The sequence below is a fragment of the Thamnophis elegans genome, chromosome 1, assembly GCF_009769535.1.
Source record: "Thamnophis elegans isolate rThaEle1 chromosome 1, rThaEle1.pri, whole genome shotgun sequence".
NCBI lineage: Eukaryota > Metazoa > Chordata > Lepidosauria > Squamata > Colubridae > Thamnophis > Thamnophis elegans.
The window spans coordinates 99,049,417-99,112,563 of NC_045541.1; the positions used below are offsets into that span (position 1 = coordinate 99,049,417).

At 38.8% G+C, this 63,147-nt stretch overlaps 1 long non-coding RNA gene across 1 annotated transcript; it reads left to right on the forward strand.

The window, feature by feature from the left end:
• Positions 1-29,386: 29,386 nt before the first annotated feature.
• LOC116513960 lies at positions 29,387-48,943 on the forward strand. The gene is made up of 2 exons (XR_004256066.1): positions 29,387-29,416; positions 48,866-48,943. It is a non-coding gene; the product is annotated as an uncharacterized LOC116513960 (long non-coding RNA).
• Positions 48,944-63,147: the final 14,204 nt, after the last annotated feature.

A 63,147-nucleotide genomic window follows, 5' to 3' on the forward strand; every position in this document is an offset into this window, starting at 1 on the left:
CTTACACACCTCTTAGGAAAGGGGTGAGGTCCACACTAGATAGTTTGAGGTTAAAGTTATGGGGGTTTGAAGATGTAACAACAGAGTCAGATAGTGCATTCCAGGCATTGACCATTCTGTTCCTGAAGTCATATTTTCTGCGATCAAGTTTGGAGCGATATTTTGCAAAAGACATGGCTGCACATACTAGTTTGGTTTCAAATGAGACCAGTGCAATGATTTCTTAGACTCAGGAGAGCTCACCAATCAAGGGTGTTGATCATCAGATTGGACAAGATAGCTTTGATTTACCTCCACAAAGTGTTTTGTGTTGCCTTGCATCTTCCTCTTAGCTTCTTCTAGCACTTGCAAAAACTGAAAAAGACTTTTAGGAGCTGAGTGAAAATGATGAAAGGAGCTTAAGTGATGGACAGTGACTTCTTCCAGCATTTCCATGCAGGAGAAGACCCTTAAGATGAGGCTGGAAAGAGCTGAGAAGAAAAGTGAAGCAAATTGAGGTGATTGTATTGCTCAAAGAAGCAAGGTTGTTCCATTAAGCACTTTTGATGAGCAACTTGACTTCAATCTTCATTAAAACATTGATCATTGTAAAAGTATATTAAAATATATAATTCTAATTAACAATATTTGACTACTAGTGTATACTCCATTATTTATAATAGAAAGAACTGTTGTTTCAAATACAACAGCAAAAGCCTCTCATGAAAGCCTTTCAATGAATTAAACAATAATACTTTAGCAATGTCCTAAGATGACATTTGTATTACAAAACTCCCTTCAATTTTATTCTATAAATATCTACAAGAGCATAAATTATCATGAAATTGTTTATTTTTTAGGTTGCTACTTTAAGTTGGTACATTATATTAATCAAAGTCTTTCTAACTTGGAGCAGTGAGTTGGATTACACAATTACCTATCATGACCTATAGTCCTACATGGAGTTGGACTGAAGGGACTTGCCTGACCTCAGCCATATCTACCCATCCCATAAGATTTATTAAGAGATGCAGTGGCTCAGTGGCTTAACGATGCTGGAGATGGTTTTTGCTCCAGCAGTTCGAATCCTAGCACTGTGTAGCAGGGTGAGCTCCCTTCACTCACCTCAGCTTCTGTCCTATAGTTCGAAAGCATGCTATATGCAAGAGGATAAATAGGTACCAATTTGAAGGGAAGACGAGCCTCGTGTAGATGGTCAGAAACTTGCCGGTGCTGAACCTTCCCATTTGCGAGGCGGCTTTGCTGGAGGAAGAGGGCCCTGGATAACACTGCAGGATGCCTCTCATGTTTCTTTCAGATACGGAGCTAGGTGTGGCACACCTTAGAAAGTGCACAAGCATAAACCAAACAAGTCTTAGGCAGCCAAACTACTACTATGTATTAGCATTGTGGTTTCCTGGATAATGTAATATTGCCATGCACTAACTAAATAAAATAAATGAAACCTGACAGAAAAAGCAGGTTGCAGGTCGTGTTTACAAAAAATACCATCTGATGGAACCCAGAAAGAGATATTTTTCTACTGCAACACCCACCCTTTGAAACATTATCCTTCTGAGGTGAGATTGTTCCAAATCTTATTGGCCTCCTAAAATATTTGAAGACCTGGTTTGTCATCTGGCCTGGGGATCTGATGACATGAATGGGAATCCTGCTAAGTGATTGTGCTTTTAAAAAAACAAGTAGTGCTCTGTTGCTGGTTATGATTTTAATAGTTTAATTGTTTTCAATGTTTAAATCATTTTTGTGATTATTTTGGTTGATCTTTTATTGCTTTCTTGGTTTTTAACTTAGTAAATTACCCAGAGTAGTGAGTAGTGAGATGGACGAATGTATCCATTTAAAAAACAAATAAACTAATGTCTCTGTAAGAATCAGCTTGTTGTAAATTATTTCACAACCAAATGAACAAGATGCACCATGGTAAGAACATTTTCATTGTTAAGAAATTAGAGAAATCCCGCCTATCAGCTTAATTCAGATGCATTTAACTTATCCTGCAAATCCTGCTTTATAAAATGTAGGTAATCATGGCAAGATTCTTCTACTTTTTCTCAGTTTATTTGACTGAGTTCTATTCTATGCCAACATTGCATTTGCTGGATAAAAATCCTTAATATTGCAGAAATCATTTTCTTCTGAAGCAATTTGAAGTGGTTTCCCCCCCCCCCTCCTTGCATAAAATTTAACTCACCCTCCCACTCTTGTCTGGTATCCAACCAAAGGAAGTTGAGGGAGTAAAATGTTGGCAAAATATTACCAACAATATTCCAGAATTCCTAGAGTAGCTTTGATTAAAGTCATTCCATAGTGTGTGCTAAGACCACACTTGGTTGTGAGTGGGAGCAAGTTTAAATCACCGACTATAGGAAAGTTGTTTCAAGTCTTAAAAAGAGTGCATTAGTGCTACAGTGTCTACAAAGTGAAAAAAATAATCTTTGCACTAAATACCACTGAGAACATTTAGTATAATGGAGTAGTATAGTTTAGCAAAAAGGCCATGGGTTGAATTCATATTTGGACCTCTTCCTTATACAGGGCCAACACTAATCTAAGGTCAGGACTTTTCTTCCTCTTGTATCCCCATTCCTATCATCTTGGAGTTTATGTCGGCCTTGGGAAGCTGAGCCAATTAATTATGACTTGGCTCCTGCTCCATAAGAGATGCTGTGAAGGCAGTTTTGTAAAGCTTCCTTTGGAGCTGCGAGGTGGCCAATTGTCCATTGGCAAGAATTCTCACTTTGTCTTACCTCCCAAATCCTGTGGCTGCCTCCTTCTTCTTTCCCACCATTCTTCAAAGAAAAGATCTCTCTCTCTCTCTCTCTCTCTCTCTCTCTCTCTCTCTCTCTCTCTCTCTCTCTCTCTCTCTCTCCAGTGATTCCTTTAAAAAAAAAAGTGGGGGGAGGAAAGTTCAACATTTGTTCCTCATCATATCAAGAAATTGTGAGGAGAGAAATAAAGGAATAAGGATATCAGCTAGCCCAAGATTATACTATTCCCTCACTGGATGGCTTAAATGGAGGACTGAGGAGGACTAGACAACGTATAGCTGTTGCTTGGGGGAGAACCAGCAGATCTGTGGGTTAATTTTTCTTTCTTGCTACAGACTCAGTGATGTCAATGGCTTGTTTTAAGCATACCTAAATATGGACCCATAAACTAGACACTTTTTTTTGGATTGTATCTAAATCCATCCAGATTAGCATTATATCTGACTCAGATGCTTTTCAGAGACAAAACATAAAATGGTGGGCTTCATCCTTTTTTAATATTTTGTGTTTAATATGTTTTTAGAGATGTACTTTGTAGTGCATTCACTACTATTGTTATGATCAATTGAGTAAGTATGCTTGAAATCTTGTATTATTGCTTGATTAACTGCACTACTTGTAAGTAGATGTGAGAAGTCTTACAAAATCACTGAACTTAGTGCTTATAACAAAGCAAACTGCAGGAAAATATACTTGTGACTCAAGCAATATTTGTTAATCAATAAAATTATACATCTTTTCCTGGGTATTTTAGAGAACAAATGATGTTTCTAGCTCAGTGTTTCTCAACCTTGGCAACTTGAAGATGTCTGGACTTCAACTCCCAGAATTCCCCAGCCAGCGAATGTGAATGCTGGCTGGGGAATTCTGGGAGTTGAAGTCCAGACATCTTCAAGTTGCCAAGGTTGAGAAACACTGATAAGTTTTTTCTTAGCTAGTCTTTAGTTGGTCATTATGTAAATTATTTCTGTAGCAGAGGGGAAAAAATCATACTCACTGTGTTCTATTCACCCTAAGTGGTCCCAAAATTTCTATTGCTAAATGAGACAGTTGTTAAAGTGAGTTTTGCCCCATTTTATGACTTTTCTTGCCACAGTTAAGTGAATCCCTGCAGTTGTTAAGTTAGTAACATGGTTGTTAAGTGAATCTAGCTTCCTCACTGACTTTGCTTGTCAGAAGTTTTGCAAAAGGAAATCACATCACCCCATGGGGATGCTGCACTGCAACCGTCACAAATGGGAGTCAGTTTTCAAGCACCCAAATATAAATTACGTGACCATGGGGATGCTGCAAAGGTCATAAGTGTGAAAAGTGGTCATAAGTCACTTTTTTCAGTGCCGTTGTAACTTTGAATGTCATAAATGAACTGTTGTAAGTTGAGGACTACCTGTGTAGGACTATGATATACCTAAAAGGAATACGGTAGTTTGTTGAAAAAGAGCCAAGATTGTCTAGAGCCTTATCACAGTTGAGTAATGTGGTTAGAGTGCAGTACTGTAGGCAGCTTCTGGCAGTTTGGCAGATCGAATATTACCAGTTCAAGGTTAACTCAGCCTTCCATCCTTCTGAGGTGGATAAAATGAGGACCCAGATTGTTGGGGGCAAAATGCTGACTCTGTAAACTGCTTAGAGAGGGCTGTAAAGCACTATGAAGCAGTATATAAGTTAAGTGCTATTGCTATTGATAATGTCAAGGCATTTCTAGGGACTTTTGTTTATGTGTGCCGAAGAACCTTCTGCTGGAGTTTCTGAGAAAACATCTGGGTGGAAGAAATCAGACCATCTCCATCTTTCATTTGGAGGCACCAATGTGGAGCTTTTTTCCAGCCAAGGAATATCTTCAGAGTAGGTTGTTCCAGTCCTGGAATCAAGGTCTGCAAAGCCAATTTGGCATCACAAATTGAGTGAATAACTGAGGGGATGAACTAATGAATGAAAAATTGGATCCAGCTTGTCACTTTCTCTACCATGTGACCATCATTACACTTTGGCACAGTTCAGTCATAACATTCAAAGCTTGAATAAATGCCTGAGCCAGGAGTGAAGCTGTTTTAAGTTGCTTCTCACTGCCATGCACACCGGCTTAGCTCACCCCCTGATGTCCACACAGGCAGCACAGTGTGCAGTGAGGAAGCCTCCACACATGAGGCTGAATAGTGCTTTTGTGGGCATTTCTTCTTCCCCATCACTAGCTAGAACAACACAAACTATTACACAGTTTCCCTTTAGATTTCAGGCAAGCCTTTTGAAATGTGGGAACTGGAGTGCAACGGCCATGTCAATATTTGTTTTCCAAATGAGAATTGGTCCCTGCTTGTGGATTTTTAAACAGAACACAAGTGCTGACTAATGGTTTCATATCTTGTGGTGCACATTTTCATTTCTCTTATAATGTCCTGATCTTGCTTCAGTACTAGGGAACAGGATAACTGGTGGATGGTAAGGTAAGGGAACAAATGACATACACTGCAATGTGCTGCTTTCCTTCCTTCTTTCTTTTTTTGTAATGTGGTTGTAATGCCCAGAAACAGCATGTTACATGAGACTTGGCATTGCAGCCTTTTTTATTTTAAGCTAATCAATTGGGCATTTCCATTTATTTCCAGGATAATGCAATTTATCCTCTGCCCAGGCCTAGAGCCCAGTTATGTGCAGGACCTACTTCTTGGTTGTGTGAGTGACATGGGTTGCTGTTTCATGGCTGCCTTTATTTTAATCTTTGTAATGTTTGGTTATATTGGTTTTATTCTATTTTAACTCTGTTTGCCACCAAGTCATTCACTGAGATGAATAAACTACAAGAGTACATTCTTTAAGCTAGTCATGAAATCTTTGGAGGATCAGAATGATTATTACTGAAGAATAAGGCTCAGATATACATATTTAATAATAGTTGAATCTTTCTGTACTTTTTAAAATAAGTTAAGAACAGATACGGTTCCTAGATGTTTATTAGTTCTATATTATACCTAGTCTCTTAATCTCCCCCTTGCTTTATGAAATTTTTGTTGTGCAAGAAAGGAAGTCATTTGGTCAGGGCTGCATATGCAAGAAGGAAGGAGTACAGTTCCTGATTCCTACTTCTGGAATATTTGACTTGCTGAATGAATTGGGGTGGCTATTTTTGTACACAACATCTGTGAACCATTTTTTTTGTGTGTGATGTGACAGTATCACCCTAATGCACGCATTACTGAGAAGTCCTTCTCTGAGAGACATTTACTCCTGTGTAAGAATGTTATATTTATTTGGATAAATAGGCTCTTAAAACATTTTTTTGCTGGGGGTAGGTGCTATTAAAGTATTACTTCTATTAGATGTTTCCAATCCTTCCTAGGATAGATAGTAAATGGGCATGTCATGTAATAAACTGTTTCGATAATAATTTCTGATCTATATAATGATATGTTTATCCTATGGAGCTGCAGTTGTAATTAACCTAAAGGGGAGAGGGCAAGATAAAGAAGCAAACTTAACATTTGTAAAAATTAAGGCGAAAGGGAGAAAATGTAACTTTTAATGGATAGGTTTTTTTTTCTTTAAAAAATAAAATTCTCCAGATTCTAAAGATAGGAATGAGAAGGTCTTACATAATTGCATGAAAGTTAAGACAGTCCAAAAACCAAAATAAAGTGAGAACTATCATGCAGTTATGAAACCTTCACATTAATCCCTGTGTAATATATAGGGGAATGGGGTTGAAATCAGTACTGACTAGAACCCTTTCCTTTCTACAGAGAATAGTTTATGGCTCAGTGATGGGTTCCTAACTGGTTTACTACCAGTTTGCTGAGAGGGTGATTTGCCAGTGCGGTGTTCACTTCACTCGTGCGCATGCCCACCACATATTGCCACACATGTGCCGTTGACTGAAAACTGTTATGCACATCTGCAGAAACATGACAGCAATGGGAGAAGAGACCGGGGAACCGGTTCAGAGGCATGGCAGGCCTGGGTTACTGCCGGTTCCAGTGACCCAGGCTGCCATACCACTACCAGTTCAGCCGAACCGGTTCAAACCAATAGGAACCCACCAATGTTATGGCTTCTTAATGACTGTATTTATTCTGAGCAAAGCTGCCTCTCCTATTTGGTCTATATTTCAAAGTGAGTCCATGTAGAAAGATACATTGAATTAGGAGGCACACTATTACAAAGGCAAGCCAGTTCCACCAAGAGCCAAAGGGTATTTCAGCTGGAAGATTCTGGGAAAAACCAGTAAAAGCTAGAGACAAAGGTTTCAGATTGTGCTGTACAACTTGTGTCTCCTAAATTAGCATGTTGGATTCAGAGATAATAGCTTCAACCAACAATATGGTTTGCATTTTTTTTAAAAAAAGCACCACAAAACTTAAACAGACACCTAAAAAATATAATGAAGAGGCTTTCTTGTATAAAATGATTCTGATTCACCTGATTTTCATTCATTTCAGTTGCTCCTGATATGATTAGTAAAATGCTTCCTCTGTGGCTAGCAAATTGCTCTTTGATCATAAGCCCATCTTATGTCCCTCACACAAACTCACACACTACCACAGCATAACTGAGGTGGTAAACACCCTTATAATCATGCTTTTGTATATTTAAGCAAAGCTTTGTAAGAACCTAGTGCATGGGAGAAGTGAAATAATATGATGCTTGTCTCTTGACTCTTTTAGAGTTTAAGGAGCAGACAGTTTGGGAGGAAGTGTTGGATAAATTTTCATAGCTTTCAACCCTGCCTATAATAAACAATCCTACTGAAAACAAATCACATTGTGAAATTACTTTAAAGGACAATAGCCTTTAAAGTAATTTAGGAAGAGTTTGTTCATTGTAAACCAAAGAATATCTCTGCTGAAAACAACATTCATGCCAAAGTAGATGTTTTAATTTGCGTAAACGTTATGATTTGGATGGTGGGTTATTTAAGCTTCTATGGAACCATGTACTAAATTCTACAATAGCTGGTAAATATATGAGGGATGCTTATAGTGCTCATTAACTATTGATTTTGAATGTATTTCTGTTACTTGAAGCACTTCTGCTTCCTATAAGTACAAGGAACATCCTGTCTTCCTGTTCTGTAGAAAGTGTCAGTGTAATGAGTTTTCTTCTGAAGGAAATGTTAATGTTGTACTGTTATTTTGGTGACTTCTGTTAGGTCAGATTTTCCCAAACGGATGCCTTCCAGATGTGTTAGACTTCACTATTCTTATGGTGATATTTTAATCTACTGCAACCAAGGCAACTCATTAAGAAAAAAAAGGTTTCCTTATGTGTCCACAACTAGCCATCTTTGCACCCAAACTCATTTTTTGCATAAGAAAAAGATGCTGAGGATGAATGACAATTTACCAACTGATGGCTCTTGTGGCCTGATACTCACTGATAGCATTTGTCAAATACATTTTTTCAGTATAAATGATGCCAACCCACCCTGATAAAATTAAGATCTGAATGGAATAATTCTATCCACATCAAGGCAAAAGCCAATTGTAGGGATTCAAAAATTGGCAAATTTTTCATGCCAGATCGATGCCTGCCACTCTTCCTGCTACTTGTCTCATTTTTTTCTCAAGCAGAGAAGGCAGAAATCTTATTCAGTGGAGGCCATCACAATCAGAGGTGAGGCTGGTTCTTTTCACCTTGGATATGGGCAGTGGTGCTCAGCTCTTATTGTGATCTAATTTTTGTGTAAGGAGGAATCCACACACTTCCCCACCCCCAACACAGCATTCCTTGAACCAGTCTAGACTACATACTACTATTTACATAAATGAATGAATCCATTAACTGACAAAATATAGATCAGTCACTTTTTATTCATAAAATCATCGAGGACATATACAAATAAGGTATTAAAAACTCTGTGTCATGACAAGAGATAAAATGGAACAATCTAAAAATGCTCCAAATGAAAATATAAAACCAGATAACAATTGTTTGGATAGGACAATGTTTGTTGAGCAAAAATGACTCCTTTCCCCTCTAGAATGAGGAAAAATTAGGAGGGAGTTCCATAATCAAAGGCTGCCTTGATGCCTACCAATTAAACTAATTTTGTACATTTTTGCACTGTATAAAAATGACTAAGAGCAGACATGCTAATTTTCAGGAGCAAAGCTATCACTAGGAAAATATGAGGCAGTTGTCTTAAACAACAAATTTTGAACACCAAAATAATAGCAAATAATTATTTATTGTTCTGCTAAACTTTATTTTTAGAGACAAGGATGAGAAAAGGTGCTTGTGAGGTTTTCTGTGGCATGTGCAAAAAATATCTGCCAGGTTAAGGGAGAAACAAAATAACTTGGCCTTAAATATTTCACTCAGGACTCGACAGAATGTGGCATCTACCTGTGGGGCCAAGGAGGGCCAAGGAAGCAACAGAAACTAAACAAATAACAGCAGCAGCAACACCAGCAACTTTGTTTCTGCAAGTCTGAATTGCACTGGTTCAGAATAAATGAATTGAATCACAAGCCACTGTGATAAGTGTTAGATAAAATAACATCCCACCCTGCTAGTGCTTACCAGAGATGCACACAGAAATGTGCTGAATATCTTTATTACTCTGTTGTTGTTCTTCTTCCTCCTCCTCTTCTTCTTCTTGTTCTTCTACGATAGGCACCAGTCATGCACGGAAAAAGAAAGTCCCAGATGCCAGTGACTTTATTTCAGCCTACCAGTTTGTCCGATGCAACAATATCTGCCTTGACCACAATGTACCCTTGCATTATTTCCTTTTCCTGCTCTTAGTCCCTTCTCATGTTTCTCCATCAGTTTAGGCCCCTAATAGGGAAAGGATGAGCCCATTGATGTTGGCGCATGGAGGCCTGCTAGTGACATGCCTTTGGGTTGAGTCGCCTAGCAGCAGCCATTCGTGTTATGTGGGCTTTCTTTTTGGGGGGCATTGCCCACCCCTGAAACTGACTTCAGGCATTTTTCACTGCCGGTTCTGCATGAATAGCCACAGGCCTCTTGCCAATTGTCCCCCCAGCTTGAAAGCCAGCCTCAGCCAAAGACCTTTTCAAGTGTGATCCCAAAGTGCCACACAGGCTTTCAGGGCATTGTTGTCAAGATGAGGGCCCTGCACTGGAAAGTGGGGTCAGAAGAGAAAGCACAATGAAGGGTGATGGAGGCTTCATGCAGTCCTCAGATGCCCGCCTGTTTATTAATTTACAAAACTAATGTCACTATCTTTAGAGGAGAGATGGAGTGAAAAAGCTGCCCTTTGAAAAAAGGTCACCCTATAATGCTGATTTTTATAGGGGGGAAAACCAGAGGGAAATAAAACCAAACTCTAAAATAGTTGAAAATAAAAAAGCAAAGAAATCCGGATAAAATATTGATGGGCTGGGTGTTACTCAGAATATAGTAGTTGCAGAAATATTGTTTTCCGTCCCTTTACAGAATAATTCCACCTTTACGAGAAGTGTTTAATCCAAACCCCAGCTAGCTGATTTGAGTAATTATAACAGATCTTCCCTTGTGCAGGAGGCAGAGCCAAAAGAGTACTTTGTGAAATTTCTCACTGTAGAGAAAAATTGCCAATTGCTGAGTAGAATCTGTTGGTTTATACTTTAAAAAGAAAAACGTTCACCCTGAACACATCAGTAACAGGCAAAGGAAGATGGATTTTAAAAACAGATTTCTCCTGCCGTCTAGCTACAGTTGTGAAACATGGTCTGTAGACTTTCTCTAACTAGTAGAATTCTTAAAAGCAGAGCAAACAAAAAGCATGGCGAAAGTAAATTTTTGGTTGATGTGGTTTTTTAAAAAATATTGTGGCCGCCAATCTGATCCCCTCCACAATGATGGACTGCAAAGTCTATTATCCTCAGATAGACTTTCAACTGAGAAAGGTCAAAATATCTTCCTTCTAAATCTATGTAAAAAAGCTGCTTATCAAGTGATGTGGTTTAATTTGCTGCCTGTGTTACAAATTCTTTGCTTTATTGTTTCTCCTGATGCTGAACTTTTGCCTTCTTCTTCTCCGGCTGAGATAGGTCCGTGGAATTTAAGAACATAAAACCTGAAGGGTCAGGCCAAAACCCATCTGGCCCAGCCTTCTGTATTATGCTGTGGCCAATAGAGGCATCTGGGAAACTGGGAAAGTAGGATATGAGGGCTTTTTTGACTATTGTTCCCTAGCAACTGGTATTTAGGACAGGCTGCCTTTGACTCTGGAGATAGTTTACAGCAATCAAGACTTATAGCTATTGACAACCCAATCCCCCAAACATTTGCCCTGTCCTCCTTTGGTAACTATCTAAATTGGAGGCTATCGCAGTATCAGGTGGAAGTGAATTATGCAGTTTAATTACACACGGTGTAAAGAAAGACTTCCTTTTATCAGTCCTACATTTTGAGGTCCTGAAACCAACATACTCCTCTTTGTTTACTCCTTTACCATCCCTTCCAGTTCAAGTATTTAGCATACTCTCCTGTGAAATAATCTCTTTGATTCATTCAAAATTATAATTCAACAGCCATTTGGATAAAAACATATGCTGGACATTCTTGTCATGTACTGTTATTTTGTAGGTATGAATTATTGGCAAAGGACACCACGAGGGAGACAGAGGTCACTAAACTTAGAGCAACCTGCTAATAGAGTATTTGTGACTCTGCCATTTTTTATTTAATGATGAAATACAAAACAAGAAACAAAAAAAACCCCAAAAGACAAAAGCAAACAAAAAAACCAACTGCCACTCTATAGCACCAGTATAGTAGAAAACAGTATAATATGCTCTTTCCCCTTTACCTTGCTACTTAAAAGTCTGGACATGATAATAATATTTCACTTTGTCCTGTTTTCACTCAGTTATCATTATAGTTGTGACTCAGTGGTAGGTTTCAAAAATTGTTTGAACCTACTCTGTGGGTGTGGCCTCCTTTGTGGGAGTGGCTTGCCACCCATGTGACTAGATGGGAGAGGCTTGCCGCCCATGGGACCGGATATGAAGATGCTGACTCCACTTGTCAGAACCATCTTAAATTACCTCACACACAGCACTGGCATGCATAAGGATATGATGTAAACTTGTTTTTTAAAAGGCATCTTTGGTTTGCGTTAAAACAACTTCAACACATGCAATGTTCTGATTGCACCACAAACGCAGTAGTCATCCTTACCTTTCACAGAGGCACTGAGTTTTATAAATATGAGCATGATAGTGTAGAATAATCATATCCAAGGACCAGTGGTGGGTTTCAAAAAATTTTGGAACCTCTTCTGTAGGTGTGGCCTGCTTTCCGGGTCCACTGGTGGAACCTCTTCTAACCGGTTCGGTAGATTTGACGAACCGGTTCTACCGAATAGGTGCGAACTGGTAGGAACCCACCTCTGTTGTGACTGGAACTATAAATTCTATAAACCAAATGCAGGTAGTCCTCATCTTTTGACCACAATTGAGCCCAAAATTTCTGTTGCTGTTGTTAAGTGAGTTGTGTCTCATTTTATGATCTTTCTTGCCACAGTTGTTAAGTGAATTGCCGCAGTTGTTAAGGTAGTAACATAGTTGTTAAGTGAATCTGGTTTCCTCAGTTATTTTACTTGTTAGACTTGACTCCGGGACATGGCAACCATCATAAATATACATCAGTTGCCAAGCGTGTTAATTTTGACACATGATTATGGGGATGCTGCAAAGGTTGTAAATGTGAAAAATGGTTATAAGTCACTTTTTTTAGTGCTGTTATAACTTCAAATAGTCACTAAGTGAACTACTGTAAGTCGAAGAGTACCTGTAATAAAGAGTGAATGGCAGATAACTTTTTCTGATAGCTTTCATATATGGAATCCTCACCTAAAAAGGTAAGGTTCCCCTCGCAAATATCTGCTAGTTGTTCCTGGCTCTAGGGGGCGGTGCTCATCTCTGCTTCAAAGCCAAAGAGCCAGCGCTGTCTGAAGATGTCTCCGGGGTCATGTGGCCAGCATGAGTAAACACCGAAGGTGCACAGAATTCCTTCCCACCAAAGGTGATTCCTATTTTTCTACTTGCATTTTACATGCTTTCGAACTGCTAGGTTGGCAGAAGCTGGGACACGTAACAGGAGCTCATTCCGTTACACAGCGCTAGGGATTTGAACTGCTGAACCTTCTAATCGACAAGCTCAGTGTCTTAGCCACTGAGCCACCGTGTCCCTTTTCCTAGAGATCTCTAAAGATGAATGGTAAATTTGTCACATGACCATTTTTACACTAAAAAAATAACATAGTTTCAGTCCTTCATAATATATAGCTGGCTTTGAAAAAGCCAAACCTGATTGTTTCCAGAATGTGGTTTACAGCTCTGAAAATATGGTGAAAATGCAAACATTCGGAGAAATACCTAGCAAAAATGTGTATTCTAGAGAAAAAAATATTGTGTACCAAATTACAATTTCCAGTGGGTGAAAAAATATGTATAAGAAACGCCAAAGTGTGGTCACATGATTGTGAGAGCTGTCCGACTGTCAGAACTTTGACTCTGGACCATAAGTATCCCCCAAATAGGTCCACTGGAACTTTCAGTCATAAGATGAGAACTATCTATATTAGTGGGATAATATCTCACATGAAATGAAAATCAAATCCTTGGGTTATATTGATTCTTACCTTTTATCTTACACACATGGAGTCAAAGACTGCATGATTCTCACTGACTTCTGCCTAACTTAATTCAACATAGTTCTATAGAAAATGGCATAGTAAGAACTTCTACCAGCATGATACTTTCTCATGTGCTCAGATTCTTCCCGATCTCCTTTGGGGGATCTTCCAACTCTTCAAAACAAATGTTATGTGGATGTACAGAAAAGCATAAAGAGGAAGGAATCGGATCTGCTTGTGGAAGCTGTTCTGCCAAAGAGCAGACACACTATGACATTCAACCCATTATTGCTAGATAAAGCATGTTCTTGGCTGCATATTTAAGAGTTTATCTTGCTGAACATTTATAGGATTGCATATATAGTATTGCAATATGGTCCCAATGCAACTGGATTCTTAATTTCTATAAAGGAAAATTATTACTACACAATCAGAACCTTCTGCAGACTAAGACATTTTGGGAACTGGTTCTGAGAAATGGTGAAGAAACAACTGATATAAATATCCAGTTGATCACATCCTGTGACTTAGAGGGATGACTTAGATGGATATTTGAAGTGTTCTATGAATGTAACTTGGAACTTGCTAAGGACTTTCTGATTGTAGCAAAAATAACTATGGATTTAATCCAAAGAACATAAGCAAAGAGAAAATGCATTTGTGTGGTTTTATGAATTCTTGTGCAAGAGCTTTCAGATGATTTCTTGTAATTACAATGCCACAATATATCAGCCGTGTGTTATATTATAAAAAACAGTGAATAAAAAAAATAATGTTCACTATGCTACTGAGAAATTTCTTGACTATTAATAGAAAATCAACTATGAGTTCTAACTCATTTTTTTTTACAATATCAAAGAAAAGTTCTTCAATGTTGAAGTATTCCCAAGTAGATATTAGTGAACAAGGAGTGCAAATTCTGCTTGGAAACTTAATACTATTTCATGGGTTCAGTTCTATTTCTTTGTATTGTTTTGAAATTTAATAGAATAATATTGACATCGGGAATATGTTAACTCTTCCTGTAGCCCAATGCATACATTTTAAACTTCCAGATCTCAACTGTAGAACATCTTACACCCTACTTTCTTTGTTAGAGAATTTAAAATATATCGGAGAATGCCAACATTATAATCAACATGATTGTCACCCATTCTTAATTCTGAAACAAGCTTTTTCCACAGAGAAAATTGTGTTAATATAAATTCTGGCATTTTGTCTGTCCTGCCCAACCTATTGTGACTGGCAAAAGTCCTCCAGGGTGTCATCTTTCCACTTTGCATTGGAGGATAATGAGGATTGAACTTAGGACCTTTTACATCCAAAGGGCATGTTCTGGCATAGAGGTATGGACCATATCCTTTCATGACTAGGAATCTCAACGGGACCAGTGTGTTTGCTGGTCAACCTGATATTCTTCAGCTTGTCAGGGCTAATCTGATCTCCTTGACTTGTTATGAGTAATAAAAATTGAGCTAAAAATTCTCATGAGAACATGCCTTCTCAAGTAATTTTGGCTTGTCTGCTTTTAGGCTCGTTTGTAAAGCAAAACAGGAAGTGCAGAACTACCCTAAAAGAAGTTTACTAATTCAGAATGGAATAAACTCTATCCCAAAAAGATGATTCCAGTGAGAACACAAAGGATATAGTCCTTGCTTTTATTTATAGGTTTATTGTGTTGGAGATTTTTTTGGTCTTTTTCGCTCTGCAGGTACGACAAACAGACTTTTGGTTCACAAAGCTTTTAGCAATGATTAACTCCTAGCAATAGTTCACTAGAGGATTCCATCTCTGGTTCTGAAATCTGCATGAAAGCAAGGTGGAAAGCATTGCAGAAGAGGGAGGTGGCTTTTCAGACTTTCTAGAACTCTGCAGAAGCTATGTTGGATATGTTCTGTTTTGATCATTCCAGTTTTTGGAATGCCTAGAAAAAATGTGCTAGATATTGATTTTTAAAGAGACAAAGACCTCTTCCTTTTACAAAGTGGTTATACATTCCCCCCAATATCTTCATTTCAGTGAAGCTGATTTTACTACCAAAAGCAGTAGAAAAAGGAAGAAAAATACTGCTAAATTTGTTGTCATGGCAAAAAAAAAGGGGGGGGGAGAGCCCAGCACATGATTGTAACTCCACAGATGAATGGGACAATAGATACAGAGAGATCTAAACTACAGTTACTCCTTGACTTAGAACAGTTCCTTTAGTCACTGTTCAAAGTTATAATGGCACTGAAAAAAGGGACTTTCTCACACTTACGCCCATTGCAGATTCCCTACGGTTACATGATCAAAATTCAGACGCTTGGCAACCGACTCATATTTCTGACAGTTGCAATGTCCCGGGGTCAAGCGATCACCTTTTGCAACCTTCTGACAAGCAAAGTCAATGGAGAAGTCTGTGTCACTTAGCAACTGAGTTACTATCTCAACAACTGCAGGGTTTCACCTAACAACTGGCAAGAAAAGTTGTAAAATGGGGCAAAACTCACTTAACAAATGTCTCATTTAATCAATAGAAATTTTGCGCTCAATTGTGGTTGTAAGTTGAGGTCTACCTGCATGTTCTGAGCAGTGGTGGGTTACGACTGGTACGCCCCAGTGGTGGGCATACCGGTGCCTGCCGGGAGCACCAGGTACCGTTCCGGTACAGTGGGTGAGTACAGGGCTCACCCACCCACCCATGCTCCTTACCAGTATTTGAAGTTTTTGGGGCTTCCGCACACATGCATGGAGCATAAGGTGCCTGTGTGATGCTCCACCAACCGAACAGCTGGAGCATCGCAGGTAGTAAGTATGCACGTGCACACTGTGTGCATGTGCATGTGCACTGTGCACATTCATGTGGTGGATGCCCGGTCCCATTGCACTGTACCAGTTGCACCGGGATCTGGAACCTACCACTGTTTCTGAGGCAGCTGCTGAAAAAAATCTTCTCATTGTATGGGGAGCAAATTGTACAACTCATTAAGAAGCTTAACTGCCCCACAAAAATATTCATAATTTAGCTTTGCAGAACTAATAAAAATAACATAGGAATATTCAGTACCATTTTGACTGCAGAAAGTTTCAGGTTCCATAAACAAAACCAGAAAAAGGTAGAATCCATTCCCACATATGCAACTGTACTTAAAAAGATGGATGGCCATAACAGATTCAGCAGAGGATTAAATGATGCACAGAGACATGAGCTAGTCTACTGAATTTTGAAAAATAAAATAAGTTTCAGAAAAAGGTTCTGCTAACTCCATGGATACTACTTTTAGTAATAAAAAAAAGAGAGCTGTAATTTGGGAGAAAAAACAAATGTCAGTAAGGTCCCAGAAAGTCCTTCATTTTATGTATGGTCAAGATAATATTTTTCTATTCTATGCAATTGGAGCTCAAATAATATTTTTATTTATTAATTAAATCTCACCTATCTCACTGTTGAAGCAACTCTAGGCAGCTTACAAATGAGATAAACAAATAAATATTATATCCTCAATTCTGGTACACTACAAATATATCTATGTTCACGATAGGGGATTTGATTAATCCTTCCATATTTTACTATTTTACTATGTATCTAGTTGTTCACATTTCGTACTCTCTTAAGAAACATGGGCAATTGGGTAGTTAGCATTTTAATCTAAAAAGTACATTTGTAGTGGCTCATCCATATCAAAATACCATTCTTACTGAGAGTAGTTATATCTCTTAGAGCAGGGTCCCTAATCCCTGGTCTGTGGACCAGCCTGGTCCATGTCATGCCAGAAACCAAGCCATACAAACAAGTTAAACCCCATCTGTGGAATGCAGGCAGCATGTGAAATCATTCCCCCTCCAGTCCACGGAAAAACCCTTCTCCATGGAGCTGGTCTCTGGTGCCCAAAAGGTCGGGGGCCACTGTCTTCGAGTTTCTGACTCAGATCTCTGGGTAACCAATTTCTTAACTTGTTATCCATGTATTGCTAAACAAAAGACAGGATGCCCACTACTCCTAATTTTCAAGTTGCAAAAGGAATCTTAGTTCAAGTACAACCTTGAGAATTTATTAATTTTCACAGAAGTAATTTTCTCCCAAGAATTATATGTCCTAATTTTGAATAAATACAAAGTATGCCTCTTCCCAAGTCAGCTCTAAATGCAACATCTAGCATTCTTTTACCCACACTCAATATACTCCCCAATTGACAGGATTGTGTTCTAAAGGTGATACATAGTATGTAGGAGTACAATAAGAATTGTCAACAATCTAGACTAGAGGTCCCCAACCTTTCTGGCTCTTCAGACCGGCGATGGAAGTGGTGGCAGGGGGAGAGGGGTTTTTGTGTGTGCATCACTTGCACAAATGCAGCTTTGTGCATTTGCATACTTGCTTGCTGCATGTGTGGTCCGGTGCACAACATGCCACAGCCTGGTACCGGGCTCTGGACGGAGGATGAGGAATCCCAATCTAGACAACAAGACTTGCTCTATTGTTGGCAAGAAGCATTTTTTTAATGATATTTGTTACTATGGCTTTTTTATTTACAGTGCTGTTATTGTATTTTCTGTTTTTATCTATTATTGTGTGCTGCCCAGTTGCCTTCCATGAGATGGATAGCTATGGCATATAAATTTGATAAGTAAATAAATATGTTAAGCTCCGTATTTCAGCCCCCTATAAGAAATCCAATGTAGCTGTCACTTGATAATTGGAGCAGATGACACTGATTCGTGAAAAGCCAATTCATATGCGCCATCACTCTTGAGGGAGCCTTGCCCAGATTCAGAAAACATTACCCCCAAGTATGGAAAGGTGATATCTTGTTCTATTGGCTCATCATCTAAAAACTATCTGTGTTTGTTATGTCTTTTCCTAAAAACTGGAACCTTTGACTTAAGCTTATTAATCAGGCTATTACCATGACAATAGAAGCCAAATCTACTTAACAAGCAACTCAGTCGAACTTGAGAATATGTTAACAAAATCATGTCATCAGCGTAAAGCAAGTATTAAAATACCTTTAGCATATACACTTCAAGATCTTTCATCAGCCCTGGTATATCTTTGATATATAGACTGATTAATATCGGTTGAAATATGCACCCCTGCCTTTATTTGTATTAATCCTACTTGTCATAGCTCTTTTGGTGCCAAATGACACTCTCAGACATGTGTTTGTATAGAAGCTTTGATCAGTGCAAGTAATTTGGGCTACATTTTGAGACTGGTCAGTTTCCTCTATAAAATTCTTATACTGCATTAGGTGCTGCACCAAGATCTATAAAAGTAGGGAACAATTGTTTTCCATTGTTAATATAGTTAGGAATTAGTTGATTCGGAACAAAACTAATGATAATAGAATGACCTTGTCTTCAGATACTTTGCCATTCTGCTAGATCACAGTTTACTATCATCCAGTTCACTCAACTCTATCACACAATTTTCTTAATTCTGTAGAGAAGCCACAATATATATTAAACTAATAGACCTATAGTTGATAGGATGTTTTTTTTGGCCATCTAAGGTAATGGTAAAAGGGCTTCTTTCCCCCTCTATTAAATGGTAAAAGGGCTTCTTTCCCCCTCTATTAAAGACAGCGGTGGTGAGACCCCTCCTGAAGAAGCCATCTCTAGATCCAGCCATTTTAAATAACTATCGTCCAGTCTCCAACCTCCCCTTTGTTGGGAAGGTTGTTGAGAAAGTGGTGGCCTTTCAGCTCCGGCGGTCCTTGGATGAAACTGATTATCTAGATCCCTTTCAGTCTGGATTCAGGCCTGACTACAGCACCGAAACTGCTTTGGTCGCACTGACCAATGATCTCTGGAGAGCCAGGGACGGAGGTCATGCCTCCGTCCTAGTGCTCCTTGACCTCTCAGCAGCCTTTGATACCATCGACCATGGTATCCTTCTGCGGCGGTTACGGGAGGTGGGGGTGGGAGGCACCATTCTTCGGTGGTTCTCCTCCTACCTCTCGGACAGGTTGCAGTCGGTGTTGGTTGGGGGCAGAGGTCGACCCCTAGGCCCCTGAAATACAGGGTGCCGCAGGGTTCGGTCCTGTCCCCCCTCCTGTTTAACATCTACATGAAGCCATTGGGTGAGATCATTCAGCGGCACGGGATAAAATATCACCAGTATGCGGACAATACCCAGTTGTATCTGTCCGCCCCGTGCCAACTCAGTGAAGCAGTTGATGTGATGGGTCAGTGCCTGGAGGCTGTTAGGATCTGGATGGGGGTAAACAAGCTTGCACTCAATCCTGACAAGACCGAGTGGCTTGTGTGTTTCCCTCCCAATAATTGGCTAAGTATTCCATCGCTCAGGCTGGGGGGTGAAATTCTACGCCCCTCAGACAGGTTTCGCAATTTGGGAGTCCTCCTGGATCCACAGCTGACTTTAGAACATCATCTGTCGGCTGTGACGAGGGGGGCATTTGCCCAGGTTCGCCTGGTGCACCAGTTACATCCCTACCTGAACCGGGAGGCACTCGTAACAGTCACTCATGCCCTTGTGACCTCAAAGATGGACTACTGCAATGCGCTCTACATGGGGCAGCCCTTGAAGAGCATTCGGAGACTTCAGCTTATCCAGAACGCAGCCGCGTGAGTGATTGTGGGTGCACTTCGGTACACCCACGTTACACCTATCCTCCGCGAGCTGCACTGGCTACCTATTGATCTCCGGATGCACTTCAAGGTGCTAGTCGTCACTTATAAAGCCCTTCATGGTATTGGACCTGGGTACTTGAGAGACCGCCTGCTGCCAATTACCTCCCAAAGACCCATTAGATCCGACAGATTAGGCCTCCTCCGGATTCTATCTACTGGCCAATGTCGCCTGGCTACTACCCGGAGGAGGGCCTTCTCTGTGGCTGCTCTGGCCCTCTGGAACGAACTCCCCGCAGAGATTCGGACCCTCACCTCCCTCCAGGCTTTCCGTAAAGCCGTTAAAACCTGGCTGTGCCGGCAGGCCTGGGGTTGACAAGTTCCCTTCCCCCACTCGAATTGTGTGACTGTTGATTGTTTTTAAATTTTTCTCTGTATCTTGTTTGTTGTGTTACCTTGTTTGTACTACCCCCCCCTTCTGGGTTTGTTAGCCGCCCTGAGTCCCTCTGGGAATAGGGCGGCATATAAATGCAATAAACCTTCAACATTCCCTGCACATGTGTTCTGGTCATTTCTGGCTCTAGGGTGATGCTCATCTCCATTTCTAAGCCAAAGAGCCAGGAATGTCCGAAGACATCTCCGTTTATTTGTTTGTTTATTGGATTTATATGTTTATATATGTTTGTTGGATTTATCTTCGTGGTCATATGGCCAGCATGACTAAATGCCAAAGGCACACAGAGCGCTGTCACCAAAGTGGTCCCTATTTTTCTACTTGCAATTTTTATGTGCTTTCGAACTGCTACGTTGGAAGAGGTTGGGACAAGTAGTGGGAGCTCACTCCATTATGCGGCTCTAGAGATTCGAACTGCCGAACTGCCAACCTTTCTGATCCATCAGCTCAGCGTCTTAGCCACTGAGCCACTGTGTCCCATAATTTGCATATAAATACAAATACAAATATAAATAATATAAATAATGAATAGAAGGTCTCAGTATCTGTGATGATTAACATTACTATCAATCCACTATTACAGATGTATTTTTGTTGAACTCAAATGAAATTTTACAAAAAAACCATTCATATAATAATGTAAAAATACAAATTATAGTTGTTATAGCTATATTACAGTCTGCATCTTAGCAATCACAGGTGTAGTAGGTTATTGTTAGGGATTTATTAATCATACCTATGATCTTATATTGTTAGTCAATTATCTTGGGTTGAATATGTTGAACTAGATGGTCTTCCCAGTTCTGTGATTTTATGTTGTGGAACCTGTTCCTGATACACAGAGTAGAAAAGACACAACATTTGCTAAAGCTTTTCTTGGGGGCTTTGATTATTATGGGAAACATGCTCGAAGTATAAAAACAATAGCGCCCATAGGACTTGTTTTTCGAAGACATTTCTATAAATTGTATAAAAAAACTTCAACACTGTTGTTGATATAATAAAATTAAATGCATCTGAATTAAAAGTTTATATATGCATACATACTAGTGGTGGGATTATTTTTTTTACTATTGGTTCTGTGGGCATGGCTTGGTGGGTGTGGTGTGGCTTGGTGGGCATGGCAGGGGAAGGATACTGCAAAATCCCCATTTCCTCCACATCAGCTTGGACTCTGGAGGCAGAGACTAGATGGGGGTGGGGCCAGTCAGAGGTGGTATTTACCGTTCCCTGAACTACTCAAAATTTCTGCTACTGGTTCTCCAGAACTAGTCAGAACCTGCTGAATACCATCTCTGATACATACATACATACATACATACATACATACATACATACATACATACATACATACATACATTTGAACAAGACATAGTATTTAGCACCCAGCTGCTTTGGGTGAGGGAGCTGTAAAATTCTCTGGATTTGGCCTGAAACCAGAGCTACTGGCTTAGTATACTTGAAAAATCCTTCTTCTGTCCCAACCATTCAAGTTGTTTCCGTAAGACATTTGAGACCCTGATTCCCCCCTTCCCTTCCCTTTGCTTTTTTAAAAAGTCTCTGGAATGTAGATATTTTGGTTAATTTTCTCCAGCTGTCACATAGTCTCATATGAAATTGACCTCATGGAATGACCACTTCCCAAGCCCTTGATTTAAGTATGTTTTTTTAAGCTTTCATCACATCATCCCCATTTCTGTCTGAGACCGTAAATTAATCTGTGTGTATGTGTTTGTATATTTATTCAATGAAGCTTACTTTTAATCACATTTATTTGTGTGTGTGTGTGTGTGTGTGTGTGTGTTGTATTAACAGAAGAGGTCTTGGAGGTCTTCTAGTCCAACCCACTGCTCAGTCAGGAAATTTATGCTATTTCAGACAAATAGTTGCCCAATCTCTGAAATGGTATATGAATCAATATTGATTCATCTGATTTAAATCTCTGTATCTAAATCTATGTATATTTGATATATATTTGATATATTAATATGATAGCTGTCTTCCAGCTGTGAGAGGTAGTCATAGCATCACAGGAAGCAATGGGTAGAAGCTCTTTAAAGAGAGATCCAGCCTGGGACTAAGTAGAAATTTCCTGACAGAACAATTAACCAACAATTAACCATCAACCGATAGCTTGCCTCCTGGTGTTGTGAGTGCTTCATAACTGGAAGTTTTCAAGAAAAAAATTAGACATTCATTTGTCTGGGATAGTATAGGAAATCCTGCCTTGGGTAGGGGTTGGACTAGAAGTCCTCCAAGGTCCCTTATATGATTCTAAATGATGCCTTCTTAATGTTCTATAAAACCCCGAGTCCTGCAGATGTTGCCACCAGGAAATGACCATTGAAAATACTTTGGATTTTGCCAGCATTAATCAGCCTCAACAACTCCCTTTTTTTCTGACTCCTCCCCAGATTTCCTACAGTCACTTTGCCAAGTTTCCGGATTGCAGCTGCTGAAAATCAGCAGCAGATTTCCACCATTTAGAGGCAAAAAAGAAAAAGAAAAAACATGAAACTGTTGCATTGTCTTAAAATAAACTTAACACAGATAAAAACAAGCAAAGACAAAAAGAAAAAAAAACTCTCAACTTTTCCCAGCTTGAAAATTCATAGCAAGAAATTAAACCCTAAACTATGAAAGGCCTTGGCCTAATCTGGATGTACTATACTTAAATTCTCTAGGATGATATTTATTAAATAGGGATGATGAAAGCATCAGCACTTGGCATAGTCAGATAGTTTCTGATCTAGTATTAAAATTTGCCCTGATCCTTGACTCAGTTTTCTGATGAATGGAGAATTATGCCGACTCCATTAAATGATAAGTGATGCTTATATTATCACCCACTAGGGGAACCATTTAAAGCAGGACTCTGGACATTCTAGGAAATTGAATGGTGGTGTCATTACACATTAGAGTCCTGCCAGTATTAAAACAAGGAAGTTTCCAATTTCTGAATGGCTGCCCTTAAAGGAAATAAGACAATTAATTTATATCTACATTTGTAAGAGCCAAATGAAACCTTTTTTTTTTTTTAAAGGAAGGTCCTTGGATTTTCTCTTAGCGATGTCCTACCATGTTATGGATACATAAAACGCCAAAGAGTTGGTGTTCAGCATTTTCCTTTAGGACTTATATATGTTAGGCATGGTTACATTGAAATATGTTTGTATTTCAAAGCAACAAATGTGATATACGAGCACACCTTGTCATAATTGGCCTCTAGCATCTGTGATATTTATTCAGAATAATAGTTATTAATTCTAGGTGTAATGAAAAAAATTGAAAAGTAATTCTTTTGGAATGAGTGCTCTCCAAACATTATCATTAGGAATTCTTTTGCTTTACCTTTTAAGGAAAGTTGCAGCTTCCAACATGTCAGGTTTTTAAATCACCTGATAGTTTGAAAGGAGGTATTTGAGTAATTTCTCAAAGCTACAAGGTGCGGACTATACTGGCGCTATTATTTTAGACCCTGAGCTCTGTAAAAAAAAAAAAGAACAGCTGGCATGTAAATTAAAAACATTTCCTTTTCTATTTAATTGGGTTCCATTCTGTTGCAGAGTTTAATAGTGACAATTCTTGTAAAAAATGACAATATTTGGGAATTTCTATCCAGCTTGCTCATGGGATCACCAAATTTATCAACAGTAACATTCCCAAGGTGGTCAGACTCAGGCATGGATGTGCATAATTAGACCTGGGGACCCAAAAAAAGAAAACAAGGCTGGATGGATTTATCTGTAGAATCAGCCTAGCCTTGTTCTGTTGGTTAATACTGATGGAAGATCATTTGTCAGGAAAGGGGAAACAAATTGGTTGGTAGATATGAGCAAACATATTGCAACAGCAAGGTTTCAGGGGGTAGCGCCCACTGAATTAACGCTACTTACTCAAAATATTCAGGTAAGATACAATACCAGAAATAGTGAATACAAATCTACTGCTTTAGGTCATAAGCGGGGGTGGTGGGGTGATGTGTAAACTAATAGTGGTGTATGAACTTAGCTATTATGGTTTGCAATCATAACTTAAAGCTCTGTGTGATGTATAAATCCACCCAATTATGTCTTAATCAAACATAATTAAGAAAACATAAGACTATGTTATAAATGAAACATTCTGAAAATTATGTCACGAACTGATACATAGGAATAGATTCCTCATTTGTTTTTAAAAAGTTCTACATACAAAATGGAAGAGAAACATGGATATAGGAAGTTACATGGGAGGGGAGTCAGAAAAGGTTAATTTGGTGACCCAACTCTGCAGTCAAAATCTTGCCCTCTTCTATCTGTGATCTGTGCAGCACCAGTAAAAACGGAATGGGGCTTCAATTGCAGAGCTATGGCTGCCATCTTGGTTGTTGTTTACCTCTCCTATGGACATCCACAAACAAATAATTAGACCTACCTTAATAGTCTAGAAAGTTAGCACCCACCTCTATCCTAGAAAAATGAAATGTTTTGAGGAATATTTTTAAAAGGCAGGATAAAATATTTCCCCTAAAAGAGAAATGAAAAAAAAAATCTTAAGGGAGACACAAATTCAGAGCCCCAGCTCCCTGCCCCCTGCAGATATTTTGTGTCCATTAAGAAAGATTGGACCAGCCTATCTACAAAACAAAAGACTTTCAGATCCAGGGTCAAGGGATTAAGACATGACCCTTCAGGACATAATATGATTAATTCACTACCATCTAGCAGCAGAGCTCACCACATTGCACAATCTCCTAACGACATTGCATTACCCTCCAAACGTAGACCAAACTTAGCTCAGCTAACCTATAGAGCTAGTTATAACCCCTGCAACAGCCGATAGAATATATGTTCTTGTACAGGAACAGGAAGCTCAAATGCAAAGCCCAAAAGAAAGGATAAAACCCCCTCACTGTCAACTCCAGCTGGTCAGCTGGTCAGAACCACAAACCATCATGTAGTTCTGTTTCATCAATAAACCATCTTTCCAATCAGTCTCCATATTTTCAGTGTTTTTTTCCCAGCTTGGAACTGAACCAGATGGCTATTTCTTCCCACAATAGATAATCCTGATGAGAACTCGAGGAATGGTTCACAATCAAATAAAGAAGCCATAGTCAGATTTGCTCCTCCCGCTCCTTTGGTTTTGCAATTCCCCTTGTGTTTAAAAAAATAAAAAAGTCACATGGCTGTAAATATCACTTGCTTTCCATTAAATGATCCCTTTTGGAAATACAATAAAGGCCATACATATATAATTCTAAAGAGAGATACATTAATGAACCATTGAAAAATATTTTGTAAGTTTGAGCACAAGAAAAAAATTGGTGTTATTTGCTTGAAGGATTCTCAGATAGCAAGCAGGATTGGCATTAAATTGAGCAGAAGTGTTTCTTTAAAAAATTAGGAATGCTTATTCTCTAATGGATTTAGGTGTACATATTTCCTGTTTCCTGGTTTGAGAGCTCTATAGTTAAAATATCCATTTTCCCTTCCCAAGAATCATTAAAAAGTATTCGTTCTAATTCAATATTAGACTGAGTTATAATATTATATTTCACATATTAAACAGTTTGCAATTATTATATAAACTTGCTCTAGTGAATCCAAATCTGTCTGATGGATCACTGTGGAAAGAGAATGCTGGAATAAGATAACCCTTTGGATTGTTTCTATCTTTTTGTACGTCTACTTATATTAAGGTGACCAGACGTCCCGCTTTTGGTGGGACACCCCCGCTTTTTGATGCATTTTCCCGCGTCCCGCCCGCTTTTTTAAAAGGCACGCTTTTTTTGGCGCTTGCAGCTCCCACCCATCAGCTGCTGGGCTGGCTCATCGTTCTGTTCTATGCTACCACCTACAAATTTAAGCCAGCCCAGCCTGCCACTCACTGATTTGATTGGCTGGACTTCAGCCAATCAGTGAGCTGGCCAACCAGCTCACTGATTGGCTGGACTCCTTAGCTGAGGACGCATGCGCGAGTCTCCATTTTATTTCGTCTTTGTTTTGGGCAGCTGCGCTTACTCACTGGTGGTGAGTAAATCATGTTTTGTATTGTCTAATTTGGTACCATGGGAATCGGGAGGCGCTGGGCTGGGGAAGGAGACAGTCCCCTTGCGGAGTTCGCAGCCAGCCCCTGTGCTGCGCTGGAACGGGCGGCAAAACCTCTGGAACCATGTGGAAGTTCTCGGGCGGCTGCTCCCAGCTCTCCTGCCCCGGAGGGATCAGCCGCCGGCAGCGGCGGAGGAGGAAGCAGCCCGGCGTCGCTGCTCGCCGCGCGCTCCCTCGCTCGCGGCCAGGCTTTGGTGCTGCCTTTCCCGCTCTGTGCGTGCTGCCCAGACCAGACCTATCTTCCTTCCGTGGAGTCCGTTCGTGAATCAATGGGATTCGCCGCGGAAGGAAGAGATGTCGGGGAAGCGGCGCCGCCAGCAGAGAACGTCCCCTCGCTTCTGGGCCTCCCTGCTGCTGTCCCGATCTCTCTTCCTTCCGTGGAGTCCGTTCGTGAATCAATGGGATTCGCCGCGGAAGGAAGAGATGTCGGGGGAGCGGCGGACGCCAGCAGAGAACGTCCCCTCGCTTCTGGGCCTCCCCGCTGCTGTCCCGATCTCTCTTCCTTCCGTGGAGTCCGTTCGTGAATCAATGGGATTCGCCGCGGAAGGAAGAGATGTCGGGGGAGCGGCGGACGCCAGCAGAGAACGTCCCCTCGCTTCTGGGCCTCCCCGCTGCTGTCCCGATCTCTCTTCCTTCCGTGGAGTCCGTTCGTGAATCAATGGGATTCGCCGCGGAAGGAAGAGATGTCGGGGGAGCGGCGCCGCCAGCAGAGAACGTCCCCTCGCTTCTGGGCCTCCCCGCTGCTGTCCCGATCTCTCTTCCTTCCGTGGCGTCCGTTCATGAATCAATGGAATTCGCCGCGGAAGGAAGAGATGTCAGGGGAGCGGCGCCGCCAGCAGAGAACGTCCCCTCGCTTCTGGGCCTCCCCGCTGCTGTCCTGATCTCTCTTCCTTCCATGGAGTCCATTCGTGAATCAATGGAATTCGCCGCGGAAGGAAGAGATGTCGGGGGAGCGGCGCCGCCAGCAGAGAACGTCCCCTCGCTTCTGGGCCTCCCCGCTGCTGTCCCGATCTCTCTTCCTTCCGTGGAGTCCGTTCGTGAATCAATGGAATTCGCCGCGGAAGGAAGAGATGTCGGGGGAGCGGCGCCGCCAGCAGAGAACGTCCCCTCGCTTCTGGGCCTCCCCGCTGCTGTCCTGATCTCTCTTCCTTCCATGGAGTCCATTCGTGAATCAATGGAATTCGCCGCGGAAGGAAGAGATGTCGGGGGAGCGGCGCCGCCAGCAGAGAACGTCCCCTCGCTTCTGGGCCTCCCCGCTGCTGTCCCGATCTCTCTTCCTTCCGTGGAGTCCGTTCGTGAATCAATGGAATTCGCCGCGGAAGGAAGAGATGTCGGGGGAGCGGCGCCGCCAGCAGAGAACGTCCCCTCGCTTCTGGGCCTCCCGCTGCTGTCCCGATCTCTCTTCCTTCCGTGGAGTCCGTTCGTGAATCAATGGGATTCGTCGCGGAAGGAAGAGATGTCGTGGCAGCAGTGGACGCCAGCAGAGAACGTCCTCTGGCTTCTGGGGCTCCCCGCTGCTGTCTGTGGAGTCCGTTCGTGAATCAATGGGATTCTGTTAAGGTTACAATTGGATGCGTTGGACGAATCTTAAAAGATGAAACTTTTATTAAAACGTTTGACTTAACTAATAAACAAACTAATCCAACCTAAATGTAGAGGAGGAGAAGAAGGGGGGGATTTAAAAAGAGCAGAGGAAAAAGAAAAGAAAGCATGAAGAAAATATAAAGAAAGGGATGGGAGGGAGGGAAGGAAGGAAGGCAGTTTATGTTGAAACAGAAAATATTATATAAGGAAGAAAATGGAAATAACTTAGGAAGGAAGGAAGGAAGGAAGGAAGGAAGGAAGGAAGGAAGGAATTGCCCTTAATATTGAAGGAAAAGAGAATGAAGGAAAAAGTATTGGAAGGATTGAAAGAAGGAAGGAGGAACAAAGAATTACACTTAATATTGAAATGGAAAAGAAAATATAATGAATGAAAGAAGAAGTATAGGTAGGAAGGAAGGAAGGAAGGAAGAAACAAAGACTGTTGAAACAGAAAAGGTAATATAAGGAAGAAAATGGAAAGACGTATAGGAAGGAAGGAAGGAAAAAAGGAAGACAATGTTGAAATGGAAAAGAATATAAGGAAGAAAATGGAAAAAATTATAGGAAGAAAGGAAGAAATGTACTTAATATTGAAACAGACAAGGGAATGAAGGAAAAAAATATTGGAAGGATTGAAAGAACAAGGTTTTCCTTGTATGGGATTGATAGTGTCATTCTTAAATTTATTCCCCAAAATTTTTCCCATTTGTCTAGTTCAATGTTATAGCCAAAGTTCTGTTCCCATTTTATCATTGGTTCTTTTACAGTTTCCAATTTCCTCTTCCATTTGATACTTCAAGAGGAATTTGTATATTTTCCCTATCATCTTTCTGTCCAGACTTTGAATAATTTTATTCAATTTGTGTGGTTCTGTTTCAATACCATATATTTTAGTGTCTTTATTGTATTTAGTTTTAATTTGGAGGTAGGTTAGCCAGTCACCTTTCATATTCTGATCTGCCAATTCTTCAATTGTTTTTAAATTTCCCTGTCTGTCAATTAGATCTCTGTATCTTAGAATTTTGTTCCAATCTGTAAAATTTGGGTGTGTCGTTCTTTCTGTTGGTGATAGCCAATTTGGGGTTTTCACATAGTGGATTTTTTTGATTTTGAGCCATTGTTGCAGTAAAGTTCTAATTAAATGATTTTGAAAGTATTTGTGCGTTTTATGTTTGTCATTCATTCCATAAGAAATTATGCCAGCCTGCCTGCAGGTCATGGCCTTCTAAGATCAGAATTCTTTTATTCTTTAACTCAATCCAATCCTTCATCATTGTCATTGTTACTGCAGTTGCGTATATATAGGCTCCCTGTGTGCTTCCATCCATTCCTACGAAGATCTGCTGACTCTGCCTGCCTGCTGGTAAGTGAGCTGGGTTTTTTCTTTTATTTTTTTAATGTATTTTAAAAGAATATTTTATTTATTGTGCATATGATTTTTAAAAATAGTGTTATTCTGTGTTGATTCTTTTTTTAAATTGTCTTAAACTATTTAAAAAAAGATTCTATCCAAAATAAATTGAAACAAGCCATTTTTAAAATTTCTATGCACAATACTTTGAAATGGACTCAGGAGTCATGATTGACACTGAGTGAATTTGCACTTTTAATAATCAGGAAGATACAATGGCATTGAAAAAAGTGACTGATGACCATTTTTCACACTTAGCGACCGTTGCGACCATTTTTCACACTTAGCGACCGTTGCAGCATCCTCATGGTCATGTGATCAAAATTTTGTTTGGCAACAGATTCGTATTTATGCTGGTTTCAGTGTCCTGGGGTGACCTTTTGACAAAAAAAAAATTTTTTAATCAAGCCCCCCCCCTCCCCCCCCCCCGGTCAAGGGCGTCCCTCTTTTCCAATCTGAAAATCTGGTCACCTTAACTTATATGTTACTTTATCTACTGAAATGGGTAATTCTGCGAATAGAAGGTTTCCATTAGAAGGTATTTGGTATTAGACCATAATTTCTAAATGGCTAAATTCAACAGTATTAAGATTCCAATTCTTGGAATTTCCAAGCTAGCATGCTTAGGTCTTTGCTTCGCATGCTAGCTGAGGAAATTGAGGCACTGAAATTCACACATTTTAAAATTGCAGGGGTTTGAAAAAAACTAGGTTAGATCATTTGTAAATAGGTTACCTCCTGAACAATAGGGACACATAACCATCATATGCATCAGGAAACTCCTATGAGAGTGATAATATCTAGATACTTGAGAGAAGGAACCAGGAATAAAAGAATAGCAGGTAGCCATTTCTCACTTATTGAAAGCAATTTCCACATCTAAAACTGGCCTAAAATGTAGCAGTGCTCTACCAGGAAAACAGGCCCTATCCCCACTAAACAAAACCAATTGTAGCACCTATGATTTTGAGGGTAATACCTGTTAAAGACGATTGGAAACTCTTGGAATTGTCCATTTTTCCCAAGCACAAGTTTCACGCACTTCCTTTTTGAGGATCTGCTGTTGTCTATTTTTCATTTCCTTTGTTGAGGAAATATCCATGCTGTTTTCCCCAATCTAAGAAAGAGGTCTAATATGAAGGTTTATTGTTAGATAAATCTGGGCATTTGTATCCCTTAATCCCATTATCATGGTTAATAAGAAAGAGATTTTTTTCCCTCAAACATATGAAATAATAATATGTAATTAGTAAAATGTGGCTACTTCTTTATTTTGCATGAAGTAATTATTGTGGAGGAATCTGTAAGATATATCGCCATGCGTTTAAACTCTGGTATTGTATGAACATAATTTGCTACGTAAAAGGAACATTTTCCTTCCAGCCAGCTGTTCACCATCTCTGTGAAGCTAGGAGCTTTGTTTCATCTATAAAATATTATTTGGTTTATTGTAGAAGAAGAGGAGGAGGAAGAAGAAGAGAACAAAAAGGAACTGTATGGGGCTAGGTCTTTTTCCATGTATATAAAATCCTTTCAGCTCAGTTTTAGGTGACAAACTGCACAGCTGAACAGCCCTCCATTTACCAGCTTGCATATATGAAAGATGTGTAATGTTAACTGAACTTCCCCCTCCTCATCCAATCCCTAAAGGAGGACCACCCTGTCTGCAGAATCTCCAAGGCAAATCATGGAGCGGTTTGATCAGAAACTGCCTTTGTTGGCAGAAATACACGATGTTGCATTAACCAAAACAGCCAGAAAAATTAAAATGACCCCCCCTTTTTTTATGGTGGCTGCTTTTTATTTAAATTTCCATTTTATTTGTGTAAACGGATCTCATTTGGTCTTTACATACCAACATCACAGAGCTATCTGTAAGCCTTGTTTACATTTAGCAGTGGAAATTGTTTCAAGCTTTTTGCCGAGCCTTTAGAAACAATGTACACTGAGCAGAAAACGTGTTGAGTTCTCCCACTGCATCTCCTCCTTCTAAATATTATTAGACTATTCAAAGATAACTATTCATGAGACAGAATAGATCATATCTTTGATTGAAGTTTTTTAATCCTAATAAGTCCTTCCTTGGAAACCCCACAGCCATGGTTTAAGAAGTTAAAAGAAGGTTCAGTGTGAGTTGCTTTACTAAAATCGAACATTGCATCACACATTATAGTTTTTGTTATTTGCAGGATTATCAACATTCAAAAGCATGTAACAGCAGACATGCAGAAATACTGTCTACAATATTGTTGATAAAAGGGGAAACATTTGACTAGAAATGATGTAAGTTTTACCTGTGACGTTTTCTATCAATATAATATGGCTCATTTACTGACAGCTACTTCCTTCCCAAAAAGAATGTCCATAAAAAAATGTAGAGTGAAATGGCATGGCACAACTCTCCATAACATACAATCTTTTCCTGTTAGATCTTTGGTCTGTGATAGTCCAGTCTAGATCAGCTGCATCCTTTCTCACCTATGTGACGCTCTCTTTCCCCAACCTCTTTTGTTTCCCAAAGGCCATTTCAGTGCAGATGACAGATCAATTGGCATATTATTCAGCAGATCCATAATTATGTCTCAATTTTATTTTTTCAGTAAAGAATTTCTCATACATGTGCATGTGGGAGGATGGGAGAGGTTGATCTGAATATACGTAGGCAGGAAAGAATAACCTCCAATCTCTGGGAATTTTGGTTGGAAAAGTTGAGGTAGGAAGCAAGAAAAAGAATCTTCCCTAAGATGTAGAGCACTACTTTAATTGGAGGCCACAAGTCAAATGGACACAAGGTTAATTTATTTCTAATTCTAATTTTTAAATATAAGTTTTTATAAAATAATGTGTAATATAGAAATGTTTCAGTCTTTTCTCTGCAGAGAAAAAGGTTGGCAATAGAGAGCATCAAAGAAGTGATAAGTAGGTAAATGAACTCTTGATGACTATTCCTGAACAGAAATCTTTTACTTGTGTTTGTGCATTGTTACTGCTAATTGTTGCTTAGTATATACTGCAGTAAACACATATAGCTCTCACATGAGACATTACCTTTTCCAAACAAATCACTTGTCTAATGGATCATGTAGTTGTATTTGTATTAAATCTATAACAACCGTAGCAGATTTTGAAAATCTGAACCACCCTTAGCTTTAATGATACCCATGATCAACAGTCAGTGGCTCAGAGGTGGGTTGCTCCCGGTTCGGCCCAGATCGGGCAAACCAGTAGTAGTGGCGCTGGGTCCATGCACAGAAGCATCATGCGCGGAAGCACACCCAAACCGTTAGTAGAAAAATTGGCAACCCACCTCTGCAGTGGCCACATTAAAGACTCAAATAAGTTAAGCCCTCCTAAATATTGGTTAGACCTAGGAAATCTGTTGTGAGACTGTGACAATGGACTTAAACAGATGTGTCTCACATCACAATAAACATGGACAGGAGAAGGGGAGAAGCTATGCTACTTTAGGAGAAGAAGGAGAAAAAAGGAATTCAGTTGTTTCATAAAAATATTTTTTGTCTGAAAGGATGTGAAGGTACCAGATATTCCTTGGATGTGTGGATCATCATCTTCATCTTCCTCCCTTCCCTTCACCTCCCCATCCCTCTCCTCTCTCCAATCCTAGGAACCCTGCCTTTGCCTGACATTCCTGACAATGAACCCTCTCTGGCTTTTTTGAACCATGAACCTTATGAATCAGAGAGAACCCACCCTAGGCTTTGGCATGTCTGAAAGGACTGACAGTTCCTCTTCAGTATTAATTAAGCAAGTAAAAACTGGTTGCCTTGCTTAGGAGGTATGTGTGGAAAATACAAATATATATTGCTGGGTGTGTATGCCTAAGGAATGTAGGTTACCTGTAGTTGGACTTTCTTCCTTCAGAAATATAACACAGATATGGCATCCAATAGTTACAGTGAATTCTATCATTTTCCTTAGTTCAGGCTTCCTTTCAGGTCTTGGTTAGATTTTGCATTTGTTTTCGATCATACTGAATCCACAAATTTCCATGATCCACATACAAATAATCAGGAAGTAATGTTGTGGTCTATAAAAATAAAGATCTAGGTTTGCATATTAGAGATCGTCAACTAATGAAGTACAAAAAAGGTTTTGTGGCCCACCAGCAACCAACACAGCTGGCAGCATATTTGGACAGTGAGGAGGTTGGGAAGGAACATGGGTCAGTCCTGGAGTCTGGGGAAGGCTCTGATGAGGGTTCTGTGTCAGAGACAGAGAGGGGGCCAGAGCCGTATGCCAGTTATTAGCTGACTTCAGAGTCTGATATCGGTGAGGCAGATGAACAGATGGAGCCTGTTCCCAGGATGCCAATGCACAGCATTGCCAGATGAAGGGAACAGCTAAAGTACAGGGGTTGATTTGGGAGTAAGGCCACAGGTGGACAATGAATGGCCCCTCCCAGAGGAAATAAAAGAGGAATGAAAGTGGAGTGGAGTTTGTAGGAGACAATTAGTTTGCTTAATTGGTTTGTGACGCTCTGAGACTCCTTGCCAAGTTTTGCAGAAATCAGCCTGTCAGCTCTCCAAGCCAGATGAGATCTGTGACTGTAAATCCTCCCTTGAAAGACTTTGCTGGATATGAATGAGCATAATTCACAGTAAATTAATAAAAGTGTTTTTTCCCGGGACAAGGAGTTTGCTTCATGCTCTTGGGAAGCCTATGTCAGAACAAAAGTTAGCACTACAACTTTGGAGAATTGTTTCCATGCTTTGCTATCTGGACTTCAACATTTAACATAACATTTTGCAGCGCCTTCATTTAGTACTGCCCCAAAACTGAAGAATAGTCAATATCATGCTTTTTTTAAAAAAAGAAATGAGGTTCCGAGGACTTTAGCTTCATACTTGGAATAGATTACCTGAGAAGAAATATAGAAAAATGGATTGCATGTAACATAAGGAAGGTAAAAGGTAAGACCTGTTTTACTAAACATTTTGAATTCTTTGAGAATGACAGATAGCATATGGATAGGAGTGACTGGAATGGAATTGGCACCATAAATGGAATTAGGCATGTGTGTATTATATAAATTGTTTTTGGAAATAGTGCTAATTCTATTTATATTACTAAAATCTCTGTTTTACACATTTAAACAGATGTTTAAATTGGGATGTAGGCTAGCCATAATCACTCTGCATTGTACGTTTTGTGGCCTTCAAAACCCATAAAACATTATGGCATTAGTTAAGCCCTGTGTGAATGCTGTGTCTGAATAATGATGGAGGGAGCTGAAAGTGGCAGCATACCTCTAAGTATGAGGAGTGGTTCAATGGCTTTAAATCTCAGAATGGCCATTCATAGTAGAAAAGGTACTGGTTGCATCAATTGGGTTGGAGCTCAGCTCCACCACGAATGCTTAATAACAGAGAAAAGTTGGTGGAGAAAGGATGGGAAAAGAAAAACCTAATGGAACATGGAAAAAGACACCCTCCAGCCTAAACACCGTAGAAAGCGAAAGAAGACTTAATTAGGAAACTGGAAGGCAAGGAACAAGAACTCATCCTAAGTGAATTGGAGTGTGATGAGCATAAAGAAAACTCTTTTTACAACATGTTCTTTGACTCCCACTGAGTGCTTGTTTCTTAGACTTCCTTGCCTAATAATGTTAGCATTTAAATGGACCAAGGAAGCTTTGATGTTAACACCTCATTGAGGTATAGAGTTCATACGTTGGCTACTCCTATTCTTTGGCTGGAAACAGTTTTCTGCATGGCTAGCTTAACAGGACAACAGAACCTGAATTTGTATAGGGATTGGAAAGGCTATCCCACAAAGAAAAGGGCTACAAACTTCATTTATTTTTACAGAAACCTGCCCTTAATAGAACAGAGCAAATGTCTAAGAAGAGCCTCAGACTAAACAATTAGCAGCTCCTGTTAGAGGCAAACTCCATTCACAGAAGCAAGGGTTTTCAGAGCCTTGACAAAATCTTGTCAACAATTGTTGCAGTTAGAACATGCTAGTGAAAATTGGAGAAAAATATCCCATCCATTTGGGTTCACTATATAAATTGCAGTTAATGATCCCATGTGCCACAACTCTAACTCTACTTAAGACTAAAGGTAAGAAAATCAGATGTCTGGAAAATGTTTGATGAAGAAAGTAAGAAGAAAAAGAGAATGTGTGAGTTTGACTATAAACAGAGAGATAATTACACAGAATATAATCCCATTGATTGACCCATATAATAAAGGAGGTATAACTCTATCTCAAATCCCAAATGCCAGCAGGATAGGTTAACCTAGGATGATTTACGGTATGTTTCTCACTGGCAAATTTGAATATGCGTAGATTGAAAATATGTCCTGTACAAAGTTTTACTTTTAATGAGTACTTCAAGAGCTTAACATGTTGGATGGCCATGGAAGTAGAAATGTGAAAAGATTTTGAATCGGAGTAACCTTTTTTGTGTGAAGCTCAATACATTAACACACACATAAATATACATACACATACATATTTATTAGAATTTTACACTGCCACAATTTTGTGATTTTCAGCCATTTATCAACATGACAGAAAATATAAGCTGAACTATAAAGGAACATTTATCATTAAAACAATGTACTAATTCCTATGGTACTATCCTAATTATTATTTTAAAAAATTCTCCAGAAATGCTCCATTTTGAAGTTTCTAGAAGAGTAACAGAGTCAGTGTAAGCTTGGTCTTGCAAGGAAGACTCTTCTACAAGACAGCAACTACAGTGGAGAAGCATCTCCTACTAGCCTCCAATTTCAACTACTACTCTATTTCATGATTACTGGGGAATGACCAAAATTTTCCAAGTTGTTTGTACTGGATGGATCATATTGAAATCTAGTGAAGTTGGATAGCTAATAAATTAAATACAGACAGACAGACAGACAGACAGACATATTGGTTAAAGGAAGTGATTCAGGAGATCCTTGGCACTAAACCATATATGGCTTTATAAGTTAAAGCCACCACTTTAAATCACACCTGGAATTTATGGACAGTTAATACAGGGCCTGCACAGAGCTATATTATTATATATCCTAATATCTAGCATTATTTAGCATGCAACCTATTGCATTTGGTACCAATTGTAAATGTAAGAGACTGATTTTTCATTTTAATGTTTAAAGATAAAAACAACAATAAATTGCAGATCGAATATCAGAAGTGTGGCTTTCTTGACCAATTTTAACCATTTTAAATATTTATGTATCTGTTTCAGAGGTGGTATTCAGCAGGTTCTGACCAGTTCTGGAGAACTGGTAGCAGAAATTTTGAGTAGTTCAGAGAACCAGTAAATACCACCTCTGACTGGCCCTGCCCCCCCACATCTATCCTCTGCCTCCCGCGTCCCAACTGATTGAGAAGAAATGGGGATTTTGCAGTAACATTCCCTTCGAGTGCGATGGGAATGGAAATTTTACAATATCTTTCCCTTGCCATGCCCACCAATCCACACCCACCAAGTCATGCCACACCACACCCACAGAACCGGTAGTAAAAAAATTTGACTCCCACCACTGACATGTACAGAATTTTTAAATAGCACATTTGTTCCATTCAAATACAAAGAGGATATTTAATTCTTCATTCCATCAAGCAGACCTGTGACAAATCCCTGCTATGAAAGATAGTGTCAGCCTCTGTTTTGCTTGCTACGCTTGCTTGCTATCGGCTGCCATAGGAACCGGGAGGGGGTTTGCATAGTATTGGGGAAGGGAATTATATTGAACTGGAGGAGTCTTGTTCTCACCATCTTCTGCACATGCTGGTGATTGATGTTTGGACTTGGTCAAGGCCAACTGTTTTGCATACCAACTTGATGAGGCTGTTTGAAGATGCACCCCACATGATACCTTGGGGAGTTGCAGGTTGGACAATGGGTTGGGGAATTGGGGGGAGGGTGCTGGGTAAACGTTTGATATGTAGATGTTCCTGCCTTTCTGGCTCAGATCTTGCTGTCCTTTTGCTGTTTTCACTTCATATCTAGTAAAAGTACTTTATCTCGATTAAAACGGAGTTGAGGTTTTCCTTTCTTGGATATTGAAGGAGGCATGCTTGACAGATAGTTCTAGTTTCAGAGAAAGAATATGTTTCAGTTGATAAAAGTATATTCTTTCTTTATAGTTGTAAAGCTGCTTCCTTTGTTCCATGTTCACACATATCTACTTGCCACACATCCAGATATGAAGTTTTGTATATTTCAATCAAAAAATGCATTTAGCATCTTATCTGGTCGTAAGCAAGTCTCATTGACCTGGCAGGCAAAGAACTTTTGTTTTGTTGACTCAGGAAGAATAATACAACATATCAGAATCCAGAGATTCAAGAGATGTGATCTCAACTGCAACCCTTATTATGGTAAGAAAAAACATTGAGGAAAATTCAAGTTCCTGCTTGAGGATACCTAAGAGTCTTATTTTCTCATACCTGTTGATCGAATCTTGTAAAATTTGTTGCAGCTAATCAAAAGCAATGTCAGTACTGACATGGCGGATTTCTCCAGATGAAAGAGAATTAAGCAAGGGAAGGTAGGTATCTGTATCATATTACTGAGAAGAAATTGGATCTTCTTAGACATTCCCTGACAATTATGGAGGACCACTATATACATTTTTACTTCATTTTTCCAGGGTTTTCCAAGGTTCCCAGCAACCATTTTCTGAGATGCTTCCATATTGTTGAAATGCTCTGGCTCATTACAAGTGCCAATGACATTTTCTTTGCCTGTACTAAGGATGAACAAATTATGGCAATCTAGAAACTGCAATTAAACTCCCAGAATTACTAACCTGTATCTAGGCAAGGGTAAAGCAGTTGAAAATTAGACTTCTGTAATAATTAAAAAGAAAAAAACCCTATGTTTTGATGATGCATCTTCTTAGTTATTTAAAACTATTTCAATTTTTTCAATGTTTGTTTTCTTCTGCCCTTGTTGACTATGATATTGTGACTGATTCCATGTCTTATTACTTTTTATGTGCTATATCCTATATTAAAACAATCCTATACATTCCCACTGTTAATTGCCTCAAAGGTTTTTCTCTACATTGACTACATTTTTTTTGTCTAGCAGGAAGAGAGGAGGCAGAGGCATCTGGAGGGTTGGTTGAAGGGGGTAGACAAATGACAAAAGTAGCATTGTGTTATTGTGACACAAGCTTGTCCCTTTTATAGATGCACCTTGAGGTGGCACAAATGTATGAATAGGACGGAGCTTGTGTCACAACAATGCAACATTGCTTTCATCATTTCAATGGAAGCCTCTGATCTCTGGATGCCTCTAGAGAAGAAAGGAATCAGTCAACCAACTTGGTAGAACAAAGCAAAGGTCCATTTTAGTATGGGAATTTCATAGTTTTCACTGAAGAAATTATGGTAATGGTTCATAGACAAAGAGGTATAAGGTAAATGTGCTATAACTCAACTCAATAACATAAGTTGTATGAGAAAATGTGTAGGATATTCTCATAAAACTTCACATTAGTAATATTTAACAGTACATTTGCCTTATCCTTTTTCCATTGATCTTATACCATTTTTTCCCCAAGCTGAGGTCCTTCATATATATGGACTATCATTCCCACACATCTGGAGAGGATTAAATTGGGAGACAACTGCTCTACATAAATAATGAAAACTGCCTTTTGTCCCATTAGATCAGCTGCGTGTTGTTGCCAACTGTTGTGAAATATGTTAAGCAACTGCTACTGCTACCATTTTCTTTTTAGTTCTCTTCTCTATCCAGGTACATTATTCTAACCACAAGAGAAGAATGCACTGTAATTACAAATAAATTTTACATACCTGATCTGATTACTACCAATGGCTTAAAAAAATGAATATCCCAAGGTCATTTAAATTGTAGCTTCCATTTATAAGGTCAAAATGGGAATGAACAACCGCTAAAATATCCTTCTCAAGTCCTGCTTTAGTTTCCTCCCCCTGAGCTTGGGCCTCACTTGTGAAACTTCATTTATTAGCAGCACAATCGCCAGCCCCGTCCTTTTAGCTTCACTCACTTTTCATTATGCCACAAGGCCTTTCTAAATTCCTGGCCGTTCTAGTGGATGTAAAATGTTTTCTTGTTCCCTGGGATACAGAAAGAGAATTAAAGTTATTTCCCCTCAGCACCTTTGTGATCACCAGAAAAAAAAAATATCCCTGCTAATCTTGTCTTCAAACTAGCCTGATTTGTCTTAGCTCATTTCCTCTGGAAAACATCTCCTTTGGATTGTATTCCACAAGAATTCACCTGCTGCCTAGGTAATATGAAATGCACCTTGTATTCTTCCCATGGCTCACCTTTTGGTATTATTTATACTTACCTATTTAAAATAGAAAAAAAAACTATAGATTTTATCCTAACCATTTCCTGTTTCTGTGGGCAACTATGGGGCAAACACAAAAAAAAATCTCAAAGATACATTTTTATTTATTATAAGCAACAACTAAAAATATTCTCGGGAGAGAAGATTTAACTTCTATTAACTTCTATTAACTTGCAATTATTTGGTTCTTTCATTTCTGATTACTTCTCTTTTTTTAACATGATCTTGGATACAACTCCCTTCCCACTTGTATTATTTGGTGGTGGCATTACAAATAGCAGAAGATACCATGGTTCCCATAAATGAGCAGAAGGCATTCAAGTAGCAGGTCCAGTTCTGGAATGTATTCTTTTAAGGTGGAAAGCCAAGGAAGCTTCTCCTAATGGAGATTCCTCTTGGAAAAAACTGCCAAGGTGCATAAACCCTATGCAACAATCAGATCCAATCAGTATATGAGAGAATCATGATTGTTGCCAGAACCGTGTGTCTGTGTGTGTGTGTGTGTGTGTGTGTGTGTGTGTGTGTATGTACGTATACACACACACACAAACAACTGTTAAACAGCTCAAATCATCTGCAAAAATTCAGGATAAAACTTTCTCAGAAGCCAAGAGCCAAGGCTTATCCTATGCCTGAAAATAAATTAAAGTTAGGGTCCAATAAAAACTCTCTTTGCTGAAGGCTTTAATACAGGATGTCACACAGAAAGTTGCAGAGACTTCACAAGTCTATGAAGGCCAAAAGCCACATCATGAGTTATTCATTTAATGGTAGCAATATCCATGTCCAATCAATGAGTAAGATCATGGTTCTGAATATAGTATCCTTGATATGTTGTGCATCCTGCCCAGTTTCATCTACAAAATCTATCCTAGCTTGGTATACCTAACAGGGGGAAAATATTCTTTGCACTGAAACCAGTTTGGATACAGGATCATATTTTTGATCCTGAGTATTTGAAATAGTTGTAGACTGCCTTCTAATCCAACCTCCCCTCTCCTTGTAATTTCTATCCCTTTATACTTCTCGGCAGCTAGACTTCGAAACTATTCATATCATGAAAAATTATATAATACAAAAAACTATTTTCATTTTTTAGCACATGGAAACTGTGATCATCAAAGGTACTGTCAGAAAACAGAAAAAGAGGGAAAATAAAGACTTCTGAGGGGGAAATCATTCCAGGAGAATTGCCTGGGAATTGAATGTGCTTAACAATGGTATAAAAGATTCTTGTAGATTGGTCTCTGATTTATCTTGTAGTCTCTCACTTAGTTTACTGGGGGAGGGGTTTCTTAGATAAGTATTCACTATTATGTTTCCAAAAATAATTTCTTTTTAAAATATAGCAATAGCACTTAGACTTAAATACCGCTTCCTAGGGCTTTACAGCCCTTTCTAAGTGTTTACAGAGTCAGTATATTGCCCCCCCACCCCAATAATCTGGGTCCTTATTTTAACAAACTTCAGAAGGATGAAAGGCTGAGTCAACGCTTTGTCGGTGAGGATCGAACTGCAGAATTCTGGCAGCCGCAATCAGCAGAAGCAGCCTGCAGTTCTGCATTCTAACCACTGTAGCACCACAGCTCTTGATTTGATTTCTATGATTGGTTTGGATGGATAGGCAGCCTCAACTTGTTTAATTTATATGTTAATAACTGTGAAATTTATGATTTCTTCTCTTCACCTTAACAAATATACTTTCAGCAAAGGAGAAGTCAAAAGAAACAATCCTATTTAGTGCACATCAGTAATTTTTGATGAATGCCTTATAGGTTGCTGATCTTCTATTTTCATCTTGAAGATAAGAACAATGAGGGACCAAATCAGATAAAGCTCTGCAGGGACATTACACACCATAGCCTCAGTGTAACAATTGAATAGGAATTCAGGTTCAGCATTTAGCTAATGTCTGGGCAAATAAAACTTTTGGTTCTGAGATTTAAAAAAAAACCAACAACAAGCAAGGACTTTAGAAAGGCCATCTTTGAAAAGAGACTGTCAAGAAGAGAATGGTTATCACTGTCAAAAGTGCTTTCCCTCTGATGCTGTCTTTCATCTTCCACCTGTTGAAGGCTATTACTTTCAAACCAGATTATCAGTTTTTCATATCAATACAAACCTATGTGCTGTTGTGATACTTCCAACTTGGGTGAATTAATGTTAGAAATAGTTTAGCGGAATACTTAATAGGACTGTGCACAATGTGCTTCTTCTTTTTTTTCAGAAGAAGCACTTAGGAATTCATGCAGACCAGAGCTTTAAAAATAGCAGTAGGGCTACTTAGAAAAATTATGAAAAAAGACATAGCTGCTTTTATTAACTGCAGAGAAATTCTGCGTTCAGGTTCACTCAAGGTTTCAAACAACTCATCTAAATAAGCTATAATCTAGCGCAGTTTTAATATCTTCTTCCAAAGATTTTGGAGAGCACAGTAATGAATAGCTAGACAGGATCAGACTGCTATGAAAAAGTTTATTGGATTCTTCAACTATGTTAGATTAGAATTTCTCTTACCTCTGGTCAATATATTCAGATGTTAAGATGTTGGAATCAAAGAAAATATTTATATTGTGCCTACTCCAAAAAAATGACATTGCCTCCTGCCCATTATGAATGTGAATTTTGGGCATGATTTCCTTCTCTGAATTAATATGTGAATAAATATTTTAATAAAATAATATATCTGAAATGCTTAGAATCAGTTTGAATGGGACATTTAATTCCCATCTAATGTACATTAACAATGTTGTGTTATTGGTTTTATTTTCCTCTTAATCATTTTTTTCCATTGAAAGGCATATATAGGTGAATAGAGACTGAGGATAAGATGCCAATCAATTTAATAAAAATAAAAAAAATAAACTGCCTATTTTTTACATAAAAGCCAGGGAAAGGATCAAGAAGACACATATCAGCTGAGCAGTGAAAAAATTCTTACTGTTCTAAGCTTTGAGACATTATAACATTTCAGGAAGAAGACAAACCAAATGTTCTCTGCAATCTGAGAAATATATGTTTAATTTATTGTGGAGTGCTGTATGTGAGGCTCAAAAAAATCAAAATAAATGTTTGACTTTCTATTTTAAAACATTAATGCTCTTTTTATTAAAAAAAATCATGAATTCATGGGTCCATGAAACAACCTGTACCCAAATGCTAAAACAGATTATTGCTTTTGCAAATTTTCTTTTCCACATCTACACATCTTTTTTCACTTTTCCTTTTTTTGTGTGGGAAAAAAGTTTAATAAAACTTCTGAACATTTTTTTTCTAAGAAAATGATTAATTGCTTCTTTTGTCAAGGAGAATGACAGATTAAATCAAAAGTACAATATAAACCTCGCTTAGCAGTTGCTGAATATTTTTCATCCTCTCAAAATCTGACAAAAAGGTATGGCTGCTGTTTTGAGAAAGATTTACATTTTTAGGTGGGTTTTATCCTATAATTGAAGAAATAACGACAGGTGTTTTGCACCCACCCACCCCAATTTGCCTCCTTAAATTCTGAAGTTTTCAGGCAATCCTAGCATTTTGCAAAGCCAATTCCCATAATTGTTTTAGGAGCAGATTAAATAACCAAAGTAATCTCAGTTGAACTTTATTTGTGATTTTTGTCTTCCACTATATGATATATTTTCCAGGATGCATATACAAGTGTGTGTGTGTGTGTGTGTGTGTGTTTATATATACATCCTGAATGGCAGAGTCTATTTTGAGCCTTTGAAATAAGAATTCCAAATGCATATAGCCTTTCTACACTGCTGAATTGAAGAGCTCACTTCCTTCCTTAAATCAGCAGAAAACTATACAGACATAAATGTTGTGGTCTCCATTGTTTATCCCACTCTTTTGTCTCTATCTCAAGCTAGCACAGTCTTGTGGCACTCTTCCAAAGTAGCAGGTGATAAATACAAAGATTTTATACATCTTGAAGCTGCCGTTGGATAGTGTCAGGAAAAGAGATAGAATTATTACCAGGGATAAATTAAGCTAGTCTCCTGCCTTAGGCTAGGAATAAATTCAATATGTCACAGGGAGACAAAAAATTTTTACATAGATTATAAGAGATAGATAGATAGATAGATAGATAGATAGATAGATAGATAGATAGATAGACAGACAGACAGACAGACAGACAGACAGACAGATGATAGATGGATGATAGATGGATGGATGGATGGATGGATGGATGGATGGATGGATGGATGGGTGGGTGGGTGGGTGGGTGGGCGGGCAGGCAGGCAGGCAGACAAAAAAGAATGAGAAAAGAAGATAAAGAAAAATTTAAAAACAGAAATATAAAAATCTCTTCTGATACTCCACTTGCCAGCTATACATACAATTCTACCATAATAAAGCCTAATGTCTAATGTCATCACAATCCCCTTCTTTCTATAATCTGTTCTTTCAAACCATTACAACCATACATCACTACTTCATTTTCTTTCTCATGTCAAAAATTCATAAGCGGTTTCCAATAATTGATGAATGCCAGTGATAACTTTCTCTAATCAAAGAAGTCAATTTGTCTATCACAGCAAGTTCTATCAATTTCATCAACCATTCACCCAGGGTGGGTAAAGCCAAATCTTTCCATCTTTGTATACAATAATCTTGCTGCAGTAATCTGATATTGAAATAATATTCTATGGCTATTTTCTAACTATTTATCCATCAATCTTAAAAAGAAACATTCTGGCTCTAATTGGATCCTAATCTTTCAAATCCTCTGCATTAATCTATGTATTTGAATCCATTTAAAAAAGCTTTTTTACATGTCCACCAAGCATGATAAAATGTCCCTTCATGTGGTTTGCATTTCCAACATACTCTGAAACATCTTTATACATTCTAGATAATTTTTCTGGTGTCATCTACTGACAATACATTATTTTATAAAAATTATCTAAAATGATAATATTATTTAAATGCCAACCCTTTTAACCATGTAATTTCACATTGATCCATGTGTAGGTTATAACCAAAGTTCTTAGCCCACTTTATCATATATTTCTTAACCTATTTTTCTTCTGTTTCACATTTTAACAAAAGTTTATGCACTTTAGCAATTACATATTTATCATTGGTACACAACTGTACTTCAAATTCTGCCTTACTGTGTACCATATCATGATGGTATAGTGATTAGAATGCAGTATTGCAGGTTAATTCTACCAACTGCCAGCAGTTCAATCCTGACTGGCTCAAGTTTGACTCAGCCTTCCATTCTTCCGAGGTCGGTAAAATGAGAACCCAGATTGTTGGAGGCAATATACTGACACTGTAAACTGCTTATAGAATAATGTAAAGCATTATGAAATAGTATATAAGTCTAAGTGCTGTTGCTGTACCGTAAGTCTTTTTATTCATTATGAATCTTTCTGATAACTGTATCTTCATTACACAGTTAGAACATTGTGAAATGTTTTATTACTACATCTGACAAAAATTAAATACTTGTCTGTACTTTAAGATTCAGGGAAGCTGCATAAATCCTCCTAGGCCTAAATCCCAATCTTCTAATCCTTAAAATAAGAAACCTCTCTCTATAAACTGTTTTTCTGTTTTCACCCTGAGAAGAAGGCATTGGATAAAACAATTTTTTTGCCTTCATTTCAGTGCCCATCAATGGGATGCGTTACAATATCTATCTCCTTCACCTTAACATTAATATGTGATATTACTGGTAAAACTGTTTCACTGAAACCATCCATTAAATTCATTTCACCTGAAGTCAACACTAGTTTATTCAACTTCAAGCTATTATCCATTGGAACAGCTTTCCTTCAGAGGTTCTGGGTGCTTCATTACGGAAAGTGTTTAAGAAGAGACTGGACAATCACTTATGTGAAATGTTATTGGGTCTCCTCCTTGAGCAGGGGGTTGGACTAGAAGACCTCCAAGGTTTCTTCCAGCTCTATTTTAGATCTATCTATCTATCTATCTATCTATCTATCTATCTATCTATCTATCTATCTATCTATCTATCATCTATCTATCTAACTAAGCATTAGTCAACAATGTTCATTGAATCATTGTCAATCTTGACTGATTTTTTAAAAAGCGCCATTTAAGATTAAACTAGCAGAGAATCCAGTTTGGTATTTATTTGTTTACATTTCTCCTAAATGCAATTTTAAAGAGTATAGAGTAAATTTACATTACTTATATAATGTTTTTCAAGTCCTACTGTTTATTCTTTTGGGCTAAATGTTCTGGCCTTGGAATCCTGGTCTCTCTCTGTGTGTATATGTGTGTGTTGTTTATTGTACATGTGATTGTGTGTCTGTATAAGCAGTTCTATTTCATAATCAGTCATTTGCAAGAAAGCACTCTCACTCTTAGAGAAGGGGAGGGTGGGGGAGAAGCAAGCTAACACCATGTTTGTTTTATGGTCTCCCTTTTCTGCAAAGCAAGCTGGTTAAAACAACAGGGTTTAATTTCCAGATTGCCAGGGCAGCTGAAGGCAAATGTGGGGGTACTCTTTTCTTTTTATGTTTGCATTCCCTCCCTCCCTCCTCCTGCCCTCCCTTCAAGTTCCTGTAGGTGTTTCTCTTTGCCACTGTGCTGTTCGGACTTACTGGCCTAAAATATTGCAGGTGATTTATAGAACTTGATGGGTATTGTATGGCTGATGATTCATGGAACTTCATTAAATACCAAGGAGGTGCCTGCTTACTGTCTGTATGCACTGCACATGAGAACTTTAGTACTCCCCCTTTGCAAATTACCCCCATTAAAGTCCCAGACAAAGGTCCTCTCAGTAGCTTACATATTTTCCCACATGTGAGGGAGCAATTGGAAACTTCCTCTTGATAACTAAAAACTTTTGAATGAGAATTTATGAGAAGGGTCTTTTGGCCTCATTGCCTCAGGGTTGAAACAGATCCCAGGGTGTACAAGCGCTCCTTTGATGCAGGGAGCTGCACTGGGTAACATTTTTGAACAGGATCAAAAAGAGTAATGCAAGGACAATGTGTAGGAGCCCTTCCCCTGTCTCAAGGAGTAAAGTCTATTCCCCCCCACACAAAGCTGAAAATATAGAAATCCACACATGACTGTAGTAGCAAGCTGTATTTTCTTTTTAAATGTAGTCAAATCTTAAAATTTTTCTAAGTAGCAGGAGGTATTACAACTTCCTTTTCTTTAGGGTCCTGACTTTGAAGTTATAATTGCTTTTTGTGGGGCCGGGCACAGAGAGGGGGTGGGTGGGAGAGATTGTTCAATATGTACTTAAAGAAAGTAAATTAAAGTCTGATGGACCTAATCCTCACAAGTTACTGTATGGACCCCTTTTGAGAAAACATTTTTAAAAGCTTAATTTTTTTCCCAGGGGTTTCCTGTTTGAAAATTACCCAAGGATCAGAATCAGAATGGAAATCCTTGTTCATAAAAGTTTGAAATAGATGCATGAACAGTATACTATAAGCCTTTCCAGTTTTGCTGACGATTCTCTCCTTTTTTCTCTCCTTCTGAAGAAGAAAGGTTACTCTCCATTTTATCAGTATGTGAAAAAACATGTACTGAGAAGAAGACATTTTATCTCCTTAGTTACAATTAGGAATTAGGAAATTAGGAAAAAGTTGCAAATTCAGGAAAAAAAAACCTTTATACATCCCTTCTCTTCATTTTCATGCTTTTCAAGCAGAATGGGAGGATTCTGGAATGTTCAGTATTGTGTGTTTTGTTACAACTCCTACGGGGAGTAGCCCATTCGTTCTTAGTCCTCCTCTTCAGTCCTTGCACCTGGACTAAAATCACATTTTCTCCATGCAACTCTGTTTTGCTGCTGGCAGGGGAAAATGACAGTGGATGAATTACTGCAAAGTCATAGTTTGAGTCTTCTTAGTAAAAGTTCTGTTCTGGAAAAAAAATCAGTTTTTTTTTTCCTTTACAATTAAATTAAGTGAGATGAAAATAAGTAATTAAAATAATCATTCCCACCTCCCAAAAAGGAGAAAAATAAGTAGCTAGAATTCTCATGTGGTTTCTAGCACTTTCATTAATTCTAGAAGGCTGCATGAAAGTATAACTTGGCTTCCATAGCTAAACTAAATCTCCTGGTGGGTCAGGAACCATTCCTGTATCCCATCTGAGTTAAATACGAGGGTATCCATTTTGGCAGGCATCTAAACTCAATCTAATCAAGCTGTGTCACAATTCTGTCAAGGCAGGTTGCTCCCTCTTTGGCCTTGAATCAAACCCTTTCCTAATGTCATCACAATTCCTTTCTTTCTATAATCTGTTCTTTCAAACCATTACAATCATAAATCACAACATCATTTTCTTTCTCATATAAAAAGTTCACAAAGGATTTCCAATAATTGATGAATGCCAGCGATAACTTTCTCTAATCAAAGAAGTCAACCCATTTTTAAAGCTTTTTTATATTTCCACCAAGCACAATAAAATGTCCCTTCATGTGGTTTGCATTTCCAACATACTCTGAAACATCTTCATACATTCTAGATAATTTCTCTGGTATAATGTACTGACAATGCATCATTTTATAAAAATTATCTAAGATGATAATATTATTTAAATAGCAACGATTTTAACCATGTATTTTTCCATTAATCCATGTGTAGGTTATAACCAAAGTTCTTATCCCACTTTATCATATATTCCTTAACATATTTTTCTTCTGTTTCACATTTCAGCAAAAGTTTATACTCTTTTAGCAATTGCGTATTTATCATTGGTACACAACTGTACTTCAAATTCTGTCTTACTATGTACCATATCATGGTGGTACAGTGGTTAGAATGCAGTATTGCAGGTTAATTCTGCCAACTGCCAGCAGTTCAATCCTGACTGGCTCAAGCCTTCCATCCTTCAATCCTGACTGATTCAGCCTTCCATCCTTTCATAATAATTAATTAATTATTATGAAAAATAATTAATTAAAATAATCATTCCCACCTCCCCAAAAAGAGAAAAATAAGTAGTTAGAATTCTCGTGTGGTGTTCTAGCACTTTTATTAATTCTATGAAGGCCAAAGGCTGTGTGAGAGTATAACTTCTTCATTCATTGTCTTTATTTTTTTCTTTTGATTTTCATATTTAGGGTCCCAGGATGTTTGCTGATCTTGTTGAACTTTTGTTTCCTGTCTTTTCCCACTGAGTTTCACATTCTGATAGGGTAAGCCATAGATTGTGGAAAGTGAAGTGGCCTTATGTATTTAAATTGTTCTGACTTATTTAGCTGCAATACCACTACTATGTAATGAATGCTTGCTTACTTTTACATGAACAGCAATTTATCCAAAAAGAGATCTTACCACAATTATAAATATTTCTTTCTTCCTGGCATTCAGGAATCATTTCACTGAATATTCATGATGGTTTTGCTTTCTATAATGTCAATGTAAATACTACCATGTACTCAATATATATTTTTCCTTCTTTGTGGTTTGGTGCTATTTTTGTTCCTTCTGATCCTCTGATTATTCTGCTGTTGCCTTTCTGTGATTCACATTCTTGCCTTTAGGTTAGTTTTGTTAAATCTGAAGTTAAATTTGCTTTTATAATATGGTTATGAGTGAGCTAACTGATTATCATGAATGATGACAGAGACATTTATACAGTTCACATTGATGGAATTTCTCAGATCTAGACATGATTTAGAACACAACTTTCTATTGCCCTTGTTTACAGATTTGGAGCTGCACTTTTTTTTAGAAATGTTGTTAAAATTTAATGTTGAAATTAATGCAGAAATAAGCAGGATTGCGCGCCACCACCACTCCAAAAAAAATCATCTGGCCTTTCCACAGGACTCACTTATGATTATGTTCAACTAAAGGAAGAAATGTATGTATGTAGAACGAGGCAGAATTTACAATAGAGTGGCCAGGCGCTCTTAAGTGAGGGGAGGGTGGAAAGCTGAGATGAAAGGAGCCCTAATAAAGATTTTGAGTAGATGACCACTCAGAATGTAATGTGAGATGGTAGGCAGGGAGTCTGGTCGATTGGTCTCCCAATTTCCCTCATGAACCAGGTACTTCCATGGTCTTTCCATGCAATTACTTTCTGCCCCCTTTCCATGTTCTGTTGGCAAAACAACCTGTGCAGCCTTATGTTGGGTGAGCCTCACAGATCAGCCACCTCTAGACAGAGGTGGGTTCCTACCAGTTCGCACCTATTCAGTAGAACCAGTTCGCTAAATCTACTGAACCGGTTAGAAGAGGTTCCACCAGTGAACCCAGAAAACAGGCCACACCTACAGAAGAGGTTCCAAAAATTTTTGAAATCCACCACTGCCTCTAGAGCAGTGTTTCTCAATCTAAACAACTTTAAAATGTAAGGATTTCAAATCCCAGATTTTCTCAGACAGAGTTCTGGCTAGGGAATTCTGGGAATTGAAATCCATGCATCTTAAAGTTACTGAGGCTGAGCAAAATTGTTCTAGAGTCATCTTCCTGTAGGTTATTCTATATTCTGCCCACAAATAACTCTTCTGATCTTTTTACTACTGGCTTTGGGTTCAATTCTTCTGCCTATCTGTCAACTCCTGATCTTGCAATTTCCATGGCTTTTTGCTCCCTTCATAGACCAGCAATTCAGCTTTGTTATATTCTCCTCCCCATTCATAGCTCTTCATGACACTCTCTTCCCCGTTCATAGCTCTTCGTGACTCCAGAGGATGTCTTCAGCCATTGGAGTTAGCTGGTGTATTTGATTGTCTTGTAATGTTATTCTTGGTCTCAGGAATGGTCAGGGTGACCCCTGCTTCACATCTGGACCTCACATAATTGGAGATCTCCACAATAAAGAAAAAAGAATGCCAGCTCCATATAAAACCTCTACCCTCCGGTTATTTGCTCCTGTCTTATGGCTACCTGAGATTATTATGACCATATGCAGGGCACAAAACTTAGAAATTAGTAACATTGTTCCCATTCCTGCAGTCATCACATGGTTTTAATGAAGACAGCATGATCTCATAGAGCTTTTGTTTTGGGTTGGAGCAGGAATAGATACTTAATTCTGTACAGTAGCAATACATTCCTGTAATATTACTAGACATATTTTTTCCAAGGAGTAAAGAATCGTTATACGTTGAATCTGCTAATGTGAATTTCACTCATTTTCACTCTCCTGAGCCATAATTCCATTCTCTAGTTTTCCTTTAAAAAAACGGCCTTGAAATCATGGGCACAGCTAATGCTTATCATGTATCTTACTGGGAAAAATAGTATAATGCTGTGAGTTGGAATGACTTGTCTCCAGAAGGATTCTCCAACAGTGGAGGTTTTTAAGAAGAGATTGGACAACCATTTGTCTGAAATGATTTCGTGCTTCATCAGGGGGTTGGATTAGAAGACGTCCAATGTCCCTTCCAACTCTCTTATTCTGTTAATACATTTGTCCCTTCACCTAGTTTTATGAATAATGCACTGAAACATGGCTCATATCATTTAAAATTTGATTACTTGCACATAGATGCCATGTCTTTTTGAAGTTATTTACTGCAGGCTAGGATTTGTGCAAAAATACAGAACATGTTAGTGCAAACTAAACAGAAGTTAAAACTCTTTGTTGATATTAGACACAGAAAAAAGTCATTTATCGAAGTAACATGTGTAAGGCCCATAGATTTTGGCTGGCCTCCCCATGCCGTTACATCAGCAAATAAGAGTAAGTCTTTTACTGCATTATTGACAGCTTATAAAAGAGGAGCTGTGCCTATAGAGTGAACTTCCTGGGGTGCAATTATTTGTTTTGATTCTGACTGGTATTTAATTTTAACTAGGCAACTACTTTCTTAGGCTTCTTGAAGTTATTTAACAAGAAGAATTTTGACAAGTATGATCTATATATTTCTTTCTTCAAATATTTGTGTTTTGTTCATTTTCCAAGAGGCATTCTTGGCAAATCTGTTATCATATGAAAAATGTAAACTAATTAATATTAAAAGTTATTATTCTTACAGAGATGATAATATACATTTTAGGAGAAGAATTACTGCTATTTAGCCTGGCTGATTGTTCTGCATTGGAGTTGGGACCTTTTTTATACACAGAAGATTTCTGACACAGCAGAGCCCTAGCAGACTCAGAAGGGAAGCAATCTTTGCTGATTCTTCTTCTCTTTGTAATTCGAGATAGACCTGAAAATCTGCTCCAGGAGCATTGGAGATGTCTGGAATAAAACTGTCAAGAGGGCTGTAAGATTTTGTACAAGTTGTGGTCCTCCAGATAGGGAGACATTTTAACTGCAACTTGTGGTTTTTCCTTTTTCCTTTTTGCTGCTGATTTTATAGATTTTATGTCCATAACTGGTGGAGATCATAATGGGTTTCCCACTTTAGAGTCCATAAAAGATGAAAGAGCTATATTGAGTCTTTAGTCCATCTAAATTCTTGGATTTAACAGAAAAGTGTTTCCTTTCTTTTTTTTATCACTTGGTTGCTTGACTGTTACTTTCCAAAAGATTGGCTCACCAAAAATAATCTAGGTTTCTACACATATAAATTGCATTGATATGATTTATTCCAGGATATTTTAATTGAATAATGATTATTGTCCTTGTTTTGATTGTTTCTCAATTAATTTTTTTTCTTTGATTTCAAACTGCTTTCTAGTTTAAGATTGAAATATATTTATAGGTTTAATTTATGCCTCATGTTTCTGCTCAATAAATAGAGAAAAGTGGATAATGATTTCTTAAATTAAATTAATTTAATCAATACTTAATGAGTATAGAATTTCACAATTTTCCATTGCCTAATGAAATCATACATGCAACAACACTGTAGTTTCTAGCAGATTATTATTATTAAATTTATTTGTGTTCTATCTAGACATGGGGCTACTCTAGGAGTCTATATTTATTGACTATGGTTTCCTTACCTAGGGAATAGTTTGCATTTTATGGGACAGATACATATGAAAGCTATGTTGCTTCAGTTAATCAAATCTATATTGAAACCTTAAAAATCTTGGACTATAAACAGCGATTGTTGGTGACATCCAATGTCAATTGGATTTATTTTCTTGATAGAATTCTGGAAATGTCTGGGCCATAAAATGAGATGGTTTTTAATCAGCCACATCATATCTATGCTGCCTTTTCTTCTCTTTGGTTCACATCATGCCATTCAATTCAGCTCACTTTTTTTAGACAAAGCCAACTGATCTCTCAGGCTTTTACCGATATATAAAATATATCAGGAATGCACATTTATACATGAGTAGATTTCTGGACATCTTTGTATAAATCAGACTTGAACTGTAACTTAGCCAGTTTGGCCTTTGGTTACAAATCATTGATTATAAAGGGCCCTGACAAAGAATCACTTTATGATAAATAAAATGTTATATTCATGGAGCTAAATGAGTGCAATGTAAAATGGTATGTTTGTCGATACAGCGTATTAATGCTGATCCACAATAGCCTTGCTATTTGGAGCATTTCAGTAACTCAATAAGATTGTGTGCTACCTGCTTATTTTTAAAACCCACTGCTGATTTTAACAAAAAATTTGAATATATTTAAAACAAGACACATACAAATTGCAACGATGCATCAACATTTCCATAATTTTTCCTTTGTTTCTCTAAAGGAATCTAAGGCTGCAGTGAAGAACATAGGAAGGGATGCTTTTTCTTTGTCTCATTCATTAAAAAAAAAACAACCCTGAGCTTTGTTAAATGTGAGCCTAGTAGATGCGGAACAAGGGTAAGGCAGGGAGAAGACCTTAGATTGCTGAGGGCAGAATGTCAAGACTTATGGGCTCTTCCACTTGAATGAAGTCGAGAAAATGGATTGTTATCGTGGCTGCTCTTTTCACAGCCAGCTTCAGGGCATAGTGGACCATGAAAATGAACCTTCTGTCTGGTAAATTGATGCACTGCCTCCATGACAGCAGTGAATTTGAGGTGCAGGGTCTTTGCTTCTTCCAGCTGCAAGCTTGGATCATTTCACATTCCATACAGCCTGACACTGGGGAGAGGGATATTTTTTCCAGGATAAGACATATTTCACTTAAAATTCTCTTGAAATCCAGCAAAGTCGGTTTCAAAAGTTTAAAGATGCTGAAGGTCAGAGCAACCCTTTTGAAGCTGCCAAATACTCTGCTTCTGAGTGAGATATTCCATGTGCCTGGCTTTCGCTATTTTTTTTTTCTGAAATGAAAAAGGCATGGGGGGAGGAGACTTCTCCACACACATCTCGTCCAACAATAATGATGCTATACATCTTATTTCTACCTATTTTAAAGAGAAGGAGAGTAACCTAGCTACAGGCAGCACTATCATCCTTGGGCAAGGATTGTACCAAAATGGTCTAAACAGATGATGAAACCGAGTAGTTACTGTCATTATGATATCACAGACGCAAAGCCCCTTCAAATTTCCTGTGAATTATGTTTACTCCAATTGAAGAATGCAGCAGTCCTATTGGAAGGAGGTTGGAAATCGCAGCAGGCGATTGCGTACTCTGAATGCTGAAAAATGCAAATTCCCCACAATGAATGGGGTAACCTAGCCATGCAACTCAGTTGTTTAAAGGAAATACTTTTCTGTTACAATTTCAACTTAGTACTAATGCCGCTGACCAGAATACCAAATGGTAAATGTAAAGAAGCCCCTTGATTAGACTTTAAATCTTTACCAAGAGTTAGAATGTGTGAGAAATCGTGTAGATAGACCACAAGGTCGATAAAGTTTTCCATGTAGAAAGATGCTCACTTATATTGCAATATCGATGAAAAGACATTACAGTTCACAGAAATAATTTGACTGCCTGATTTTGACACTATGGTAGGGATTCTTATCTGCTAGTAATGTAACAATGGTAGGCAGTTGCTTCCATATGCTTTGTGCAATCTGTCTATTTTCACAGAGTTTGGAAAATGCAGGTTCAAATGTCATCATCTTTACCATCCTCCTGTGTTTATCAATTACTTCTCCTTTCATCATTTAAGGGATAAATTCATTTAAGGGATAACATTGGAACTTTTGCAGAATGTCTAGAGTGTTACAGGTCTTCTGCTTTTCAATATATAGATATTTTGGTGTGCAGGGGTTCCTAAGATGATCTGGGTGGTTGGGGAAGACAAATGGACCAATAGCTTTGAACTAAATGTTTGGATATTAAAATGATCTCACGGCTCAATCATTGGATTAGGAAATGACTGGCCTTAATAGGAAATGCTAAGAACAAGAATAATAAAGGAGCTGTGCTTAGCAAGTACAGGGAAGGTCCTTTAGGCATAGAAAGATACTGGATAATGAATGAACATAACATAGTATTGACAGCTCTAAATAGAAGAGCCCATCTTGTAAATTAAGATGAGGAGGGGCTGTTGTCCAGTAATGCAAATTGCAGCCCGGTGAATAAAGCAGATTAAGAATTCAGGAAAGGACTTGTTGGGTCTCATTATAAAGAGGCCAGATTTTCCTGTCCTTTTCCTACACCACTTAACTAGGCACATACATTCAAATGCTATTTAGATGCAGGGGTGGGAGAGGAGAGGGAGGGAGGGAAGCAGAGAGGGCGGGAGGACAAAAGACTTTCCTTGACAAAGGGAATGATACATAATGTAGAGGATGTAACATTATTATATTGGATTTCGTACTGAATACAGCATTTGTATTGACTTTGTATATCTTTAAATTAGAATATATGAAGATCATTTTTTGGTCACACACAATCCCGCAAACACAACCTGCTGGAACTGAAAACAATTTTAAAAAATAATCATGCTATCCAAAGGTTACAGCTTTCTCAAATATAGAAACCAACTAGGTTTGAAAACAGGCTGCAATGCTATGAAATCAGGCACAAAAAGAAAAAAAGAATTGGAATTATATTATTTTAGGAAAAAAATGAACTTCCCAATTAGCACATGAATTATTTATTTGGAAATTCACCTTATTTTCATTGTATGGTCAGACTTCATTTCTGGAATGATAGACCAGTTTACTTATACAAAACTACATATAATTATTTTATGGAATTTATTATTCATTGGATTCATATCCAAACTTTCCTCTAGAAGGACATCTTTCTAAATTGATTCACAAATTCTATCTTCAGTATTCATAGTTGATTCATCCATGTATCAAGGGTGAACTCTCAAGAACCTATAAACCTTTCCCTATAATTCCCACACTCAACTACTAAGCAATTACTCTCATTCCCAGGTTGAGAAGCAATTCACTTGCACACTACCATCTTACATGACTCGGGTTCAATTATTGCCTCTCATCCAATCATCCCTGTACTCCAATGCACCTCTCCTGATACAGATGTAACAGGAAACATAGCTGGGTATCATCAGTATATGATGATACCCAGCTAGTATATATTTAGGATACAACTTATTCTAAATCTCATAATGTCACCATCCAACATTTTCTTATCAATATTAAATTGAATTGGAGGCAAGACTGCCATCATTCATCATTCTCCTTTAATAACTATGTTTGGCTGCTCAAGAAAATACAATGTGCTAATATGTTAAAGCCACAGTGTTTTGAGCTGTACATAGGACTAACAAAATCTGTGGTCATCACAGGGTGGTGCATAGGAAGTTAACAAAGAAGCAAACCACATGCTAAACACATTCATACATTTGCTTCCCCCTCCCTCTCTCTCCAAATAAGATCTAGTATAGATATTGTGAGAAACTTGCTCCAGCTGGTGAATACTTCAAACTATTTTGCATTTCTAAAGTCCGTTGGATTGAATGATGCTGACTGTGTTTATGTACACCTTTAAGCAATAATACCTTGCACTCTTTATATCACTCTAAAAGCTGAACTATACCAGTTACACAATTGTCCTCCTCATTTTTTTTAATCACACATCTACAATTGCATGTGTGAACAGCTGCATTCCTTTTCCCCTGCATTCCTTGAAAACAAAATCTGCCTGTCCTCTCCTCCACTTCCCCCTCCCCTCCATTCCTTTTAAACAAAGCTAACCATTCCTGTCCCCCCCATCTGAGTTAAATACCAGGGTATCCGTTTCGGCAGGCATCTAAGCTCAATCTAATCAAGCTGTGTCACAATTCTGTCAAGGCAGGTTGCTCTCTCTTTGGCCTTGAATAATTGGAAGAATGTTGGCACTTGCGCCTGGGCTATGAGAACATGACCTGGGTTGATATTTAATCTCTTCCAGTGCTAGGCTGCACAAGGTCTGGAGCCTAAGTCAGGCCTCAGGAGCAGCATGTTCGACATCAGCCGCACTCATTTTACCTTGAAATAGATTCCATTGGAAGCATCGCTCCACTCTTCCAGGAGCAGACTTCCATGGGACAGATAGGCACCCTAGAAAGGATTAGATTGTCGTCCTTTCAACTTTTTGCTTTGCCAGCCTAATTGTTACAAGGTGCTGTGAAATACCTCTGAAAGGCAAAAGGTTGGGGAGTTCAAGACCTAAAAGTTCTGTAGTGTTGAAGTTTTTCAAAAACTTGACAAAAAAGAAATGGAAAGTATCTTTCTTCTCCCTCCAGCTTTCTGAATAACTTTGTTGGGTTTGCACACGGACACTTATGAAAACCACCATTACTAAACAACTGGAAACCAGGATTCAGAAGTACCACATTTTTATAACCATCATTCATTGGTTGATCTAGTTGGATCTGATCTCTGATTATGCCAGCAGTTTCATGTTAGGTGTAACACCATTCTGCTTCAATGCCAACTTCTGAAAGGCTCCTAAACTAAATAGAAAGTGTGCAGAAAAGTCTTTATAGGAAAAAGATTGCTGTCATGACACAATTGCTGTTGAGTTAATGTGCTGATTTTAAGTAAAGCTGCAATATTTAGAAATATTTTAGGAAATAATTTTATTAGTAATAAGTGCAAATCATTCTTAAAAGTTATGATAATAACTTAGTTGTATAATAGAAATAACACACAATAACAATAGTAAAAATCAACTGAGTCCTGACTTTAGGCATAGATAACGTATTAATGCAGTTTGGTAGAAATTTGCTTCCCCCATGGCTGAAGCCTATTTGGTTTCAGTAACAAGGCCAGGGAATGACCCTGATGTAATGTGGGCTAAGTGAAGGAAATCAGATGGTAAATACCTTTAGCTTTATTTTCCTTTCCATCTAATGGCAGGAAAAACAGTTCATTCTTAGAAATAGTCTACTTGACAAGTCAGGCCATTTGCTGCTTTGATTGATTCATTGATGCTTCTTCCCATTTTACCCCCTGTGCCTCCTCTGAACCTACAGCCTGTAATTTGGCCTAACAGGTGTGCAGGAGGGATGAAGATCATTAATGAGCAAGCCATGTCTTTAGCTAGCATTGAAAGACATAAGGTACTTGTCTGTCCCCTTCAAGTAGCCTATGGAGTAAGCAAAATGGTATGGCCCACCCTCTATAATAAGAACACTAGAAAAAAATAATGCCATGCAAAACTCCTTAGCAAAATATTGGCCAACCAGTAATTTTCTGCTTGGTGATACAATGAAACCTGTATTTAAAATACAGGGAGTCTGATGCTCTTTCAAAAGCCCTGGCCAGGTTTTTTTCTCACCCAGGTGCCAAACCTCCCCTGCAACCCAAGCCAAAATGGCCCTTGAAGGCATTTCTCAGTGTCCAGAAGGTGAGGGACTGCTCACAGCAGCCTAAATTGGCCAATAGGAGTTGGACAGATTACATATCATTGATACAGTCCATAGCAAATATCTCTTTTTAGGGCGGGGGAGTGATAATTAAGGATGATAGTTACCTGTTCTGATCCCCCTCGTTCCACACTCCGAACCAGAGATAAATTACAACATTTAATTAACAGACAAACAGGTCCTTGGCAGCATCCCAGCACAGACAAGCTTGGGCAGCAATAAACATAGATAAGGCTTGGCAGCAATCCAGCCTGCCAAGCTCATACAAAGTTCTCTGACATTCAATTCTGTGTTGACTTCTGCAAAGAGGAGCGTGTGCACAAGTAGCCTTTTTATAGTCTGGAGAGGAGCCTAATGACCACCAGCTGAGTGCAATTAATCCTGAAGAGCCGAGGTGGTGCAGTGGTTAGAGTGCAGCACTGCAGGCTACTTCAGCTGACTGCAGTTCTGCAGTTCGGCTGCAGTTCAAAATCTCACCGGCTCAAGGTTGACTCAGCCTTCCATCCTTCTGAAGTGGGTAAAATGAGGACCCAGATTGTTGGGGGCAATATGCTGACTCTGTAAACCGCTTAGAGAGGGCTGAAAGCCCTATGAAGCAGTATATAAGTCCTAACTGCTATTGCTTTTGCTAATTGTTCCTGACGTCTAGTAGCTCTTCGATGCCATGCACCCAGGAACAACTCACTACTGGCTTCCGGCTCACTCTCCCTTGTCTCTCCCCACTGGTCCAAGGCTCAGATGCCTCCTGGTGGCCAACCAGCCTCTCTGCGCCCTGCTCAGAGTCGGAACCCTGTCCAGGGTCATCCAGATCCTCCAGAGTTGACTCACAGGGCCCCTCACTGTCGGAGTCTGGTGGCAGCTCCAACAGCTCCTGTTGGGCCACAACAGTTACCCATTTCCATGTGGGTTAGGATGAGTCAAAAGCAATATTTTTAAGCCATGGCATGTTAGAACAGTTGCCAGAAAATGTTTGTGCCATGGATAAGTAGTGTTCTGGCTAAAACCATATTGTAATATTTATGACCAGTTCGCCCAAACCAATAGTGGAAATTGCTTGTGGGCCTGCCACCCACCCTGGCACTATGACATCCTATTTAGGCATGTTTTTGAGGCCAGGCACATGCACAGAAGTTGCACGTGCAAGCAAAGCACATGTGCAGAAGGCTGGGCGCATGCGTGGATGGGGGTGCACACCTGTGAAGCAGGCAGGCACGCGAGAAGCAAGCGAGTGCGTGTGGGGTGAATTGGTGGTAACAAAATGTGAAACCCACTGCTGGTCTGTTTATTGCTTTACTGGATCTCTCCTGTTCTCTTTCATCTTCTTCTTACATTTAGAACCAACCCTGAGCATTCACAGAAGGGCAGTTTTTGCAATATGGGGAAATAAACCCGATTCTTTTTCTCTCAAGGCACATATAAGCCACATATGACCTTCAGGAGAAACGGAAATACCACCCAGATCTATCAGTTATTCCTCCTGAGTAATCTGAAGTCACAGCATGTTTGGGTTGTTCCATTCATAGTCCCAGACAGATTTCAAGGTAATCAGCAGCCTGCAGAGGGGGCTGGAAAGGGAGCAACAGCTAAGGGTCCCCACATCCCCAGAGAAGAATTATAACTTTCTTCTTTGTTGCGATCAAGGGAAATTGCCTGGAATGTTTAATTCATCAGGTTTTAAAGAGTCTCTTACAAGATGATGCACTGATTCCAAATTCTGTATTTGATTTTGGCTACTTTTTATTGTCCTTGCATAAATCTACATTTATATATAGCCGTATATAAAAGTAGCAAGAAGAATAAAAGGCCCACGGCCTCATTATTTTTGAGAGCTATTTGTGGACTTTTCCCTTCCCGTGCTTAAAAACACAGGTTCTGATTTCTGGGTATCCATATTCCATACTAAATTCATAGCACGTCTACACTTATAAACATGCATTTATTTTATATTTAACTGTCAAGATGTCAGGGCGAAAAGATAATTTTTAGAAAGATAATCACATATTTTTCTTCATAGAATTTCAATCTCCAGACATCCCTAGAGGATATAATTATTAAACCCACATTTATAGGGATCTACCTATAGAGATGGCTGCAAGTATTTGTGAAGAAAAAGCAAGTAACATTGATTTCTAATTAATTGGACTGCTTCTATTTCTGAAACTAATCTTTTGTAAGTTATTGGGAAAAGTTTCGAAATAAAATGTAGTAAACTGCATGGGTTTACACTTAAGGCAGTGATACCTGTCTATCCAGATAATAAAAATGTGCGGATTTCTACTAATTACCTAAATTCATTGCAAAGGTAATAATGGATTGATTTGATTCAGGCAACATGAATTTCCAAATTATATGGAATTTTGCCCCTGAAAACATTGTGTGAAAACACTGAACGCACCAGTGGGGAATACTCCCTGCCCACAAAGATGTATGTGCCTGTCCAATTTTATAAACTTTTGTCCTAACCCATTTTTGGTTTATCTGATATATAAAAGCCATTGAAAATTCCAAGGAAGGCCACAGGTGCATGCCACATGCAGCATATAAAAAAAAAACCCTAGATCTCCCCCTCCCTTTCCATTTCTTTAATGGTGGAGATTCAAAAGTACAAGTGATTTGCACTTCTGAAACAGCCCATTTAAAATAAAATGCAAATTGGCTCTTAGAATCCGGCTGATTTACTGCCGGGAGAGCTGGGGCTACAATGCAAAGCCTTGCCACAATAAAGCACTTAGCCTTCCGAAGGTGCCACTGCCCTTTTTGTCTTCTCCCTTCTTCTACAGACTGCTGCTCTTCTGGAATTTGTCACTACGGTTAAAGATGCCCCACCGCTTGCTTCATGCCTGAGTGATAGTTCATTTGCTCTTAATCTTTAATAACAAGGTGGCTATTGTGCCCAGAGCATCCAGAGCATCCCAATCTGAGCAAAGGCCATTTCCGCATTAAATGAAGGGTCATCGTGATAAGTAGAAGTCTCTGTGCCATATTTCACCACTCCTGTATTATCACCCCGATCAGGTTCTATGTAGCATCCTTTAGTCAAGCCCCAAAGCCTTTTCTTCTATCTGTCTACCAACCCATTCTAGAGATCTGAGCAATAACAGAAGCTTTGTTGTGGAGTGCAGTCCTAAGAGATTAATCAGGTACATTACTGATTAACCCAACCTGCTTTGGAATGTCAAACACTTCCTTTTTTTTTTAAGGCTGTGGCATGAAGGAACAAAGTTGTTTGTCCCTTTCAGATGAACTCTCCCCCCCCCCCCCAAATTTCCACTTAGGTTGTTATTGAAGGCCAACACCTGCTTTTAAGTCAATAGGGGGGGAGTCAGCTGATCTCTCATGATTCATTTTCATGTAGCCTACACAGTAGCAAAAGCACTGATTACATGCAAATCAAAGACCGAGTGCATTTCCCTCCTGCTCCTCCTGCTCCTTCTCCTATGCTGTGGGAATGTGGTGCCTATATGAGCATCCCGTTCAAAGCCAGGAAATAAGGGTAACCTTTGGAACTTTCTAAACTGTATTCAAATTATGTTGGGATCCATTTGCAAAAATAGCAATGGGATGAGCTGGCAACACTTGCTGATTCCAATGCAAAAATAAAACAATTTAGCATATCGTATTTCTTTCCTGATAATGTGAAAGAAGATTACTCTATAACCATGATGGCGAACCTATGGCACGCCTGCCACAGGTGGACACGGAGCCATTTCTGAGAGCATGCGAGGCGTTGCCCTGTCAACTCCAGCGTGCATGTGCGTGCTGGCCAGCTAATTTTAAGCCTTGATTTTCGCTTCAGAAAAGCCTCCTGAAGAAGAAAAACATCCCAACGGGCAACCTGGAAGACCATTCCCGAACTTCCAGTTTCCATGTTGAGCTGTTTCTCGCCCTTCCCAGGCTCCTAGAAAGCCTCTGGAGCCTGGGGAGGAGGAAAAATAGACCTACTGGGCCCCCCAGAAGTCGTGCTTTTGGCACCCGAGGCAAAAAAGGTTTGCCATCACTGCTTTAAAATTTACTCTAAAGAAATGCAGACAAATTTATGTGAGAAATAAGGACCATGGTAGCCTTACTTAGGGTTTATTTCTGCTTTTTTTTTAAGGGGAAGCAGCCTGTGAACAAGAGTGGGAGGAAGATGGTAAGCTGCATATATTCCATCAACACTTCCTTCACTCTTCACCTTCTGAGAACATACACATAGTGGAAATCACTTGCATCTGAGCACTTTAGAATCTGGTAAACCTTGATGTAACTTCTGTGAAGTCTCCTTAGACACAAAGACTCCCTGATGTAGAAGCCAGTCCTCAACAGATAGGATGTAAAGAGGATAATATCGGAGGAATGGGTCTCTATTCTCCTTACTCTACTGTTTCACATGTGCATTCTGCTCTAACAGAACAAATATAACATAGTTGAGTATAAAATCACATACTGATTTTTTTCCAGGGTTTGCATTTCTTTTATCATGAGTGTATAAGCATGCCTAGCTCTTTTAATGACAAGTGGCATTGATTTTTAATGGTCACCTAAGTGCATGGACTTTTACTGTTTTATTGGCATATTTTAAACAAAAAATGCTCTGGTTCAGACGCCATATAACTAGCATCTTTTGTACGTCCAGCAGTGTTACTTTGTGCAAAGCATTCTTTAGAATGTGGGGTTTTATTGTCACCCCTGCCCCAATCTGCACTCAATCTGCATTCAGCTTTGCTAAGAATGGTGAGAAAACAATGTGATTCAACCAAGCTCTGTTCATTTTTAGCCCA